Source organism: Tachysurus fulvidraco, chromosome 12 (genome assembly GCF_022655615.1).
Source record: "Tachysurus fulvidraco isolate hzauxx_2018 chromosome 12, HZAU_PFXX_2.0, whole genome shotgun sequence".
Taxonomy (NCBI): Eukaryota; Metazoa; Chordata; class Actinopteri; order Siluriformes; family Bagridae; genus Tachysurus; species Tachysurus fulvidraco.
This window is the reverse complement of record NC_062529.1, coordinates 23,807,458-23,879,546: the sequence shown is the minus strand read 5'-3', so window position 1 is coordinate 23,879,546 and position 72,089 is coordinate 23,807,458. Positions and strand designations below refer to the sequence as shown.

General features: G+C 38.2%; 1 protein-coding gene and 3 long non-coding RNA genes across 12 annotated transcripts; 1 reads left to right on the top strand and 3 right to left on the bottom strand.

Annotated features, from left to right (window-relative positions):
- Positions 1-4,844: 4,844 nt before the first annotated feature.
- Positions 4,845-14,460, bottom strand: LOC113661175. 7 transcript variants are annotated; one of them, XR_007144595.1, is made up of 10 exons: positions 13,947-14,460; positions 13,524-13,642; positions 13,274-13,354; positions 10,542-10,621; positions 10,338-10,444; positions 9,016-9,090; positions 7,094-8,455; positions 6,638-6,748; positions 6,410-6,543; positions 4,845-5,366 (listed from the first exon to the last, which is right to left on the bottom strand). It is a non-coding gene; the product is annotated as an uncharacterized LOC113661175 (long non-coding RNA). The 7 variants fall into 7 exon arrangements; XR_007144591.1 differs by having other exon boundaries at positions 6,410-6,520; XR_007144592.1 differs by having other exon boundaries at positions 6,693-6,748.
- Positions 14,461-17,621: 3,161 nt separating this feature from the next.
- LOC125146082 lies at positions 17,622-19,415 on the bottom strand. The gene is made up of 4 exons (XR_007144596.1): positions 19,266-19,415; positions 18,486-18,545; positions 18,313-18,399; positions 17,622-18,147 (listed from the first exon to the last, which is right to left on the bottom strand). It is a non-coding gene; the product is annotated as an uncharacterized LOC125146082 (long non-coding RNA).
- A 23,309-nt stretch (positions 19,416-42,724) lies between these two features.
- On the bottom strand, positions 42,725-60,123 carry LOC113661178 (prosaposin-like). 3 transcript variants are annotated; one of them, XM_047821877.1, is made up of 4 exons: positions 59,951-60,123; positions 59,325-59,398; positions 43,430-43,516; positions 42,725-43,263 (listed from the first exon to the last, which is right to left on the bottom strand). In XM_047821877.1, exons 1-4 carry the CDS (start codon positions 60,033-60,035, stop codon positions 43,165-43,167), a joined length of 345 nt encoding a protein of 114 aa, XP_047677833.1. In that variant the 5' UTR covers positions 60,036-60,123; the 3' UTR covers positions 42,725-43,164. The 3 variants fall into 3 exon arrangements, 2 of the variants coding, with proteins under 2 accessions (XP_047677833.1, XP_047677832.1); XR_007144588.1 differs by lacking the exons at positions 42,725-43,263; positions 43,430-43,516 and adding exons at positions 58,479-58,988; positions 59,152-59,238 and having other exon boundaries at positions 59,955-60,022; XM_047821876.1 differs by lacking the exons at positions 42,725-43,263; positions 43,430-43,516 and adding exons at positions 58,479-58,988; positions 59,152-59,238 and having other exon boundaries at positions 59,951-60,087.
- A 5,463-nt stretch (positions 60,124-65,586) lies between these two features.
- Positions 65,587-66,185, top strand: LOC125146083. Its single transcript, XR_007144597.1, has 3 exons — positions 65,587-65,704; positions 66,028-66,078; positions 66,165-66,185. It is a non-coding gene; the product is annotated as an uncharacterized LOC125146083 (long non-coding RNA).
- Positions 66,186-72,089: the final 5,904 nt, after the last annotated feature.

Genomic DNA, 72,089 nt, shown 5'->3' with positions numbered 1-72,089 from the left:
GTGTGTGATTGCGTGAGTGAATGAGTGTGTGTGTGCCCTGCGATGGGTTGGCACTCCGTCCAGGGTGGGTGTATCCTGCCTTGGTGCCCGATGACGCCTGAAATAGGCACAGGCTCCCCGTGACCCGAGAAGTTCGGATAAGCGGTAGAAAATGAGTTTGTGAGATTATTATCATGTAAGAACTATTTGACCTGTAGATCTTAGCCAGGATTGAGAGTTTGGAAATCGGACGGTAATTGTTTAGCTGTGAGGAGTCCCCACCTTTAAATAAGGTGAGAACATAAGCAGCTTTCCAGATTTGGGGTATTGACTTGGACATAAGACTCAAATTAAAAATGTGAGTAATAGGCTCAGCAGTAACATATACCACTACCTTTAGATGATAAGGATCCAGATTGTCAGGACCTGCAGATTTTTTGTGGTCAATGCCTTTCAGAGCTTCAGTAACTTGCACAACTAAAATAGTTTTAAAATCAAACAAATCCAGTTTTCTATCATTTGCAGTGGTGGCAGAACATGGGACAGGTGCATTTATATTTGAACTGTCAAATGCAGACCCAGCACAGATAAACTGACTGATCACTGAACTTTATCCCTTATTTCATCTGAGCCAACCAGAATGAGAATGTGTTCAGGGAGGCTTGAAGCAACATGTGTACCTGACATAGATTTAATTACTTTCCAAAATTTTGAGGGGTTATTTAGATTCTGTGTAACTGTCTTCAGATAAAGATCTGATTTGGAATTTCTTATCATCAAGGTGCACTTTTTCATTTGGGTTCTAAACGTAGTCCAAACAGCAGAGGAGTTTAAAAATCTATTTTGGGCCCACGATTTATTTCTTAAATAAATTAGCTCTGAGACACTGTCTGAGAACCAGGGATTTTCCCTACCACTGATCCTAAACTTTTTAATGGGAACATGTTTATTTGAGATAGACAGAATAATTGAGTGAAAATATTCCCATGCCAATTCAACATGCCGGAATCAGAGTTACTCTGTTAAGATCACTATTATGTAAATCACGCAGGAAAGCCTGCTCTTGAAAAGCTTTAAAATATCTTTTAAAAATGAACCTGGGTATTACCTTGGGAATGTTTGTATTCCTAACACAAGCAATTGAATTAAATCAAGCAAGGTAGATTTATGTTGTGCTTTAGGATTTGGCCTTGTTGGAGCATTAATGATGTAATGTAATGTAAGCATGTGATGTAATGTAAGCATGGCTACTTTCTTTATACTGATCAACATAGACAAATTAGTTGCTTTAATCTATAACAGTTTGTTTTGCTGTCTTTAGAAGCTCATTGATCAACACATTATGTTGAATTGAATATTATTCACTTTTAATTTGAATCTCATTAAGTTTAAGGTTATTAAAAGTGTGCGTCTTTTGCTATCGATTTATTTACTCATTTTTTAAATAATTGTGACCATATCATTATGTTGAAAATGAAAGAAAACTAATTAAAAAAAAAATCATCTACGAAAGCTACTCTTTTATCTGAACTTCACTTTATTAAAAAAAATCTGAACACAAATTAAATCATTAACTGCAACTATTTGTTTTCATAAACAAATGTCACATTTTTATAGACACAAAGAAATATACAATTTTTATCTCTGAGGAACAACGTTTTAAATTATGGCCCGTTTTATATTACACAAAACAAAACAAGGCAGCATATTAATCAGAAGCTGTAAATGAATCTTTGACTGTACTCACTGGATACATCAATGTTGATTATAATTTTTAATCAAAAATTTAAAGAGATACAGAGAAGGTTCCAGAAAAGTTGCAAACAATCTTATAATATGAATATAAACACATTTATTTGCAGGCTTTTAAACTCTTGCAGATGTTGTAGGGGCTGACAGGGAAAAGAACACGTATTATTTTGACCTGAAATAATTTTGCTTTACGCAGGCATTGTTCTCGGATACTTTTTATAGTGCTGCATATGTTTTCGGCTTGCTGCAAAAGAGAATGAAACAATTATCGTTAGACATGAGAAAGAAACACAAGACGCCCATACTGCTACTAAATGCCAAAGAGAAGGATGTTAAAATAGAGATTTATAGTAAAATCGCTTGTTACATCTACTAGATGTCTAAAAACCATCTAGTTGCAGATCATTTGATTTTATTGTAGACACATTATTTATTCTTCTTCGGTAATTGCTTTATTAAGGTTATGGTGGATTTGGAGTCTATCCCAGGAACATGGGAGGAAAAGATCTCTGATATCAGATATGATTTCCAGTCTGATTCCAGATTAAGAAATCCAATCTTAGATCTGAACTTGAGTGTACAGATTTGAAATGTAAGTCTGTAAGAATTTGAGATTTATCGATACATCAGTTGTAGTGCTTGAGTGAGAAATGGCTGCAAATTTTAATAAAAGTGCACATTTTAGGTCAACACTATTGAAATTATAGCTACGTAGAGCAGATCGGATTATTTTACCTCCTGAATCCCGTTTATGATCAGAAACCTAGCCATCGTCACAGACTCTTTGCACATGCAGCATTTATATGGCAGTTTCTGTATAAAAAGACACAAACCTTTTTCATGTTTCACATCGTAAAAAAACAAAGGGTTGGTTTTTTATTTAAGAACAAAACCGCATAAGTTACCCAGGTGATCTCTCCTTGAAATGTCCTCACAACCTCCTGAAGGCTTGCTGTTAACTCCTTAAACTCCAGTAGTTGGTCAGGCTCATTGGTCCACTGCTCACTGTGAGCAACAACTGCAAATACATGGAGCTAGTTTTACTTTTTTACTTTGAAATTTGGTCGAGTACGTTATTTTAGTTGCGTTTCTATTCCTATAGGTATAATACCAAGATAAAATAAGTTCATAACTTTCTTAAATTTCATTTTAAGGTTTCTGTTTAACATTTAAGTTTAGTTTCGTTTCAATTTTAAATGCAATTCCAAAGGTCAAATCTTTCACACTGCTGATGACTGCATTTGACCAGTTTAGCAAATCTCCAGAATAAAATCAAATAAACATCAGCTTCAAAGTATTAGAAACCTAAACGCAATATAGAAAACCGGCCAAAAAAAAATTATTTGACAAATAAAGTTTAAATTTCATGCAGGAACATTTGTAGCATCGAGATATCTCATTTTACTCTAATCTTGTGTTCTACATAAATTTACAAAATTAATCAATTTATACATATAATATTTTATTCTAGTTTTTGTTCTGAAAAATGTGTTATGTATATGCCAACTTTTGCACCAGCAAATGGTAGCTTTCATTTGAAAGTAAGAATATTTGGTAAGGTTTTTATTTTGAAAAATCAAGAAAATGTTGAAAACATTATTTTTTCTACATTTTACTACAGATGTAATTGAAATCAGTATGAGCTTGGTTTATTCTGCACTTCAAATCTTTGTAGTTTACTTTTTTGTTTCTTTGGTTCTTTAGGTTACTTTGTTTACTTAAAAAGGTTACTTAAGGTCAACTAAAGAGGAATAAATTCACATTTTAGACCAAAAATAATCACTCTAGAAATGAAAAAGTAAGAAATCATGGAAGATTTGTAAGCACAAATATATCCACAGGGTACAAATAAATGGTTGAAATCGGGATATGTTCGAATTTAACAGTATACTAATGTTTAAAATTTCATCTTGCAAAATTGATGTAAAGCTGAATTTCTCACAGTACGTTTTTGTTGCCCAGAAGATTCAATTAAACATGTAAAATACACAAAAAGCATCTGTTCTGAACCAAAGATAACACAGAAATTGTTGTAATAAAAAGATTTGACCAGCTATTATCATACTCTTTTAAATTTGCATGCAGTAAAAGTTCATAAACATTACTAGGATAAGTGGTTATTCATTTTATTTAGTAAATATGGCTTAATGTAATTTTATAATTCAATAACAATAGTTGTTTTATATTAAAGTTGTATTGTGCATCTCACCTGAATATGTTAGAAACACAGCAAGATAAAAAAAATAAAACATTTTAAGGTTTTTTCCTTGTGTAGCAAACACCCCAGTGCGAATAATACTAGATCTTCTTTTTTACTCTCAAGCTCAACCCCCCCCCCCCCTCTCTCTCTCTCTCTCTCTCTTATATTAACCCTCCTGGTCTGTTTTCTACTTAGCAACACATTTGGTAATGAAACACACTATCACTACTGTATATATTTCTAGCAGTTATTACTGAGTCATTTATCCAGTTTAGATTTCTTATACATTCAATAATTAGCAATTAGCAACCTAATATCTAATAAAAACTTAATCCACATTTTAACACTTTATTTTAGAAATAACAAACCATCATGACTAATATAACCTATTTTAAAACTAAATCAACTCAATTTCAGAAAAGCAATATAATAAATCTTTTAAATATGTCACAGTTTCTCTCGACTTTGGAAATTGTGTCAATCTTTTCATTTAAGGATCTTTCATATTAACAGTTGATTTGAATATTATGGGAAAATATAATAATAATAATAATAATAATAATAATAATAATAATAATAATAATGATAATGATAATGATAATAATGATAGTAATAATTACTATCATTATTATCATTATCATTATCATTATTATTATTATTATTTAATTAAATTTATTCATGCTTGGATAATGGTTTTATCCAAAGTAATCACAAAATACAAATAAATAAAAAAGAAAACACATAGCCATTAAAGTTTATTTATTTATTGTTTTGTATATCACAGTAAACATTTAAAACTTCACATGTTCACAAAAGAACAAAATAAATTAATGATATAGTTATTGAAATCTGTTATTTATTATTATATGTAACTAATTGTTAATATTATATAATAAAGTATTATTTAATCTGAGTCTATTTGCAATACATTACATTATATACATTTATGGTCTGTAATGCAATACAAGTATAAACAAAATCAGGGAAATCACAGTTATCAAAATGACCAACAAAAGATTGAGCTCAAAATTAAAAAAGAAACAAAAGTCATTTGAAATGATCAATTAAATATATCCAATTTTAAATGAATTATAAACATGCAATTCCAAGGAACATTTGAAAAACATTTTTAGACATTTATACTACTAGTTTTTAAGGTAAGGATTGCAAATAATTTAGCACATTTCCCATTTATTGGATAAACAGACTGTAGAGATATTAGATAATCACATTTGCCTATATATTAATGTCAAGATTTTTGTTTGTTTATTTTTTGCCTTTATTAATACATACACAGCTTTCTTTTCTGACAGGTTTCTCTGGTGGTTTTTCCAGGGAAAATGAACTTGAGAATCTTTGTCTTGAGTTTTCCTCCAAACCTCAAACATTTAATTTTCACATGTGGGGTGAACATGTTGCAAAACTTATTTATATTCTGTTAAAGATGACAGAAAAGAGAATGCATGTTAATGGTAGAATAACTCTACAAACATTAACACATCAGTAGATCACTTAAGGAAATGATGTTTATATCTCAGAAATTTGAACTAACACGATCTAATTGATATCTGCAACTTACATTATCATATATTCAGCAGAACCAAGTACAGATTTCAAATCCTAACCCTTACCCCAAACCCTGAATGTATGCATGCTACAAATACAATATATTTATTCAATATCTCTAAAGAAATTTGTTGAGCTTCATTCTAATAAATATACATACCAAATAACAGGATGTATATTTTCTTAATAATGTTTTACATTATTTAATATTTAACTGTAACATTTTTTTTTTACTTTTTCAATGCTTAACCTTTTACTCACATACAACATAATTATTTTGCATACAGAAATGCTTGGTAACGTTATTTTAGCTTATATACATATGCACATAATTTTTAACATACAGAAGAAATACTTACTTTTTTATTTACATACTAACTGCATTCATGACTTACAAATTTATATTTAATTAGAATACTTACTGACTTTTTTTACTTACAGACTTAATTTTTAACATACATAAAAAACTTATTTTACTTTTGTACTTATTTATTATTCTTTTTTTAACTTAAGTACTTACTTATGTGTATTATACATGTTTTAGACATAGACATGTTATAGACATACTTATTAATACATAAACTTATATTTAATGTAAAAATGGAAGCTAAATGGAAGCTACATGCATCAGTGTAGAATGTAATTACAACGATAATAAAAAAGGTTCTAAATATCTAAAATTGGAAAAAATTCTGAGATAATTTAGCTTAAATTTTAGCTGATTTTTAAGGAAATGCAGGTGGACTGACCAGCTATTTCTTTTGCTATGACTTGTATTGTGTATATTTTTTATACCTCTTTTTTGTACATAACTGAAGAATATACAAATGAAGTAGAACTTTTGTTGGAGACTGGAAACGTTATTTAAACAAAACTGCTTTGATAAAACTGAACAAATTTGGACCATCTTACCTGCTGCAGCTTGAGGTTAAGTTTGGGTGTTGTTACTCTTACATAATCTTGGCAAGTGCAACAAAGTATTAGGTTCTTCTGCCACTTTGGCGGAACACTAAATGTAGCTATCTGGAGGACAGGGGAAAACATTTCTGCATGTAGAAATTAAAAGTTATAAATATATAAATATATTTTATTCATTTTCATATGTTGCAATACAACAAATATTTTTGGTAGATTTAATACCTATGTCTTTTATTTTGTTCATATGTTACAGAAGAAATACTCAGTATTGACGTACTTTTGGGTTTCCTTCATGTGATGAAATTGAAAATCCACCACATTCAGCAAAAACCGCTGTTCATGAAAACACAATTATTAGTTGGTTCATTTGACTTACTAATAAGATAAGATAAGATATACTATTTTTACTAGTATTTCTACTACTATGACTACCAATTTTAATATTTTATTCATTTCCTTAGTTACTTACTCACTTGTTACCTTAGAATCCTAAAGTCTGAACCCACTGGTATAAAATAAATACCAAATTTCAAAATGCTGATCTTTATTACTTAAAAATGCATTGTTAAAAAAAAAATGTGACAAAAAAGAAGTGACAAACTTCACTTCTTAACAGACAAATCAGGAGTCGACTCGGTCATCAACTGAGTAGGTTCAAAAATATTATGACATTCTTACCTGAGATCATAAGCAGGAAACTCAGCAGAATTAAGGACATGTTTGTCATGATGTTTTGTGCTTGAATTAACTAGTTTAAACAAACTACTAGACAAAATTTGGCCCAAGCTCTACTGTCAAGCGCTCTCTCTCTCTCTCTCTCTCTCTCTCTCTCTCTCTCTCTCTCTTTCTCTCTCTCTCTCTCTGTGTTCTTGCTTTATCTTCCTCTTTCTGTCTTTCTGGAGCATATTGACTACCAGCCACATCTTCTCTAAATCAGCAGAAAACATCTACATTATTTTAAAATCATCTACATTGTAATTTATTTGTGATGCTCACTCAGGAGTGCAAAACAACAAACACAAACAAACAAACAAACAAAAAATAGATAAATAGATAAATAGATAAATATAATGGTAAATATAAAATATGCATTGGACAAACATAGAAACTAATAAATAAATCTTGCAATTAAAAATGTAAAAATACAAACAACAAAGAGTTAACCAATGCACTAATCATTAAACAAACTAGTTGAAATAACAATACAAAAAACATCTACAATGAGAAGTATAGACAGGGATCTAAATTTGTTGTATTTATTTATTTATTTATTTATTTATTTATTTATTTAGTTAGTTAGTTAGTTAGTTAGTTAGTTAGTTAGTTAGTTAGTTAGTTAGTTTTTTATTCATGCTTGATTTAAAGTTCCACTTGTACTGAGATTAACTACTAAATATGAAATGCACAAAATGGAAACAGAACAAGTAAATAAATAAGTAAATAAATAATAATATGAATAAATAAATAATTAATTTGGGGAATGGAAGGCGTATGAGCGTGTGTGTGTGTGTGTGTGTGTGTGTGTGTGTGTGTGTGTGTGTGATTAGTAATCATGGAATCAGGGAACTAAAATGGAGGTCATATATTAGAGTAGCTATGTGAAAATAAAACTTGAACAATCCTCATAACATGTGAAATTTTACTCGTGACACAAACAAATGCTTCAGGCATAAAGCATGTTTATTAAATATAATAGCAAATTGGGAAACAAAAAAAAATACACACAGATATGCAATTTGAAAATACAATCCCTAAATGATGAATTTGTGTACTTATTTATTTATTTGTTTGTTTGTTTGTTTGTTTGTTTTTATATTACCCGTTATATAACAGGTGACAAAAGTTCCTTGAAGGAAGAAGAAAACCTTGAATGTGTTAGGACATGAGTGCTTTCTTACACATGTTTATTTTTATACACGCTAGTTTTGCGCTTTTTTCAGGATACACAAAATCCATCACAGCTTTGTAGAACTTCTCTGCTTCCTTCATGCAGTACTTATAATGAAAATCTGCAAAAATATCACATGCTGCTATCAATTTCTGTAAAACAACAATGACACAAACGTACAATTAAAAAAAGAAGCAATTAAATCGAGGGAACATATTTATGTAGCAACATTTTGGGTGAGATCGACCATTTGTTAGTTTTTTACAAATACTTTGATGTATAATCTGTGAGAATTTTTGCTAAGAAAGAAACCAAAAAAGAAAGAAAGAAAGAAAAAAATCTATGAAAATTCATCTTGGCTTGAACATGAAAATGTGTCCAGACAAGTGAAATTGATCAATTTCCTCTCATAAGATGACAATAAAACAATTTATTAATATTAACCTTATTTCTAGATGCTTCTGTAATTTGAAATGAATAATAATTTTTAGAAATATGTGTAACAATCTAATGTTAGGTTTATTTGTAATCTTATAATAAGAAATATTACAATACTGTATATACTGATATCTGCAAAATGTTAAAAACTTTATATTAATAAATAAAACATTTTTTTCTCAATGGAATTTTTTTTTAAATCAGCGAGTATTTCAGTCCTAAATGACGACCTAAATTAAACATTCATCTCAAACATCGTAACGTTTGCTGTTACCTTTTGTAGATTTCTGGAGAATGAAGGCATCGTCTTTATCATAAATCGCTTACAAACGAAACATTTCGCCCCTTTCTGAAAATAACAACACAATTTCAGTGGATTTAAAAAATGGTATTTTTCCATATTATGGAATGAATTTTTTGTATATAGTGTATTGCAAATTTTAAAGCAGGATATTAGACCTAGATATTAGTTGCCTGTAAAATACAGGTGGATTTTATTGATTTATTAATTGTCAACAACTCCAAATCATCAACACGTTACTGGAAACTGTGTGGAATATTTTACTTCAAATTTGCTGTGAAATTTCTAAATTCATAAAGAATATTTACAATTTGTATTAGTTTTAATTAAAATTACTATAAGCATCTACAAAAGTTCTATTCATTCTATTTGTTTCTAGCTATCTCTAAAAGCAAAAAATTTCAAAATGTTCTGACATGCTGTAATAAAACTGTAAAAATAACAAACTGTACAAATAAAAATTATTACTCAATAACCTTTATTAGGATGTCACTATGGTTTCTTGGTAGTTTCTAGAGTATTGCTTGGGTGTTAGTAGTCAGTTGCTATGGTTTTCCAGGTTTTTGTTAAGGTGTTGCCAAATGGTTTCAGTGGTGTTTCAGGTGATGCTATGATTTTCCTGGTGATGACTAAGGTTGTTGCTTGTATGATACTAAGGTATTCACGATGGTTGCTAAGCTGTTGCTATGGGGTTGATGTTGTGTTCCAAATGGTTGCTAGTGTGTTGCAGTAGTATTACAAGTGTTGCTATGGTTTTCCTGGTGATGACTTAAGGTGTTGCTAGAATAGGTAAGATAAGATAAGATAAGATAAGATAAGATAAGATAAGATAAGATAAGATAAGATAAGATAAGATATACCTTTATTTGCCCCACAGTGGGGAAATTTCTATGTTAGAGCAGCAAAGAATAGAAAAAAAAGGATGATGCTAAGGTTTTCAAATGATTGCTAGCATGTTGCTATGGGGCAGATATTGTGTTGTAAATGGTTGCTAAGGTGTTTTAATAGTATTACAGGTGTTGTTATTGTTTTCCTGTTGATAGATAAATGGTTGCTATGGTGTTGCTAGGCAGTAACTATAGGATTCCAGATGGTTACTAGGGTGTTGCTATGCTCTTGCTATGATATTTCAGGTAGTTGCTAGATTGTTGCGTTCCAGGTTGATGATGTACTGTAAATGTCCAGTAAACCTTTAAACAACCCTCAAAAAAACTTTTTTTAACTTAGTAAGATATTATTTTATATATTTTTATATCTATATAATAAAACAACATTAATCACAATAAAAGTCCCACCATATTGACATCTTCACGCTTGCTTGGTGAGCTGTTAATGCGGATCAACAATTTCTTCTCTGTCTTGTTTTTCAGACTTGGCTCATGAGTAACTGCATCAGCAACTACTGTGCAAAATGAAAATAAATAAAACTCATTTTTTATTTTTTACTCATATCATCACTCTTTTTAGTAAAGCATTTATTCTGGCTGAAATTTACTCACCTAAACATAAGAGCAAAAATCCAAGCTGAATTACAGGGGACATGTTTCCACCTCAGTCTTCTAAAAAAAATACAGCATTTCTAAACAAAAGAAGTATTAAACTGAGATAAGGCTGAGTTAGCATCGGCTGCTCTGAACTGAAATATCCGGGGGGGGGGGGGGGGGGGGTCAAAGTGTTTTTTTCTAAAAAGTGCTGATATTTAACGTAGAAATAGCACAACAATGTGTCAAAGTGTGTCATCAAAAAATAGAAGGAACAAAATGAAATCCTGTCAGCAGCTTTACTGAACATTTTATGATACTTTTATTTTTTAACTAAATAAGAAAATGTTCTATATATGTTAGTTCATGGTTAGCATGTGTGCTCATAAACCATAGAATAATAATAATAATAATAATAATAATAATAATAATAATAATAATAATAATAATAATAATAATAATAATAATAATAATAATAATAATAATAATAAAATAATAATAATATTAATAATAGTAATAATATTTATTAATACAGTACTCTCAAAACACATTTCACCAAGTGGTTTACAGTAAAATTGACAAAAAAGTAAAAATAATAATAATATATTAACAATAATGAGAATAAAATAAAATAAAAATGAAATATAAACATGGAATCAAAGCAGAATTAAAACAGAGAAATGCAACAGATAACAGACATGAAAAAATAATTAAAACTTGCATTTATATTTATATTAAAAGTTAAGCAAAAAAATATTTTAAAGGTTCAAATGTCAAAATGTCATTGATCTTTTAATTTAAATTAAATTTGATTCTAATTATTTATAAATTTGTCATGCTTAAGGATTAATAACTGAAGAATTTCCCACATTTAAGGATGTATAGCTGAATGATTACAATGTGTAAATGAATTTTTGTGCATATATAATTAATATCTAAAAGAATCCAATATCTTATGTAACCTTCATTTCTAAGGTTGAAGAAATCAGCAATGTTTATTTAAAGGTTATGATTTTACAAATCTGACTGGACAGTTTTGAGTTCAAATCCCAAGCCCTTGAGCAAGTAGTTCTTAATAAAACAAAATATTTAGTTTATATATAATTGTTCCGGTATAAAAAAAAAAAAGCTTGTTTAATGACACTTGTAACAACACTCCGGCAACCCCCCAGAGAAAGCCCTTGCCAGAATACTAAGCTTAAGGGCTATGAGATTAGTTTCAGTTCAACTTCCGGGTTCACTAACAACACTAAAGTGATGATGAATTCATTACACTTTATTATGATTTTTTGTTTCACTAGTAAACATCTTCATATTTGTAACACTAAATTATTTTTATAATAATAATAATAATAATAATAATAATAATAATAATAATGATAATTAGAATTATTTTGTTAAAATATTAATTCAGTAATGCATTAGGAATCTAAAACAATGATATTTCAGTTTTAATAACGATATATTTTAAAGCTTAAGATAATATCTAGTTTAAAAAAAAACAAAAGAAAATAAGAAACAATCTGAAAATTGAAAATTATATACACACACACACATATATATATATACACACACATATACATACATATATATATATATATATATATATATATATATATATATATATATATATATATATATATATATATATATAAGCTAACAATTAACAGTTCAAGAATAAATACAAAACATATACATGAAATGAGATTTACATTTTTTTTTGTAAAGGTTATTTTATAGAAAGTTAAACATTGTTGTGAGTTAGCTGCTGTGTTCATTTCTGCAATTTTCAATTACATTTTACAAAAGGATTAATCAATAATGATAAGAAATCACTCACACTATGTTAAATTATCTATTAAGTTTGTGTAAGGTCGAGGCAAAGAATGTCCAACTAACATATTGACATCAAATTGCATGTGCCCCTGTTACCCCCAGGGAAGATCCCTTCGATCAGCTTTGGTTGAAGCTTTGTGAACATTTGAAAGCATTTATGTCTGTATTTTGGTTGAAAGCTCAGGCAAACTTTATTTTTTTTCTGATGGAAGAAAGGAGAAAGCAAATGAAAATAAAATGAACAATTTTTCTAACTCCTAAAAATCACAACTGCACTTAAACTAGCTCTTACATTGTTACTCTGTATGCAAATACACCCTCCTGAAAGTTTCTGAAAAGTTTGACAAACTCATTTAAAAAGACTTTATTCCTGAATTGCATTTGAATACAAATCACTAGATTTTGTCTATAATTTTATAGAATGTTTTTGTGTGTTTTATGATGTAAAGTGTGAATTACAATAATAATAATAATAATAATAATAATAATAATAATAATAATAATAATAATAATAATTGAAATTCAATCCTTGATGTGCAGAAACACTTATTTCATGAAGCAGATTAAAAGCTATTTTTTTGTCTTTAGATTTTAATCAAGTATGTTGTCTTGGTGTGGCTGTTGTTGCCATATTATGCTTTAACTTTTTCTTCAGTTTTTGTTCTTTTGTTGGTGCTATATTAAATAACGTGTTATGGGCCAATCTTATAAAAGCTCCATGTGCTGTGATGTGTGAGGCAGTGATTCCTGACCTACTCATTCAGAATAGACTAATACATAGAAAGGATGGATAACAATCATTTAAACATTTTAGGCAGGGAAATAATTTTATAACACTTTAGACATTTTGGATGAACAATAACAAACGTCAATTAAAGCAAAAATATTGTAAGAAATAAAGTGTTTGTTTTTACCTGATTAATTCTTTTGTTCACTCTTTTTATAATCGCCTTAACAATTTTCTTGCATATATAACACTTAATAGCTCCTGAATCCTGAAACAATAGAAATCAATAGAAAGCTTAATGTAATATTCATTTATGTCTGAGATCACGACTGAGATCAGAAAGCAAGAAAACCACCATGTAAGCCGTATAAAACGAACTGAATTTTCTTTGAATTTTTATAAAATCTACTTTACTGTAACAGCTACACATACTGTACCTCGGTATGATTGCTTTTTCCTTGTCTCGGATCCACAAAGAAGCTTTTATGGAACATTCCTGTTTCTGTCTCGTCCTGTGTCTGAGGATTTTGTGGAAAAATCTCACCGTGTAAAATACCTGTTCGAAACGATTTCGACGTTTTTTAAAAGCAACGTTTAAAAACAACAGACACGATGTAGATTAAATGTAAATAAAAGAAGACACAAATGTTGATGGAGAAACATTTAATCATCTGCTAAAATCACAAAACCATTCCAAGTATATTAGAAAGATATGTTCAAATGTTCAAAATGCTCACATATTTTTGTAATAATTTTGCTATATTGTGTTATTCAGATAAAGTATTTACATAAACTTTAATTTCCCTGTAAAGCTTTTAATAGTTCAACAGAAATGTAACAAGTAAATAAAGATTTCTGACCTGAGAAGAGCAAAAATAACACAATGTGAAACAATGTCCACATTTCACCAGATGTTTTCTAAAACTAAATGTAGATGTATAACTAAATGTATGAATCTATCCTGAAGTTTAAGAATAATCCTGTTTATTAACTTATTTTAAAGTGTATTTTTCTGACTACTTGTTTTCCTTGATTTTGTTTTTCAGCTCTCCCCCTACAAAGAAACAGAAGAGATCAATGTCTCGTCAGGCTTAAACGTCTCGTCAGGCTTAAACGTCTCATCAGGCTTCAAATCTGCCGATGGTGACATTTTGTTGTCTGTACTTCCAGGCATACGGGTGGGGATATCCAGTTTGACACACCACACACCCTTGTGGTATCTTTAGCTTTCCACTTACATGCAGCTTGGTGGCCTAGTGGTTAGCACGTTCGCCTCACAGGGTCGGGGTTCGATTCCCGCCTCCGCCTTGTGTGTGCGGAGTTTGCATGTTCTCCCCGTGCCTCGGGGGTTTCCACCGGGTGCTCTGGTTTCCTCCCCAGTACAAAGACATGCATGATAGGTTGATTGGCATCTCTGGAAAATTGTCCGTAGTGTGTGAGTGAATGAGAGTGTGTGCCCTGCGATGGGTGTATCCTGCCTCGATGCCAGATGACGCCTGAGATAGGCACAGGCTCCCCGTGACCCGAGGTAGAAAATGAGTGAGAGTGTGAATTGTGAATTAGGTAAATCGTTTATTTAATGCAGTCTTTTTTTTTTTTACCCATTATTGTTTTGAGGGGTGCCAATAGTTTTGGATTTGAGACACATCCTAAATCTAAGAAAAATCTGTAGTATGAAGCTGTATTGGTCAAAGCCAAATGTTTTGGTAGTTGTACTGTACAAGAAAATTATGAAAAGCAATGAAACTGAACCAAGATGTACAGTACAGTACACACATGCACTCACACACAGCCCTTTCATTAATTAATTAGCAAGCTCTGTTCTTCCTACACACACCCACTGCACCACCAGGGAACAACTTTTTCATTATTTTAGGTTTGAGTTTCATGAGCTTGCTTAGAACTTTTTCTTGGCATTTTTTTTCATGCTTGGATATAAAGATGCGACACAGGGCCATCGTTATCTGGAAGAAAAAAGACACTGTGTAAGAAGACTGAGGTGTTTTGAGATATGCTATTAATGAGAAATGAAAAGAAATTCGTTATATACCCTTGTATATCGTTTGCTAACATAGCTCATCAGCCCTCGAACACCCATCTTGCACACATAACAGGATCCAGGAATCTTTACTGCTCGGCCCTGAAAAAAAAAAACACAAAAAACAAAAACAAGAAAAACAAACAAAAAACAAGAAATGTCAGAAAAACACAAAAATATGTACGTTTCAGTTCAAGGATCAGGTCCTATGGTTAGTTTAGTTATGGATGATTTATAGAAACACATTTAACTGGTCAATTCTTGAAATGTTTGGTGTTGAAATTTAGAATTTTTCAGTTTTGTTATTAAAAAGTGAAATTTGAAAGATTTAAAAAAAAATGCTAATTAAAATAAAAAAGAGGATTTTTTACAGATGTAATTTTATCTTTATAGGAAATTAAAAATATTATTAAGCAGGTCAGACCGCCACTTCTTCAAACCTGTAAATTATATAATTTACAACATGTGGTCCAGGATCCATGAACTTTCTTCATGATTTTCATGCTTTTGTTATGCTTTTGTAACTCACACGATCAACGTTAGTATTTATACATTTAGAGATTCAAGCAACTCAGGAAGAAAACTCTACTTCTATAAAAAAATACAAAATGTTAAACAAAATGTTCATGAAATAAATCCATACTGAACATGTCAAAGAAATTTATTATATTTAAATTCAGTGCTAATCATCTGAGGTACAATGAATTTAAAATTTTAATTAAAAAAATTATCTAAACTATCTGACCTTATCTTATTTACAAAACATTCAATTGAGTGAGTGAAGAGTGGGATATTAGAACCTGAACCCGAGAGTGATGTCTGCTTGGATGAGTATTGTTTCTGAGTTCAGACCGTGTTAATGTCACCATCTCGGACTGCAGACCATTCTCATGTCGAAGGCTTTCACACTTTAGAATAACTGTAAATGCAAAGAAATGTATTATTTAATTACTGCACCAGAATCAACACTTTAAGCATGCTTAATCTTAAATTACAACTTTATATTTATGAACGCAGCCCTCAGTGTCAGAGTTCTGAAACATTCCAACATTAGGAAAGATTCAAGGCAAAGGAATTTACACTCTGTGTTTTCTATATAACATGACAGTCTGTTTTTTTTTTTTTTTTTTTTTTGCAATCTTTTTTGAATATCGAAGAGCTTGCTTAATTTGCATTTATCCACGGAATCTTGGAGAGACTGAATAAAATATATGGAATAAAGAAAAATATCTCAATTCACGGATGTTACACAACATTAACGTACAAACTATAAATTATTAAACGTATGACAAGTTTTATAATACAGTCCAAATTGCATATATGAGGCTTAATCAATTTCTCGACATTTTAGGTTGGAAATATTGACCTTCGCTTTGACACCAGTGACTCCATCTCATGTCGGACCGCATCACTCTGTCTGGTTGTTGTTTACTGTACGTCAGTTACTTACCTGTTACTGCCAGAAGAATGAAAAAGTAAAGTGAAACATGATCCACTCTCCTCATGATATCACACCCAGAATATATTAATGAATAAAGTTTTCTACTAAATTTGTTTTCTAATAAAAATTTGTTTTCAAGCTATAATTCTAAACATGCAGAGTCTATGCTGAAAATGTTCTTTTCAGCCTTCTCTCTCTCTCTTTCTCTCTCCCTCTCTTCCTCCCTCCCTCTCTCTCTCGCTCTGTCGCTGTCTCTGTCGCTCTCTCTCTGTGTCTTTACCCCTGAGTTTTAGAGAAGCTACTCAGATCCTCGCTACAGCTTTAAAGATGTGAATTCACACTTACGCTCCATTACACCGACATTTTATTTGTTTGAGTCTTAAATTCTTAAAGTATAAAGTAAAAGTAAAATGGGAGTGAAAACGATGCTTTAATGCAAAGCATCATCCAGGGAACACAAACTGACAGTGAAGCTTGGTGGCGGTAGCATTATGCTTTGGGACTGTTTCTCTGCAACTGGGCCAGGGGCACTTTTCAAAATAAATGGGAAATAACTTTAAATACAAGATATTTTTGCACAAAACCTTCTGCCCTCTTTTCCCAACAAAAAGTCCTGGAACGGTCCAGTCAGAGCCCAGACCACAATCCCATTGAAAACCTATGGAATGACCTAATAAGAGGGATCTTTAACTTTTTTTGCAAAGAAGAGTGGGATAAAAATCCCAAGTCTAGATGTGTGAAATGAATAAAGACTAATTCACAAATACTCTGGAGGTGTGTTCAGACTTTGTGTTAGTATTTAATTTAATTTAAAATAATTAAATATGTCTTTTTTTTCCCCCTCTTGATTTCTGTTTGTTTGGATATTACATTTAAGATGTACCAAGTCTGACATTTATGTTATTTTTATTTCTGTCTTTATATTTTAAAAACCTGCAATTTCTTAAGGGTGTGTAGACTTTTATATTCAATGTATATCATCACTTACATTAATCACTTCTTATAATACTTTATTCATATAGTGATATATTAATTCCACTCAACTACAAACTGTTGTAAACTAGTTAATGAACATGTTTATTCAGATTGAAGTGTTACAACAATGTTTTAATAAAATACACAGTTTCTTTTACTAAAGGGAAAACATACTGTATATAAAAATTAGCACAAAAAAAAAAAACAAACAAAACAAATCAAATCATTGCAAAACAATCACATTTTATATCAGTGTTTTGATCCAAATTCCAGTAATGATTATTATTTATTCATAACAGAAATGCAGACTTGGGAATATATATTAATAACATGTTTTTGGTCACTTTCATAGCAGTTGACTAGGAGATCAGGCTGTCAAAGCGTTTGGACATTTTAAAATAAAAGTACACAGAATTACCACAAAGAATGAAATTATCTAGTTTTCATATATTATGCACAGGTGGAGAAGTTTGCAGACTTTGTGGGGGTGCTTGGCAGACAAGATGATCCTAACCAGCTTTTCTCTGTATTGGTCAACCAGTGACCTGCACCTTTTTTTAAATATCAGTTTATCACACACTTTGTTAAGAGCTGCATTGATGTTGTCCTACAGAGAAAAGAAAAATATAATCAGATACTGTAGTCAAGACTATAAAAATATGAGAACACTTAAAATGGATTATACAATGTGAGGCACATTTAAATTGCTGTTCTATATTTGTAATGATGCAAAAAATAAATCGCAAGGTTAATAGCTGACGTGTATTCAGACCTTTGAGAGTTGATCTCCAATCATTTCGAAGACTTTATTCACAATTTTTGTGCACACATTACAAAAAAACTGTGCCTTGTCTGCTTTCTGTGTGAGCGAGAGAGAAGACACAAATATGAGCAAAATATTGTTTAGAAGTCTGACAATGTGATTAGCGAGCTGTTTTTACCTACCTGCAGATTTAACCTCGAGGCCTCTGATGCCGAAGGGACGATCCTCACACTGCACAGCTCCTGGAGAGGAAATACAACATTTGTAGAAAATACACCTCGAAAGCAGTCACTTGTAGAGATTTTTAAGGGATTTGAGAGGAAAATGATGTTAACTGAAATGTATAAAAAAATATAATGTAACTTAAATCATACAGAAAAGGGACTTTGAATGAAATTGTTGTATTTTTTTCCCTTCAATAATGATTCAAAACCTTAATTTTTCACTGTGACAAAACTTTCACCACTCATCATTTATAACAAAAAGCACTCTAAACACTCCTCTTTTTCAAACAAATATCAAACTGGAATTTAAGTGAAAATTTTATTTGTCACACACACAATCATACACAGTACGATATGTAGTGAAATGCTTTCTATGACTGTCCTTGACTTAAAAATAGAAAATGATAAAAAGAAAGTAAAATAAATGAACAAAAATAAGGCACAAGTAGACACAACATAAAGAAGAAATAAATATATTAAATTCTATATAAAATATATAATCAGAAAATTGAAAAATTATCAAATCAGATGTAGTGCTGAGTGTGGTGCAGTGATGTGTGTGATATACGTGTGCAATATAATATTATATATGCACTTTAACAATTGTATTGTTCTATTATGTATTATGTAATGGTGTGTTATGTAATTATAATATATTAATTCTCTTATGTGTTATGTAATTGTATTAAAGTGCCGATATAATATTATATTTTGTCGTTTTTATCACTTGACACTTACCTACAAATAGAAGCAAAACTCCAAGCTGGAAAACAGTCGACATTTTCTTTCTGTCTCGAAGCAGGTCAACGTTAAACTTTCACACTAGAAACTTGAAATTCATTTACACCCAAAAGTGTGTATGAACCTTGTGGTAAAAACTCGTTATTGCCACAAATGCTGAGTTTTAATAAATGTACTGATGACTGTTGCACTGTTTATCATGCTACAGTCAACTCAAATTCTGGCTCCTTTCACATGCTGTGAGAAAAAAAATTTTGCTCTGCAATTTTTATAAGATAAGATATACCTTTATTCTTCCCACAATGGGGAAATTTCTCAATTGATCAGTGCAATTTTCTGCAAAATGCGGGTTTCCAAAAATATTGGCACTTTTCAAATTTTATTTTTACTTTTTATTTTTTTTGTAGAGTCTCACGGCCAGACAGTTCAACAGTATAAAAAAAAAGGCAACCGTAACACCTTTAGGACAAACCAATTAACGCAAACGCGTCTACTTAAATAACTTATATTTTTAGTGCCCCCTTGTGACCCACTCATCTACATAGCACAGGAATGCACAGCATTATAACAACATACAACCAAGGACATATTTTAACATATTTTAACACCCCCACTTGTACTCAGGTTGTGTTATAAACAAAAACAAAAAAAATAGAATGAATGTGGACCCTTGTCATACACATATCAATCTCCAAAAAGAGCACCTGCAAACCTATCCAGTTTTAACTTATTTAGGTTTGGTCATTACATCAGCAATCATGTTATCAGTGGAACAGTACATCAAAGTTATCCTTCCCTTATTTACAATAGACCTGATAAAGTGATACTTTATGTCTATGTGTTTACATCTCCGTCTGTTTACAGGGTTTTTGACAAGAGCAATTGTTCCCTGATTGTCCTCATGTACCACAGTTTGTGTGTACTTGTAGTTATCTATACCTTCCAGTAACTGTTCTAGGTATAAACACTCTTGTATGGTTGAAGCAAGTGCCATGTATTCTGCTTCACATGTAGAAAGTGCCACATGATACCAGAGAACTGCTCTGGCTTAAACTTACACAGTATCCGGTAGTACTGCGTCTGTCACTGGTATCAGCTGCCCAGTCAGCATCACTGTAGGCTTGTATACCTAATTTTTCACAGTCATTTTTTCTAAAACTTAGCCCTTTATCTGCTGTACCTTTGAGATATCGAAACACATGCTTCACAGTGACTCACTGTTCTTCTGTAGGCTCAGCAAAATACTGTGATAACCTGCTCACTACAAAACTCAAATCTGGTCTGGTGCAAACAGTCAGGTATATAAGACTTCCCACAGCTTCTCTGTACATTTTGACATCTTTCATTTTTACTGCATTTTCAGTATACTCCAACCTTTGTTCACATGGTGTTTCTCTGATCTTACAGTCTTGCATGTTAAAACGCTGTAGTATCTTATTAGTATACTTTTCTTGTGTCATTTTTACACACCCATCTGATAGATTGAAATCAATACCCAGAAAATGTTTCAGTTTACCCAGGTCTTTCATTTTAAACTTTTCTGCAAGCATCTCTTTCACTTCTTTCAGTCTCTCTTGATTGCTCACTGCAATAATTAAGCCATCGACCCATGTAACTATGATCACTTTTCCTTCCTTTGACTCTTTGGCATAAACACAGTGGTCGGCTGGGTTTTGTGTGAATCCATTTTCAGAAAGACAATCGTGCAAAATCTTATTCCAGTTTCGCCCGGATTGTTTCAAACCGTAAAGTGATTTCTCTAGTTTGTAAACTATACCCTCTTTCTCTTGGCAACCTTCTGGTGGGTTGATGTAGATCTCATAGTCAATGGGAGCATGCAAGTATGTTGTTTTCATGTCCATTTGATGCAGGAATAGATTTTCCTGTGCTGCTTTCTGTAGCACAACTCTTATACTCGTTAAGTCCGCAGTGGGTGAAAAAGTCTCCCCATAGTCTATTTCCATTCTCTGGTTGTAACCCTTGGCCACAAACCGTGCTTTGTATTTGTCTTTTCCATCTGCATCAGTCTTGATAGAGTAGACCCATCTACCCCCCACTGTTTCCTTGCCTATTGGCAGTGTTGTCGGGGTAAACGTTTTGTTCTCGTTTAGAGACTGTATTTCTTCATCCATGGCTTTTATCCATTCTTTTGAGTTAGTTGACCTCATTGCTCCTTCAAAAGTCTGTGGAATGCCACACACCGCTCTGCAGCAATAATCTACTGTGATATTAACTCCATCATTATTACTGTATTCAGTTACAAAGTCATCTAAGTAACTCAGTGTTTTTCTCTCTCTTGTCGGATATCTCCTACTCTCGAGTTCACCATCTGTCACATTCTGTTGTGTTTGATTGTGGTCAGTAGAACTTGTTGCTTCACCTTGACTATCACTATGTATATTTTCACTCTGTACACTTTTCTCTGGAGCATTTTCTGTACTCCTACTCTGTGTAGTTTCATCAGTCTTGGGTTTCACTCCGCTATAGCCATCGCTTAGATCTGGCACACCTGTCTGTGTCTGTTTTTCTTCAACCGCTTTACTCACAAATTTCACTAGTCTGTGCTTTTGTACTTTGTTTACATCTGGGTGATACACCAAGTATGGTGGGCTGTTCTTGTCGTAACCTACAAAACGACCCCGGTCACACCTGGAATCAAATTTTCCTTTGTCCTGTTTGTATGTATGACATACAGATCCAAACTTTTGCATTTTTGACACATTAGGCTTTTTGTCTGTTATCAACTCATAAGGAGTCCGTTCCGTACGCTTATTGAAACACCTGTTACGTACCATTGCTGCTGTTTGTACTGTGTAGTGCCATAGTTGTTTTGGTAATGCACTTTCAACTATCATGCACCTACCCATCTCAAAAAGAGTACGCCAACTCCTCTCTGCAGTCCCGTTCTGATGTGGGGAATACGGAGCTGACGTTTCATGTCTGATTTTATTTTTCCTCAATAATGTTTGGAAATCGTTGCATGTAAACTCTGTTCCATTGTCGGATCTTATGCACCTCACCTTCCCATAAGGGGATACATCCGCATGAATTTTTCAGTAGCCTGTACTGTGTCACTTTTCCTTTTTAGGAAATATATGAACACAGCGCTCGAGTAGTCATCAGTGAATGACTGTGCACATTTGTAATCATCTATCGACTCTGTGGCTACTGGGCCTGCAAGGTCTGTATGTACCATCTCTAATGGAGCCTTTGCTCTGGTGTCCGGATCTCTGTTTCTGGTTTGGACAAACTTTCCCTGTATACACACCTCACACTCTTGTTCTGGTCTGTTTGTTTAACCTTTGATCTGCATACCTTCAACAACATCCTGTAGCTTAATAACATCATCATAGTTACAATGTCCTAAAATCTCGTGCCATGTTTGTATGTTGTGGCATGCATTACACTTATCATTAGATTCAGTTCCAGTATGCAAATAATACAACTTGCCGTATACATGTATGTTAAATCTAGTACCGTATCTGGTTATCAGGTTGTTTTTATCTTCTTTAAAAACAACTGTAGCTCCACTCATGGTTTCTGCCTTCACTGAAAATATGCTTTGGGGGTATGACGGTACAAACAAAGCGTCTTTAAGCACTGCCTTGTGTTGCTGTCCTCTGCTGTCGATGAGAGAAACCTCAGCATTTCCCCTCTTGTAAGCGACTCCGTTGCATCGAGTGCCGTCTGCCAGCTCTATACTGTGTGTCTCTGGCCTGAATGTGCTGTCGAAACTCTTAAACATAGTTATGTCTGTGATGATATGAGACATAGCCCCTGTGTCCACCATTAGACCTTTTTCCTGAATGCTACATGTTGGTTGCCGCTGGACACCAGTCCCTCTGTCTCTCATCTTGAACGCGTAGTCCTCAACATCATCTGAAGCTTTACTTGCACCATCCTTTTTGTCTTTAATGTCCTTACGCCTACACGTTGTGTCTTTGTGTGTGTCTCTTTTGCAGATACTACACCACACTTTCTGTCGACATCTTCTAGCTCGATGACCTTTGGTACCGCACTTGAAGCATATTATCTCGGCATCGTCTTTGCTCCAGTCACGTGCGCTGGTCTTTGCAGGTTGTCGTCCAGCTTTTCCTTGAGTCTTCATCACACTGTCGCTCGACTCAGTTGCTTTTATCTTTTCTGTTTCTTCAAAATTACGTAGTTTAGTCTTGAACTCAGCAAACGTGATTTTATCATCTGTATGTGCCACGTGTATTGCAAATGGCTTAAAACTCTCCGGTAATCCCTTTAAGACCATAGCCACTAGCAGTCCATCTCCTAACGTTTCACCTGCGTTACGCAGTGCTGTGATAGCGATCTCTGCTCTGATGATATAGTCCATTACACTTTCATCGTTTGCTTTTTGTAGCGACGTCAACATAGTGTACAAGCTGATTATGCGGGGCTTTCCCTTCCCTGCGTAATACCCTCTCAGTATTTCCAGAGCTTTTCTTCCATTGTTGGGCGCATCTCTCATAACTAACGAGAGGCTTTTGTCATCTCACAGTAAAATCAATTCAGCATATGCGTCAGCATTTTTCTTTGCATTCGCTTCTATCTCAGCTTCCGACTGCGGTTCATTTAACACCGTGTCTTTTAATCCTGATAAATGAAAATGTCCCAACATTTTGGTTTCCCAAAGTTCATACTTAGTCTCATCTCCATCGAACATCAGTCGAGGCAAACTGTGCATCCTCCGTTGTTCCGCCATGTTAGCACGCTGTCTGTCGCGACTTCCTAAATGGTGGAAAATAACAAACATTTCTGAACAACTCCTGGGCCCATAACCTGTTAAGTTGTGCTATACCACTGTTGCAGCTAGCGTTGTATTCGGATGACAAATGGATGACAGAGACAGGTTACCTTTAGCCTTTCTAGGCATATTTATTTTTCTTACCGTCTGCACATCAGTCTCACGGCCAGACAGACAGTTCTACAGTATAAAAAAATAAAAGGCAACCGTAACACCTTTAGGACAAACCAATTAACGCAAACGCGTCTACTTAATTAACTTATATTTTTAGTGGCCCCTTGTGACCCACTCATCTACATAGCACAGAAATGCACAGCATTATAACAACATACAACCGAGGACATATTTTAACATATTTTAACAGACAGTGACTAAATCTATGTTAGGAGAGATAGATAGATAAAGAGACAGAGAGACACGCATGGTGTGAGGGTGGTGTGTAACGGTCAGTAACACAGTGGGGTCTGACAACTTTTTTGGCTGCCTCACGCAAGGAAAGTGCGATTGTCATGTTTTTTTTAACTCAGTGGAAAAAATATGCATAATGGTGCAAAATAAGTTAGTGTTAAAAAACTCACTCATAACGGTGCTTCCTCTCAGTACTCCAGCTAAAAACATCATACTCTTACAGTTTTTCTTGATTTCATGAATGCTGCTCTCCTTTTCTCTAAACTATGAACACAAAACCCAATTCTCAAGCTACATTCACAAAACCTCAGACTCTCCTTGCAAAACCTAAACTTTCACCTCAAAACAGTTCAATCTGTGCTCAAGACTCAGAACTATGTTGTCAAATCGTGCCCCGAGTCAATCAAAATTAAAATCACTACGGAACGGTCACTAAACACGGTCACTGTTCAGGACATGAAGCTGGAGAAATAAATGTTTATTGTTCACTGTAGGCTAAATGCATGTTGCAAAACAAAAAAACCCTGTGCAATTAGCACTTGTACAAAAAGACAACACAGAAATCTTGTGCACTTACACGTAGCACTTGTAAAAACAAACAGTAATCTTATGCGTTTGCCACGTGTGTACAGTAAGCCCATGTAAAAATAAAGCAAAAATACACAAATAAGTGCATTACTCAGCCACAGCATCATGTCTCCATACTGGGTCAGGCCACAGGACTGCATCCACATCACAGGCCACATTTTGTCTGGCCAGGCAATGGGGGAAAAAAACCCTGGCATGCCATATCCAGGCTTGGCATGCCTCCACACCTATGTCACCACAGGCAAGTCCCATGGCTTGCAGGAGATGTACCCTGGTGTAAGTTTGGCGTTCATATACCTTCCACCGCCTTGAGGAGAATTCCTCAATGGTGTTTAGGAAAGGGGAGTAAGTTGGAAGGCAAAGATTGATAAAACATTGGTTCATATTGAAGCACTCTCTAACCTGGAGGGCTATGTGAAAACTCACATTGTCCCAAACATCAACAAAAATGGGATGCTCATCCTGCTGCCCTAACAGAGCATCTCGCATGCGATTGAGGAATATGAGCTGGTAAGTGTTTTAGGGCCCCAGGTTGGCATGATGGTGGACAACCCCATGATTGCTGATGGCAGCACATAATGTGACATTGCCACCAAGCTGCCCAGGAACACCAACAATGGCCCGATGGCCAATCACATTACGGCCTCTCCTTCTCCTTTTGGTGAGATTAAACCCAGCTTCATCCATGTACACGTATTCATGGGGTCTTTCCATTGCATCCAGTTGAAGAACCCTCTGTAGAAATAGATATAGTTTTGTGAGTGATACGGAAAAAGTGATTTAAAAAAAGACCCTCCATTACAATACTACAGTACATTGGTACAGTGATGTACTGAAACATATATTTACTTACTATATACTGTACCACAGTATACTATATGTCATACAGTAATTGCTGTCAACATTTACATACTGTACTATTATGTCAAAAAAGGTAATTACCTGTTCTCTTCTTTAAATCTTTGGATTATTTTGGACACAGTGAATCTACTGATGTTTGGTTGTACCCTTTGTCCAGCCTCCCTCATGCTCATACCATGGACAAGAACATGGTCAATCACAGTAGCTCTGATTTCATCAGATATTACTGTTCTTTGTCTTCGCTGACCACCTCAACCTCCTTTCACACGAACTCTTCCTCTCAGACTTCTATCCATTGTAGGGTCTCGCAAACCAGTGTATATGTTCCCTCACATTATTAGCCACAAGTGTGATCAATTTTGAGTTTTTGTGTTCAAGTGGTGACACCTGTACTTTATTTGTGTTTGACTTTTGTCACCTGTGCTCACCATTATTCAGCACGGGTGCATCACAATGAAAATATGTTGGCAAAGAAAAGTGCATATGGTTTTAGCAAGAGAGTGATTGATTCAATCAGTGGGTTCAGGCAATTGAGCATTTGGTTCAGACAATAGGGTTTAGTGTTTTAGCAATTGAGAAAAACTGTAAATGTTTCTCCCTTCCTGAAAAATGAGACAAAAAAAAAGAATTCTCCCGCTATGGAAAAATGGTGTCTGGCATTAAGAAAATACAGATGGGAAGCAAAGTACATGACATAAAAAGTGCCAATGTAGTGTCTTTTAGAGGACGAGTGTTTGTGATACTGAACAATGGTGTGGATGAGCTTGAGTTGGTTATGAAGATTCAGGTTGAGGGCTTTGACTATGTGGTTTTTGTCACGACAGACTCAATCATGAAATGCTTTAATTGTGGAGAGACTGGGCACTTGGTCCATGCATGCCCAGGAAAAGTAAAGACGGATAGAGTGACAGACAGGAATGCTAATCGGACTGAGCTGACAGACAACAGTGTATCTGGGGAGTGTGTGCCAACTGTAGCTGCTCCCCTTGTGGCTAAGTCTGCTGTAGCTGACCCTCTTGCGACTGAGCCCGTAGCGGCGGACTCATCCATACTGCACCCAGTTGTGACTGTTCCCCCTGCAGTAATGGCTGGGCACAGTGGAGGTGTCCCTGATGCTACTGTGGCAAAACCCGCAGGGGAAATTGCAGGGGCAATTGAACCTACAATGTGTGAAAAAAGAATGGGCGATATGACATGAGCTGACATGAGCTGTGGTAAAGGCAAAAAACAAGCAAAAAAAGTGAGTCAGAGGAGGAAGTAGAGAGCGATGATTGTTCAACTGACTCTAGCTTGTCACAGGTTTTACAACTAGGTGAAGGAGAGGTGGTCTATACAGCTGCACACATCTCTAAGTTTTTAAAGGACACAAATCCTGAAAATAAATCCTGTAAATCCTGAAAAGTTTTTTCCGGACACAGAACAATTTGTTCAAGATGTCAGAAAATTAAAGCAAAGTGGTGACCACCTCTGCACACCTGTTTCTCATGTGTTAATTGTTGTCAGTATTTCTTCGAGCTGCGTTGCCTCAAGCGGCACAGAATCCCCTGTTGTGTTCTAGTCGTGTCGGCTGTTGTCTTCTGATGTTGTCTTATGTCTGGTCTGGCATTGTCTGCACCTTTGTTTCATGTTTTTAGTTATTAAACCAGTTTATTTTTATGCTATCCTGCATTTGGGTCTGTTTTATCCCCACGTCAATGACAGAAGGATTCCGCCACTCCTAAGTCCCAGCAGGATAGCGTCAGCTGGGACCGGCTCTGTGGGAGTGTTTTTTGTTTTTTCCGGACTGTTTTTCATTTGCCCTGGACATTTGTTTGTTTTGTGTGGGTGACATCGGTCCGCATTTTTCCGGTGAGTAATGCCGCCTCACTTTCTGTTTGCAGTCCATGTCACCAGCCAGAGTTTTGTTTAGTTTTTTTCAGTGTCCTGCAACATCACTCTGCACCTGTCTGGAGGGGGACATCGCTTCACTTCTGGTGTCCGTGGAGGACGCCGCCCCACTTCCTGTCCACGGGGGGTGTTGCAGGCTTGTGTTTTGCCCTTGATATTTTTTTGCCCTTGATATCGTCACTTGGCCCTTCTGCTTGGCTGTGGATGTCACTCGGCCTTTCTGCTCGGCTATGGACATCGCTCCGCCCTTCTACTCAGCTGTGGACGTCACTCCTCCCTCCTGGAACTCGTCAGGACTGTTATTAAGACGGATTGGTGAGTCAGGAGCCGCACCTCGAGGCAGGGTACTGTCAGGACTCAGTCCAGACTTTGGCCATGTGCATCTGTTTATGTTTTGTGTCACTTGTCTGCCCCGCCCTTGTCTCTTCCTCCCCGCCTCTGCACACCTGTTCCTCATGTGTTAACTGTTGTCAGTATTTAGTCGAGCCCTGTTGCCTTAAGCGGCGCAGAATCCTCTGTTGTGTTCTAATCGTGTCTGCTTCAAGTATTTTGTCAACAGTACGCTCAAATGTCTCAGAGATGGGGACTCAACTTGACTCGAGTCAGACTTATGTCGCAAATTTGAGACTTGAGACTTGCTTGACAAATATTAAAAAAAGACTCGACTTCACTTTGACTTGACATTCATGACTTGAGACTTACTTACATGTGACTTGCACATGTGTGACTTACTCCCACCTCTGTAAGAACATCGCCAGATCTCTTAGAAGTTGTGGAACTCCACGGTTTGGTGGCGTTCACAGGAATTTGAGGCCACATTGAGGCTCTTAAAAGAAACAAAAAATGCGTTGGATGAGTTGTTGGGCACAACAATACAGGGGTGCTGGGCGCTCTTGCTTATAAAGTGTAACAGAGATAGATGCTCCATGCAAGTTCTTTTTTGGTCTGGAAAAAAGAATGGACAGAAAATATTTATACATGCTTTACGAACAGAGTCAGGGGAGCTTGTAACTGATCCTACTAGAATTTGCAAACAGACAGTCAGCTTTTACTCAAAGCTGTACAAAAGTGAGCTCACAGATGTGCAAGAGGTTGAGGAAGTCTTTTTTTCAAGCTTTTCCTAGGCTAACCTAGGGGTCAGTTAGTGAACTCGACAAGGAACTGATTCTTGTGGAGCTAGAGGCTGCACTGAGCAGCGTGGAGAATGGGCGGTCACCTGGAATTGATGGGCTGTCAGTGGAGTTCTATAAAGCCTTCTGGTCGGTGTTGGGGCAGGACTTGCTAGAAATACTGAAGGAAAGCTTAAAAGATGGAAGCTGCCTCTGATTAGCCGTAAGGTGGTCTTTATCCTCTTAACAAAGAAAGGTGATCAAACAGTTGTGGGGAACTGACGCCCTGTTTCACTAGTATGCACAGACTTTAAGATGCTCTCAAAACCATTAGCAACAAGACTGGGGAGGGTATTGGAACAAATAATTGACTTTGACCAGATGTACTGTGTGCCTGGCAGATCAATTCACGACAATGTACATTTGATTCGAGACATCTCTAGGCTATTTGGGCTGAAGACTTCTTTTATTTTCATTTACCAGGAAAAGGCTTTTGACCGGGTTGAACACCGCTATTTGTGCAAGAGAGTTTTGGGTTCAACAAAGGGTTTATAGGTTTGTAACAGTGGTTTATGTGCACCTCTTAAAGTGTATAGGGGCATCAGGCAGAGCTGCTCTCTGTCCAGCATGCTATACACCCTTGCCATAGAACCATTACAATGCCAGTTAAGAAGCAAAATGGGTTTGCAATACCCCATCCTGTGTATCGGCTTATGCAGATGATATTGTCGTTATGGTGAATGGCAGAGATATGGATGTTTTAACTGACATTATTGTAATAATAATGTTTTATCATTGGCAAGGGTAAATTGGAAAATAAGTGAAGAAAACCTTGATCCTGGAGAAACGTTGTCTCATTTCACTGTGTACTGCAACAGCTATATATGGTTGAAATGACAATAAAAGCTTCTTGACTTGACTTGTCATATACCTACCCAAGGAAGAGAGCAGACAAGGACTTATTCAGTTATTGACCAGGACTGTAGCATTCCATCTTTCTTTCGTGCAGAAGCTCCTAACTGGTCCAGAGGACCTCTCATGGAGAGCAGCTGTGAAAGGGATACTGCACACAGTGGGAGGATAGGGACTGGACAGATCCCTGTTTTTAATAGACAATAAACAACTAAGCTGGATTACCTGCTTTTTATCAAATTTCAAAGTGCAAAAGGAGAACTGTTCATCACTTTGTTGGCTCCTTGATGAGCCTCTTATCCATGGTGCTTGGCTAGATGCAATGAGCAGGACTACACCAACCTTCACAAAAGCTCTTATCATTTCAAGGACTGTGACACTGTAAAAGCTGGTTGAATTGACATGTTCAGATGATATAACAACATGGATAAGGGTGAGGTCTGTCCGTGTTGTTACACAGCTTTTACAAAGATGGAGGTCTGCACTCACATTAGAGGAGCACATACAGCTTTTACTTATTCAAATACTGTTTGATTATTTTCTAGTTGTAATTTTCTTTTATTTTACTTTACATATATTACACACATTTATCTATATTAAATTGCTTTTAATAAAAACAAGGCCTCCCATTGTGAGGATCCTGCAAAGACAAAAAGGTCTAAGTCTGACTCTTTCATTTAAAGATTCAAACAATAGAATAGGTAGAAAAACTTGAAGAGGATCCTTTGTTAGAAGACAGAGGGACTTCGAAGGACACCTGCGTTCAAGGTAAGACCATCTCTGATAGTTGATCTTGTGTTCTTGTGTTTTCAAAACTAACCTGTGCAAACTAGGACACATTACTTAGTGGGATTGTGGAAGGTTTCCGAGACAAACCGTCAGTATTAATTGCTGCCAGAGGTCTCTGGTCCCCTTCTGGGAGTTTTGGGAAAAAAGATGCTACAGCAGTGTTTCATAGACTGGTAAAAGCAAGGATTTTTGTTGATTTTAAGTTTTATAAAAGCATGAATGATCTTAGAAAATTCCAGCTGATTCGGAGCTATTGTAATGAGGCGTTGTAAGGCTGATGATCCATTTGCAGCTTTTTATTAATCATAGACAAAACAGGCACGGTCAGGGCAGGCAAAAACACAACAACATAGTGCAGGCAGAAATCGTAAACGCAAAACAGGCAAAAAGGTCAGGACAGGCAGCAAACAATCAAGAAACCAAACGATCAAGAAGACAGGAACAGAGTCAAAAAAAAAACAGAACAGGAAACAAACATGGAAAATACTCAGACCGACTGCAAAAGCCAATCAAGACTTCGCCCCGGAGTCAAGTTCAAGTGCGCTTAAGTAGCGTGGGAAATTGGCTACAGCTGGCTGCGTAATTGGCCCCAGTGCGGGAATTGTGGGAACTGCAGTCCAGAATTGTCTAGTACTCCGGAGATGCTTCTCTATGTTTATTGCGCAGGAAGCGAGGCAGGTGCTCCAGCCGTGACAGAGCCCCAAAGCATGGAAGGTGGGTGAGATGCGTTACGTGGGAGGTAGAGCAAAGCGGTAAGACACTGGGTTTATACGTCTGACAATCTTGAAAGGATCCACGTGCTTAGGACTGAGCTTCCAGCAGGGCAGGCGGAGACGGATATCGCGAGTGGAGAGCCAGACCCACGGGCGTGAGGTCTGTAGCGGGTTTGATGAGTCAATTTTGCATGTATTCTGCCCACATAATGTATTTACTCCAGTTGGACTAATTGTTATGGCAGTATGACCAAAGGAAGCTGGTGATTTCCTGGTTCAGGCGCTCCATCTGCCCATTCGCCTATGGGTGGTACCCCGAGGTGTGGCTGACATTGATGTTCACCTGTTTGAGGAACGCCGACCAGACTCGTGATGTGAATTGGGGCTCGCGGTCGGAAACTATGTCCTCGGGCAAGCAAAAAAGCGAAACACGCAGTTGCAGAGGGTTTCAGCTGTCTCAAAAGCCGTGGGAAGTTTAAGTAGTGGGATCAGGCGGCAAGCTTTCGAAAACCAGTCGATGACGGTGAGGATTACTATATAGTTGTTGGACCTGGGCAGATAGTGATGTGAGACCAGGGGCACTGTGGGATTGGCAGAGGCAGCAGTAATCCAGCTGGGAGAAGGTGACAGTCTTTCGAGGCGTTATACACAGTTCTTGACATAATCCCGCACGTCAGCTGATATTCACGTCCACCAGAACTGGTTCTGTGCAAGGTGGATAGTTTCTGAGATGCCAGGATGGCCGGAGCTAGGAGTGACATTTAGGAGGTCCAGAAGGGCAGTGCGTAGCTCCTCGGGCACGTAAGTTTTTGTGGGAGGACAATCTATGGGAAGAGGAGACTGAGCATTGGCCTGCACGGTTTTCTGTCATAATGTCCCATTCGACCGGAGCCAGGATGCGAGCCTCGGGGATGACGGGCTCAGTAGGTTCGTCTTGGTCAGCCTCCCGGTGCATACACGACAGTGCATCGGCTATCGTGTTCTTGGTTCCTGGTCTGTAGCTCACGGTAAATTGGAAGCGTGTAGCCAGTGCCACCGCTCCTCAAAAGACGATTTCATGGCAAGTAACTCGCGGACCCCGACGTCGTAGTTGTGCTCCATGGGTGACAGTTTTCATGAGAAGTATGCACACAGAAACATTTTGTTCGCTGGGCCCTGGCGCTGGGACAGGACAGCTCCGATTCCGGGGCTGGAGGCATCCACGTCACCTCTATAAACGGTCGGGTCAGATCAGGATGATGAAGGATGGGCGCCGAGGTGAAACTTTCCTTCAGACGTTAAAAGGCCATGACCGCTTCTGCTGACCACAAGAGATGGGATGGTGCTTTCTTCGTCATGGACGTGAGGGGTGCCGCTATCGTGCTGAATCCGCGGATTAAATGGTGGTAGGAGTTTGCGGACCCAAGGAAGCACTGCAGCTCCTTTATGGTTTGTGGCTGCGGCCAGTGACGTACTGCCTGCACCTTCAAGTCGTCAATGGCCACCCCCTCTGCCAAAATGACGTAGCCCAGGAAGACCGTCGACGTCTGGTGAAACCTGCACTTCTCCGCCTTGGCGTAGAGTTGGTGCTGGATCAGGTGTTTCAGTACGGCTCGTACATGCTGGACGTGGTACTCCATGGTTTTGGAGTAGATTAAGATGAAAAATGTCGTCTATGTAAACGATTATCCAACAATCCAGCATGTCGCGGAACACGTCATTGACGAAGGACTGGAACACTGCTGGACTGTTAGAAAGGCCGAACGGCATGACCAAATATTCGTAGTGGCCGGATTGGGTTGAAAAGGTGGTTTTCCATTCATCTCCCTCTTTGATGCGGATGAGCTTATATGCGCTGCGTAAGTCTAGCTTGGTGAAGTAGTGAGCTCTGCGAAGCTGCTCCAAGGCCGATGGCACGAGGGGGAGAGGATACTGGAACTTCACTGTGATTTCGGTCAGCGCACAGTAGTCGATACACGGTCGGAGGCCTCCATCCTTCTTTTTAACAAAAAGAACCCCAAGGATGCTGGAGAGACTGAGTGCCGAATTAACCCCTTCCTGAGCTCCTCCTCGATGTAATCATTCATGGCTGCTGATTCTAGTTGCGACAGAGGGAAAATCCTTCCTCTGGGAGGTGTGGCACCGGGCAGGAGGTCGATGGCACAGTCATATGGTCGGTGTGGCAGCAGTTCGGTGGCCTTGGCCATGCTGAATGCCTCCGTCGGGAGGCCGGGCATGTCGGTGGCGAGAGCCACGGTGACTGTGGTGTTGAGTTGGAGTGGTCCTTTTGCGGACCGGAGGTGTTGAGCGTACTTCTTACTCCAGCACGAAATCCGCGGTTCCGATCAAGAAATGACCGGGTTGCGTAGCTTGAGCCACAGCAGTCCCAGGATGAGTGAGTGACGAGGAGAGTGGATGATGTGGAAGTGGATGGTTTCATGATGATGGGACCTCACCTGCAACCGGAGGTCCTGAGTGACGAACTTGATGCTTCCCTCTCCGAGGGGCCGGCCATCTATTGCCTCCACTGCCATGGGAGAAGCACATTCAGTTGCTGGTTTGTCGTTGGCCTCGGGGAACTCCCCCGACATGAAGTTCCCCGCAGTTCCCTTTGAGTCGATGAGCGCCACCCGTTTAATCGTTTCCCCCCATACCTCCAAACACTCATAAGGGGTTTTCTTATGAGAAAATTTAAATCAAGGTCCGTGACATCGCCTGGTAAGGCGCAACCGGGGCCCCGCCCTAAAGCCAGGCCTGGGGTTGGGGCTCACATGCGAGTGCCTGGTGGCCAGGTCTTGCCCCACGGGGCCCGGCGGGCTCAGCCCAAACGAGGACAGGAGAAACCATAAGGGGCCGGTGCAATGTGGATTGGGTGGCAGTCGAAGGCAGGGGCCTCGGCGACCCAATCCCCAGACACGGAATCTGGCACTAGGGACATGGAATGTCACCTCACTGGGGGGGGGGGGAGCCTGAGCTGGTGCGGGAGGTTGAGAGATACCGACTAGATATAGTTGGGCTCACCTCCACACACAGCTTGGGCTCTGGAATCCAACTCCTTGAGAGAGGCTGGACTCTCTACTACTCTGGAGTTGCCCATGGTGAGAGGCGGCGGGCTGGTGTGGGCTTGCTCATAGCCCCCCAGCTCAGCAACCATGTGTTGGAGTTTGTTCGGAGAGGGTCGTTTCCCTGCGCCTTCGGGTCGGGATAGGTCTCTCACGACCTTCTTGGCGTGTCTCAAAGGGGTTGCTGGAAAGTGCTCTGACCGGGGACTCCGTCGTTCTACTGGGGGACTTCAACGCTCATGTGGGCAGTGACAGTGACACCTGGAGGGGCGTGATTGGGAGGAACGCCCCCCCCCCCCGACCTGAACCCGAGTGGTGTTCTGTTATTGGACTTTTGTCCATAACGAACACCATGTTCAAGCATAAGGGTGTCCATCAGTACACATGGCACCAGCACACCCTAGGTCAGAAGTCGATGATCGACTTTGTGGTTGTTTCATCTGACCTCCAGCCGTATGTCATGGACACTGGGGTAAAGAGAGGGGCGGAGCTGTCAACTGATCACCACCTGGTGGTGAGTTGGATCCGATGGCGGGGGAGGAAGTTGGACAGACTTGGCAGACCCAAACGTACTGTGAGGGTCTGCTGGGAACGTTTGACAGAGTCCCAGGTCAGACAAATCTTCCAAGTGGACCATGTTTTCCACCTCCATTGTCGACGCGGCCGCTCGGAGCTGTGGCCATAAGGTCTCTGGTGCCTGTCGTGGTGGCAATCCCCAAACCCGGTGGTGGACCCCGGAAGTAAGGGGTGCCGTCAAGATGAAGAAGGAGTCGTATCGAGCCTGGTTGGCTCGGGGGACTCCGGAGGCAGCTGATAGGTACCGAAGGGCCAAGCGAGCTTCAGCCCGGTGGTTACGGAGGCAAAAACTCGGGTCTGGGAGGAGTTTGGTGAGAGGCCATGAAGAAGGACTATCGGTTGGCCTTGAAGAAATTCTTGCACCTCAGGAGGGGGAAGCAGTGCCCTGCCCACACTGTTTACAGTGGGAGTGGGAATCTGCTGACTTCGATTGGGGACATCCTTGGACGGTGGAAGGAATACTTCGAGGGTCTCCTCAACCCCACCGAGATGTCTTCCACTGAGGAAGCAGAGGGCGGGGGCACAGTTGTGGTCTCGTCGATTCCCCAAGCTGAGGTCACTGAAGTAGTTGAGAAGCTCCTCAGTGGCAAGGCACCGGGGGTGGATGAGATCCGCCCTGAGTACCTCAAGTCTCTGGATGTTGTGGGGCTGTCATAGTTGACACACCTCTGCAACATCGCGTGGAGGTTGGGGACAGTGCCTCTGGACTGGCAGACTGGGGTGGTGGTCCCTCTGTTTAAGAAGGGGGACCGGAGGGTGTGTTCCAACTATAGGGGGATCACACTCCTCAGCTTCCCCGGAAAAGTCTATGCCAGGGTACTGGAGAGGAGAATTCGGCCGATAGTAGAACCTCGGATTCAGGAGGAACAATGCGGGTTTCGTCCCGGTCGTGGAACACTGGACCATCTCTATACCCTCGCCAGGTTGCTGGAGGGTTCATGGGAGTTTGCCAAACCAGTTCACATGTGCTTTGTGGATCTGGAGAAGGCTTTCGACTGTGTCCCTCGTGGTGACCTGTGGGGGGTGCTCTGTGAGTATGGGGTCCGGGGCCCTCTGTTAAGTGCTGTCCGGTCCCTATATGACGGGAGCAGGAGTTTGGTTCGCATTGCCGGGTGTAAGTCAGACTTGTTCCCGGTGCATGTTGGACTCCGGCAGGGCTGCCCTTTGTCACCGGTCCTGTTCATTACTTATATGGACAGGATTTCTAGGCGCAGTATGGGGCCGGAGGGAGTCCGGTTTGGGGACCACAGGATTTCGTCTCTGCTTTTTGCAGAGTATGTTGTCCTGCTGGCTTCCTCAAATCAGGACCTTCAGTGTGCACTGGGACGGTTTGCAGCCGAGTGTGATCCGTCGGGGATGAGAATCAGCACCTCCAAGTCCGAGGCCATGGTTCTCAGTCGGAAAAGGGTGGCTTGCCCACTTCAGGTTGGTGGAGAGCTCCTGCCTCAAGTGGAGGAGTTTAAGTATCTTGGGGTCTCGTTCACGAGTGAGGGAAGAATGGAGCGGGAGATCGACAGGTGGATCGGTGTATCTTCTGCAGTTATGCGGTCGATATACCGATCTGTTGTGTTGAAGAAAGAGCTGAGCCACAAGGCGAAGCTTTCTATTTACCGGTCGATCTATGTTCCTACCCTCACTTATGGTCATGAGCTTTGGGTCCCACGGAAGAGCTGGAGGAAGTGTCTGGGGAGAGGGATGTCTGGGCATCCCTGCTTAGACTGCTGCCCCCGCAACCCGGCTCCGGATAAGCGGTAGAAGATGGATGGATGGATGGACCTCCAAACACACATTACCTTGGGCACAGTTCAGTGATCAGGGAGTGAAGAGGTTTAGACACACCGGAGTGTTCATCGGCTCTGTCCTCTCAGGATGGAAGGCGCGTATAGGGGGGTCGACGGGTTCTCATCAGGTTATCGATATGAATGGAGAGCTCCATAAACTCGGAAAGGCTCCTCCCCTTGTCCCGGTAGGCAAGCTTGGCCTGCAGGTCCGGGTTCAAGCCCTAACAGTATAGCAACCTGAGGGGGATCTTTTCCCTGGCTGGTGGTCCCTCGCAGATTCTGTAGCACCGTGGCGAGCTCTCCGGCAAGCACAGTAAGCCGGGTTAGCTGCTGATGGTGGCTGGCGAGCTGCTGGGCTTGGGCGGAGAGTTCTGTCGTGAGCTGGATGATGGCTGCTGGATCGTTCTGTGGCGAAGTCTCCTGTAATGAGGCATCGTACGGCTGATGATCCATTTACAGCTTTTTACGGAAGTGTCTAGTACTCCGGAGATGCTTCTCTGTGTTGATGCGCGGGAAGCGAGGCAGGTGCTCCAGCCATGACAGCTATCGGGAAGCTGTGTGCTCTGTTTTAACTGCTATTGATGAACTGCTATTTGCACCAGAGATCAAAGGAAAAACCTTTTAAGTTTGCATGTGTTTTTAATTAACTTTTTAACTAGTATTTGATTGATGTTTGTTTTTTTTTTCCCCCCTATGAATTAACAAATGTGTCGGTCTAGTTATTCATTCATTTTGCTTTCACAAGTGCAAAATGTTACTAGAGTGAACTAATAATGAGATTAAATAAATGATTATCAAAAGTCAAAAAAGTCTATCTCTTTCTCTCTGTGTTTTATTCTTTGCTAATTAAATAATTATTGATCCTTTCAGGATGCGCAGACGGGGAAAGTGCGCCGGCGCGCTCGTGAAACTCAGACAGCGTGATTTAAAAACACTGCTGCCTAGCATTCATCTGGCGAATCTCCGCTCTCTATCTAACAAAACAGACGAACTCCTTCTGCTCACCCAGACAAATAAGGATTTTTCGAACTCTGCTGCTCTCTGTTTCACCGAAACCTGGCTGAACGACTCTGTTCCGGACAGCGCGTTAAGTCTGCCGGGTTTTCAGCTCTTCAGAGCGGACCGCGACGCGGAATCAACGGGAAAATCGTGTGGTGGCGGGACGTGTTTTTACATCAATGAAAGGTGTTGTTCTGATGTAACTGTGTTAAATAAGATGTGCTGTCCAGATCTTGAAACACTCTTCATTAACTGCAAACCGTTCTACTCGCCGCGGGAGTTTTCCTCGTTCATTCTGGTGAGTGTTTACATTCCACCGCAAGCGCACGTGAGCTCGGCCTTACAGACACTCGCTGATCTGATCACAGAGAGTGAGCAACAACACCCGGACTCTGTAGTAATAATACTTGGGGACTTCAATAAAGCGTTTCTCTCACGTGAATTGCCTAAATACAGACAGCATGTTACATGTCCCACCAGAGACAGTAACATACTGGATCACTGTTACACTGTAATAAAGAATGCATATCACTCTGTCCCACGGGCAGCTCTAGGACTCTCTGATCACTGCTTAGTCCATCTGATACCGACCTACAGGCAGAAGCTAAAAACAGCTAAACCTGTATTAAGGACTGTAAGAAGATGGACTAAGGAAGCAGAGCAGGATCTACAAGCCTGTTTTGCTCTCACGGATTGGACTGTTTTTGAAGCTGCTGCCTCCGACCTGGACGAGCTCACAGAGACTGTAACATCATGCATCAGTTTTTGTGAGGATTTGTGTATTCCTACCAGAACTCAGTTAACCTACAACAATAACAAGCCATGGTTCACTGCGAAACTCAGCCAGATCTGCCAGGCCAAAGTGGATGCTCACAGAACTGGGGATAGATTCTTGTACAAACAGGCCAAATACACACTGGAAAAGGAGATCAGAGTGGCAAAGAGGAATTATTCCGAAAAATTACGGATTCAATTTTCCTCCAATGACTCTGCTTCAGTGTGGAAAGGTCTGAAAGCCATCACCAACTACACGACACCATCCCCCAGCACTGTGGTGACTTAACAACTGGCAGATGAGCTGAATGACACACACACACACACACACACACACACACACACACACACACACACACACACACACACACACAAACCTTTTGAAACAGTCAAATGTTTGCTCACATTAAAGATGGGGTGCACGATGTTTGAAAGCCAATGTTTACATTAGAAATCACCAACACAAACACGCCCCTAACCCAAATGGGTGTCACCCCTGTTTTGATAGGTGGTTGTCCTAGGGCAGCTGGCCGAGGAGATATTTTTATCAATAAATGAACTCAATGAGTAATACTATGGTAATAAATGTTAAAATGTGTTTTTGTTTTTGTAGTACTGTGTGTTGTACCATGAAAGGTTTAGCTTTGTTTCACACGTATCCTGTAGGCTAGGATATATCAGACTGATTGTGTTTTCTGCATCTTCTGAAACCAATAAACATAAACAATGTTCATTTATCCTGAGCTAATTGTATGCTAAAATAGTCAACCAGCCCTTTAACAATGATCTTGCACAGAAAACAGTTTCCAGGAATCTTTTCTGCTGGGTCCTGAAAGAACAAAAAAACAAAAACAAACAAAAAACAAGAAATGTCAGAAAAACATAAAAATATGTACGTTTCAGTTCATGGATCAGGGTCCTATGGTTAGTTTAATTATGGACATTTTATAGACACAAATTTAATTAGTTAATTCTTGAAATGTTTGATGTTGACATTTAGAATTTTTCTGTTGAGGAATTAAAAAGTGAAATTTGAAAGATTAAAAAAAATCGTGAATAAAAAAAACCATACTCTTGTATGGTATTTGTAAAAAAAAAAAAAAATCTTTATAAGAAATTTAAAATAATATTAAGCAGGTCAGACCGCCACTTCTTCAACCCTGTAATTGATGTAATTTACAACCTGTGGTCCAGGATCCATGATTTTCATGATTTTGTGACAGAACTCACATGATCAACGTTCGTATGAAATAAATCCATACTGAATGCGTCAGAGGAATTTATATGTAAATTCAGTGCAAAATCTAATCATCTGAGGTACAATGCAAATAATCCACTGTCCATTTTCTACATTGCATAAAATTTACAATGAGAAAAAACAACTGACATTAACAGACCATGTTAATGTCATCGTCTCGGACTGCAGACGGTTCTCATGTCGAAGGCTTTCACACTTTAGAATAACCGTAAATGCAAATAAATGTATTATGTTATTATTGCATCAGAATCAACACTTTATCAAAATAAATCTTAAATCTTGTGGCCGCCGATTTTTTATTTTCCTAAAACGTCCAGAAATATAGGTACAAATGAATTTTATACATATATGAACACAGACCTCAGTGTCAGATCTCTAAACAATCCAACGTTGGAAAAAATGGGAAAAAAAGAGTTTGTATGGTTTTATGTTAATTGGAGGGACTAAATAAATGTATAGAATAAAGAAAAACAAGTCGTAATTATAAACTATAAATTGTTAAACGTATGACAATTTGTTTTATAATAAAGTCCAAATTGCATATATGAGGCGATTACAATGTATGTTTACAGACAAAGATCCTATGATCGATAGAGGTTTGAATATGATCAGTCTTTATTCATTCATTCATTTTCTACCTCTTATCCGAACTTCACGGGTCACAGGGAGCCTGTGCCTATCTCAGGCGTCATTGGGCATCAAGGCAGGATACACCCTGGACGGAGTGCCAACCCATCGCAGGACACACACACTCTCATTCACTCACACACTCACATACTACGGACAATATTCCAGAGATACCAATCAACCTACCTGTCAGAACCCGGACGGAGGTGGAGTGGAGACAGACCCGTACGCAGGATAGCTTCAAATGAAAGGGGTTTAATACAGAAGGAAGACAAACATAATCCACACCACACGGGGAACTAACATTATTATTAATGAAGCAGCGCTGCCTATGGCAACGCAGCTCACATATATACAGAAATATGGCCATAAGTCTGCACGGATCCATGACGGATCTGCGCTCATCCCTGACAGAACCCCCCCCTTAAGGCGCGGCTTCCAAAGCGCCAAAATCCGGCAAGGTCCGGGGGAGCGGGGGGGGCAAGGTCCACGGCGAGGCCAGTGGGGGGGAGCAAGGACCAAGGTGAGGTAGGCGAGGGGAGCCAAGGCACACGGCGAGGCAGGTGGGGGGAGCAGGGCACACGGCAGCGCAGCCAGAGAGGGCAGAGCGACGTCCACAGCCGAGCTGAAGGGCCGAGGCGACGTCCGCATCCGAGCTGAAGGGCCGAGCGAAGTCCACAGCCAAGCTGAAAGGCTGAGCGACGTCCACCGCCGAGCTGAAAGGCCGAGTGATGTCCACCGCCGAGCTGAAGGGCTGAGCAGCATCCCCCAACGCAGCGCCACCAAACCCGTGCCTCGGGGAGCTTAGGAATAGGGCGGGAGGGCAGGAAAGAGCCCCCGCCTCGGGCCTGCAGCACCCCCCGCAGAAATAGTGAAGCAACTATAGCTCGTCCTTCACCGGAGAGATGCGGGGCGATGCCGCAGGGCACCAAAAAAAAAAAGGGACCCCACTAGCATGGTTACACCCTCCGTAAAAGTAGTGAGGCGACGTCCTCCTCGGTTGACCCGGAAACGGAGCGGCGTCCCTCACCGGAGAAATGCGGAGCGATGTCACTGGAAGAACTGGCGGAGCAGTCCAGGGGGGAAGGGGAAAAAAAGGCCGGTCGGAGCTGGAAGCTATCTTGCTGGGTCTGCTAGGTTGATGAGGTGGCTTCATTCTGTCAGTGCCCGGACGGAGGTGGAATGGAGACAGACCCGAACGCAGGCTAGCTTCAAATGAAAGGGGTTTAATACAGAAGGAAGACAAACATAATCCACACCACACGGGGAACTAACATTATTATTAATGAAGCCGCGCTGCCTATGGCAATGCGGCTCACATATATAGGGAAAGGGACAATCACACACAATGGCGAACAGGTGTGATGACTGGGAGGAGTAGACGAAGGTGGGGCAATCACGTGACACAAACAAACACAAACGCACATGGCCATAAGTCTGCACGGATCCATGACGGATCTGCGCTGATCCCTGACACTACCATGAATGTCTTTGGACCGGGGAGGAAACTGCAGAAAAGGAAACGTAAAATTGGAGTGAAAACAATGCTTTAATTCAGAGCATCATCCAGGGAACACCAGAACACCAGACTGACAGTGAAGCATGGTGGCGGTAGCATTATGCTTTGGGGTTGTTTCTCTTCAACTAGTCCAGGGGCACTTTTCAAAATAAATTGGAAATAGCACAAAACCTTCTGCCCTTTTTTCCCCCAAAAAAATCTTTGAATGGTCCAGTTAGGGCACAGACCTCAATCCCATCAAAAACCTATGGAATGAGCAAAAACGAGGAAGATCCCTAATAATTTGAAGAATCTTGAACTTTTTTTGCAGAGAAGAGAGTGAGATAAAATTCCAGATGTCTTGAAAAGTCTAGATGTGTGAATTTAATAAAAACTTATTGACAACGACTTGATGCTGCATTAAAGGCAAAAGGTGCTTTCACAAATTTGGGAGGTGTTTAGACTTGTGGTATTGTATTGAATTAAATTTTTATTTATTTCTTTTTGTTGCAATATTGCATTAAACATGTACCAAGTCTGACATTTATGTTACTCTTATTTCTGTCTTTATATCCAATGTATATCATCACTTACATCAATCACTTCTAATAATACTTTATTCATATAGTAATAAATTAATTCCACTCAACTACAAACTGTTCTAAAAGGAAATTAATTACAATGACATTATTTCTTGTCCAGTGTCACATAAATGAGGATAATGTTTATTTCTGTGTCTTGTTCCTCTCAAAGTTTCTTCCTCATATCATCTCAGGGAGTTTTTTTCTTGCCACCGTCACTTCAGATCATTAGGGATAGTTACTATAGTTAATTCTGTTACTATTCTTATCTAATCCTGCTTTGAGGCAATGTGAATTGTTAAAAGTGCCATAAAAAAAATATGCAGAAAAATGCAGGATGAAGTTGAGAGACAAATTGAGTCATTTGAGAAATAAAAATGTATTTAAGTAGCTTGAGTAGCTTTTGCTCTGATAGATCCAAGCAATAAATTGGTAAATGCAACTTAGTAAAATATAACCTTCCACTTCAGATTGAAGTGTTACAATAATGTTTTAATAAAATTGTTTTTTACACAGCAAATTACACAGCAAAATTTTACAAAACCTTCAATCATTTTTTAAATCCAAATTCCAATAATGATTAGTATTTATTCATAACAGAAATTGGGAATATATATTTATAACATTTTGGTCACTTTCATAGTATTTGATTAGGAGATCAGGCTGTCAAGGGGTTTGGACATTTAAAAAAGTACACAAAATAACCACAAACAATGAAACTATCTAGTTTTCATGTCTTTAGCACATTTTGAGATCTCTGCAGACTTTGAGTGGTTGAATGTGAGCACCGATGGCCCTAACCAGTTTTTCACGCAGTTTAGTTTGTACAAAGGTGAACTACAGAGAACAGAAAAATATAATCAGATACTATAGTCTAGACCATAAAAATATGAAAACACTTCAAATGGATTATACGATGTGAGGCTATTAAGTTTAAATTGCTATTCTATATTTGTAATGATGCAAAAAATCTGTAAGGTTAATAGCTGACGTGTATTCACACCTTTGAGAGTTCATTTCCAATCATTTTGTAGACGTAGTCAACGTTTTTTTTGCACGCATCACATAAAGCCTCTGCGTCGTCTGCTTTCTGTGAGAGCGAGAGAGAAGACACACAAAAGAGCAAAATATTGTTTAGAAATCTGACAAGCTGTTTTTACCTACCTGCCGATTGCGCTCGTACGATTTAAGTTCGAGGCCTCTGACGGCGAAGGGACAATCCTCACACTGCACAGCTCCTGGAGAGGAAATACAACATTTGTAGAAAATACACCTCAAAAGCAGTCACTTGTAGAGATTGTTAAGGGATTTGACAGAAAAATTATGTTAACTGAAATGTATAAAAAATATTATGTAACTTAAATCATACAGAAAATGGACAAATGATTTTTCTATCAATTTCAGCACTGAAATTGTTGTATTTTTTCCCCTTCAACTAATGATTTGAAACCTTTTTCCACCACATCATTTATAACAAAAAACACTCTAAACACTCCTCTTTTTCAAACAAACATCAAATTGGAATTAAAATTAAAATTTTATTTGTCACACACACAATCATACACGGTACGATATGTAGTGAAATGCTTTCTAAGACTGTCCTTGACTTAAAAATAGCCAAGAATAAAAAAATAAATGAACAAAAATATGGCACAAGTAGATACAATATAAAGAAGAAAATATTTCAAATTCTATAGAAAATATAGAATCAGAAAATAAAATATAGAATCAGATCAGATGTAGTGTTGAGTGTTAATGTGTGTAATATAATATTATATCTGCATTTTAACAATTGTATTGTTATATTATGTATTATGTAATGTTGTGTAGTGTAATTATAATCTATTGATTATATTATGTATTATGTAATTGTATTAAAGTGCCGATATAATATTATATTTTGTCGTTTTTTCACTTGACACTTACCTACAAATAGAAGCAAAACTCCAAGCTGGAAAACAGTCAACATTTTCTTTCTGTCTCGAAGCAGGTTGAGTCTGTTTTTGTTCATTTAGGGGGCTTTTATTGTCAAACTCAAACTCCTTTATGCGTCAACGTTAAACTTTCACACTAGAAATTTTAAATTCATTTACACCCACAAGTGTGTATGAACCTTGTGGAAAAAAACTCGTTATTGCCACAAATGCTGAGTTTTAGTAAATGTACTGATGACTGTTGCACTGTTTATCGTGCTACAGTCAACTCAAATTCTGGCTCCTTTCACATGCTGAGAAAAAAAAAATTTGCTCTGCAATTTTTATAAGATAAGATATACCTTTATTCATCCCACAATGGGGAAATTTCTCAATTTATCAGTGCAATTTTATGCAAAATGCGGGTTTCCAAAAATATTGGCACTCTTCAAATTATTTTATTTTTACCATACACTCTGTAGAGTCTAACAGTAAATTTAATAAGTAATAGACTGTGTAAGTAATAAACTGTGTAAAAAGTCTTGTCATTCTTTTTATTAAACTTGGTATTGTGTAACTAAAATACCTTTTATTTCTCTTAAACACACATTTACATTTCAGTTAAATAGTTTAATTACTACCTTGTATTACCTTGTAATACCTTGTATTGTTGTTCAACACTGATGTGACAAAATGAATGAGTCAGATCATTTGACTCATCTCGACTCTTTTGACACCTAAATGCCCCAAAACCTTTTTTTGTATTTTATAATTTTTTTTTTTAATTTATGGCAGAAATTGTTTCACAAAACCTTACTGGTGTTCGACAACATTTTGGCTGCCTTACGCAAGGAAAGCATGATTTTCATGTTTTTTTAACTCAATGGAAAAAGTACGCATAATGCCAGTCTTGAATCAAATCAGTTCATGTATGTGTGCATTCTATACAAACAATGAATGCAGTCACTAATAAATAAATATTCACAAGACAAAGGCCAAATCAATAAATGTTATTTTTATTTAGTATTGATATTGCATTAATATTTTGTTTGTGCTATCAACTCTGGACCTCTGGTAATAAAAATAGTGACATTTCACTGCTTTTGGTTGCCGCCATTATAGATAAACGTGCGGAGGACATGCAGTGATTCGTGCGGACATGCAGTGACCCTCTAGGAGCAGTGATTCGCCAAACCTCCCTTATTGCAGTCGCACGCATTTCTTATGATTTTATTTTGTAGTAAGGAGTAACGAAGATGCTTATTGGAAATATAACGGAGTAAAAGTATACATTTTATCTAGGAACTGTAGTGGAGTAAAAGTGAAAGTTGATATAAATAGTGAAGTAAAGTACAGATACGTGAAATTTTTACTTAAGTACGGTAACAAAGTATTTTTACTTCGTTACATTACAACACTGCGCGGAATCCTCTGTTTTGTTCTAGTCATGTCGGCTGTTGTCTTCTGATGTTGTCTTACTGTATGTCTGGTCTGGCATTGTCTGCGTCTTTATTTCATGTTTTTAGTTATTAAACAAGTTTATTTTTATGCTATCCTGCATTTGGGTCTGTTTTATCCCTGCGTCAATGACAGAAGGATTCCGCCACTCCTAAGACCCAGCAGGATAGCGTCAGCCTGGACCGGCTCTGTGGGAGCGTTTATTTTTTTGTTGTTTTTTTCCAGAATGTTTTTTATTTGCCCTGGACATTTGTTTGTTTTGTGTGGGTGACATTGGTCCACATTTTTCCATTGGTCCTTCTGCTCAGCTGTGGATGTTGCTAGGCCCTTCTGCTTGGCTGTGGACGTCGTTAGGTCCTTCTGCTCGGTTGTGGACGTCACTCCTCCTTCCTGGACCTCGTCGGGACTGTTATTAAGACGGATTGGTGAGTTGGGAACCGCGCCTCAAGGGGGGGTACTGTCAGGACTCAGCCAGGACTTTGTCCATGTGCATCTTTATGTTTTGTGTCACATATCTGCTCCGCCCTTGTCTCTTCTTCCCCGCCTCTGCACACCTGTTCCTCATGTGTTAATTGTTGTCAGTATTTAGTCGAGCCATGTTGCCTTAAGCAGTGTGGAATCCTCTGTTGTGTTCTAGTCATGTCTGCTTCAAGTTTTTTGTCAACAGTACGCTTAAATGATTCAGAGATGGGGGACTCGACTTGACTCAAGTCAGACTTAAGTCGCAAATTTCAGACTTGAGACTTGCTTGACAAATATTAAAAAAAGACTCGACTTCACTTTGACTTGACATTCATGACTTGAGACTTACTTACTTGTGACTTGCACATGTGTGACTTACTCCTATCTTAGAGCTCTAGAGATTGAAGTGGTGGAGCTCCAGGGTTTGGTGGTGTTCACAGGAATTCGAGGCCACATTGAGGCTCTCAAAAGAAACAAAAAATGCGTTGGATGAGTTGTTGGGCACAACAGTACAGGGGGCGCTGGTCCGCTCTTGCTTATAAAGTGTCACAGAGATGGATGCTCCATGCAAGTTCTTTTTTGGTCTGGAAAAAAATAATGGACAGAAAATATTTATACATGCTTTACGAACAGAGTCAGGGGAGCTTGTAACTGATCCTACTTGAATTTGCAAGCAGACAGTCAGCATTTATTCAAAGCTGTACAAAAGTGAGCTCAGAGATGTGCAAGAGGTTGAAGAAGTTTTTTTCAAAGCTTTTCCTAGGCTAGCCGAGGGGTAAATCTTTCAGTATTACAGAATTGTACAAACGTGCGCATTGTTGAGGGGCGTTGCTCAGCACAATACCATCTTCATCAGTTCCATCCGCCAACGCGGAGGATTCTGTAGAAGAGACCACAGCTATTGGAGACAACAGGCTCTGTCACATTTTCTGTAATCGAGTCTGCTTTATTTCTTTCATGATATTCCATTAACATGTTAACATGACACAAACGAGATTGGTATTTTCGGTCAGGAGTATGTATAATATAGTTGAGTCATTCTACGAAACGGGTGCCATTTGAGTCCGCAATATTTGATGCGATGCATAAGGCACAAAAATGTCCCAAAATGCACTTACAAAGCTTAAAGTTATTTATTGAAGTGTTCTTGTTAACATGATATATAATAAAAACACTATTCTTAAAGAATAACATACTATTTTTAATAATTTTGCATTAGTACAGTACAAAGCCATTTTCACATGTCCATGTTGACCAACATGACATTTGCATCTAAAATATCACCAAATAAGTTATGTATTTTTAAAACAAGATATTATTGTCAGAATTATATGTGTCCCTTTTCACATAAGACATATTTTATTAAAAACAAACCTTATTTTTTTGTATTATTATTATTTTTTTTTGTTTGTGGCCAAACAAGAGCTCCGATGGGCTGAAACCGAGATTTTCTTGTACAGTCTCGTGAACGGCAAATAAAATTAACGAAATTCCCTCATCCCAATCTTTGCTGAATCGAAACAATACTTTCTCAGCATAGACGAGAGTTTGGTGAAACCATTCCAGTGTGCCCTGGCTTTCGGGAGGGTACGCACTAGAAACGTTGTGAGAAATGGCAAGAAATTTCAACACCTGGGAAAACAACTTGGACAGAAAATAAGTACCCTGATCGGTTTGTACGATTTTTGGTAGGCCAAACGTAGAAAAGAAATTTATTAAAGCTCTAATTACAACAGGCACAGTAATTTTGCGCAGTGGAACTGCTCCACGGAAACGGGTAGAAACGCAGATTATGGTCAGCAAAAATTGATTTCCTGATTTTGTTTTAGGCAACGGGGGCACGCAATCAACAATAACATGTTCAAAGGGCTCCCCAATAGCAGGAATGGGTGAGAGTGGATCAGGTGGACCAGGCAAGCCGGGAATACTTCAGGGTATATGTTAGACAGTCTCATCATTCCCACAAAGCACATCAGGCTTATCCAAAACCTTTAAAACAGGCATTACTTTACCCCCTGCCAGGTCATTACCTAAGATAAAGGTGATGCCGTTAACGGGAAGTGAATGCTGTACACCGACTCTCCCAAATCCATTAACTAGCTCACTTTCAATATGTACCCAGTATAATGGTACATTAATTATTTCCATTTCTACACCCTGCACTAGCACGCTGGAACCGCAAAATGTCTCACCTGATAAAGGCAGCACGTCTGCAAAAACAAACGACTGTGCAGCACCATTATCTCTAAGCATCTGGATTGGTTTTTGATCCTCAGGTTTGCCCGTTAATTAAGTTAACCCAGCAAGAATGGTTTATAACTAGAATCAGAAACTTCACACATAGCTTCGGACTTAAATGAATCCGCTACAGTGTTCACAAAACCAACAACTTTCAGCTGCTGTTTGCGTTTCAGCACGATGCAGTTGACAATTACATGTCCCTGTTTATGACAGTAAAAACATTCTCTTACGTCTTTAGGATGCGGGGAATTAGTTTTAGGACGTGGGAAATTAGAGTTAGGGACTGTGACTTGGCAGATTAGGTCTTTTCAGATCGTGCCGAAGAAAATACATTTTTGTGAGTTAACACAAACTCATCCACCAACACTGCAGCTTGAGAGAGGGAGGTTTCCTTATGATTGTTCAGATAAACCACCACACGCTCCGGCAGGCAATTTTAAAATTCCTCCAACAAAATTATTTCCCACAGTGAATTGAAATCATTAAGTTTGCTAGCGACACACCACTTGTCAAAATTAATTCACTTCTCTCTAGCAAACTCCACAAAAGTCAAATTAGACATTTTCCTATAGTTTCAAAATTTTTGTCTATATGCTTCAGTAGAGTAGACTTCCTGAGCTTTTCCAATCAAAACGTTACTGTACCGAGACGAAACAACTGTAGGCCAATGGAGAGAAAGCGCAATGCGTTCAAACGCATTGAAATAAGAGTCCACCTCTGTCTCCCTGAAGTGAAGCACTAAAGCAATATGCTTGCTCACATCAAAGGTAGCCGAGGACGATCCGACCACCGGGGAAACATTTAGATGTGGTGCGGGAGTTTGTTGCGCATCTGAGCTGGTGGGAATCTTCAACGCGTCCAGCTCAAGCTGCCGCAACCTTATTTGCTTCTCAGCCTCTATATCCAGTCTGCGTATTTCTAATCGCATATTACACTCAGCCTGACGCACTTGGGTTTTTCTTGGCTTCTAGTTGTACCTTCAGTTGCGCATCTCCTCTAGACCCAGATGAGACGGGAGAGAACAGATCAAAGAGTGGTAATCTGGCTTTGACGTCGGACTCCTCCTCGGCCTCAGGTGCAGCCCATTCCTCCCTGTGGTTCTGCTCATCCCCAGAAATAGGCTGTGCACCAGCACCAAGAGAACTCATCTCCCCATTGGCCTCCTCAGCAACAGCATCCCCAGGTAGGAGCAAAACTTTTAACTCATTCAAACCTTGTAATACTACATGCTTCATTAGGTGTTCTAGGGTGGGACCGTTAATAAATGTCTGTAAGTCAAACAAAGCCATGTCGCGATTATTAATTCCCACACACAAACCACAGCACTAACGATAGTCAAAGTTGCTGATGAAAACACAACCACGTTGCTGATGAAAACACACACCAAAAATATTAAATACGGGATAAAACGATCCCGGACGAGCCCCCAAATGTGTTACGATCCCAGAAGGTGTTTAGGGGTATGGATGGGATGCAACAACATGAAATGATAAGGTTGGATTTTCTTTGGTGTGTATGTGACAATCAACAAACAGGACAACAAAATAGAGGCCAAAAATCTGTGTGTATTAATATACAAGTAGTTGTGACAAATGAAAGAACAGCTAATATTTACAATATTTACAATACTTTCAAAAACCAGGTAACAAAAGTCACAAAGTGCGAAATGGACACAAGCTGTGCCAAAACAAATAAATAAGTAAAACAAAACCACTCCACCTTGAAATTAACCCTCTATCTTAAACTATAAAGGAAAAGTAATGAGACAGATCTTCACCGTCGAACAATCCTTTGTTAGAAGACAGATGGACTTCCAAGGACACCTGCGTTCAAGGTAAGACCAACTCTGATAGTTGATCTTGTGTTTTCAATACTAACCTTTGCAAACTAGGACACATTGTGGAAGGTTTCCTATGCAATCTGAAAACATGTGTCCCTAAGGGGCATGTACGTCAGTATTAATTACAGCCAGAGGTCTCTGGTCCCCTTCTGGGAGTTTTGGAAAAAGGACGCTAAAGCAGAGTTTCATCGACTGGTAAAAGGCAAGGATTTTTGTTGATTTTGTTGAAAACTTGTCTTCCTCTTGATCACTCAGTCTGTGCTGAAATATCTGATCATCTCATCTGCAACATTGTGCTGTCATTTGGATTCCTCAATTCACTATATTATTAATTATTATTAATATTGTAATTCTCTCTATCTCTCTCTCTCTCACACACACACAAACATAAAAACCTTTTGAACCAGTCAAAGGTTTGCTCACATTAAAGGTGCATTAGGTTTGGTCCCCTAGTGGTTAAATAGCTGAAGTACAACAACCCGAACATTTTCTTATTTAAAGGTGGGGTGCACAATGTTTGAAAGCCAATGTTGACATTTGAAATCACCAAAACAAACACGCCCCTAACCCAATTGGGTGTCACCCCTGTATTGATAGCTCCACCCCACACATACATACATAACCCAGGCAACTATTATGGCGGAACCTGCTGGGGCAGCTGGCAGAGGGGATATTTTTTATCAATAAATGAACTGAGTAATATTATGGTAATACAAATGTGCTTTTGCAGTTCTGTGTGTTGTGCTGTGAAAGGTTTAGCTCCGTTTCATACAGAAGACGTTCAGTTCAATTTTCCAGAGCTGGAAAGCTGATCCTATATTAACAAGGGTCCTGCTTCTTGCCGTATCGCAAGCCTTTTTTCGCTTGTTTTTATCTGCCATGTCAAGTGCTTTCTGCTATTGTCACACATGCACACTGAACAAAAACGTTTGTTTTGTTTGTCGGCCAGACTCAGTTTTCTGAAGCATTTTTCAAACATTGTGCACCCCACCTTTAATCTGAAAAAATGGCTTGTAATTTCATACATTTAGCATGTAAATTCTGTAGGTGTAGGCTAGGATATATCAGACTGATTGTGTTTTCTGCGTCTTCCGAAACCAATAAACATCAACAATGTTCATTTATCCTGAGCTAATTGTATGCTAAAATAGTCAATCAGCCCTTTAACAATGATCTTGCACAGAAAAGAGGTTCAAGGAATCTTTTCTGCTGGGTCCTGAAAGAAAAGAAGCACAAATAAACCAAAAACAAAGAAAAAACGTCAGAAATGTCAGAAAATATGTACGTTTCAGTTCAGGGATCAGGATTCTATGGTTAGTTTAGTTATGGACACTTTATAGACACAAATTTAACTACTTAATTCTTGAAATGTTTGGTGTTGACATTTAGAATTTTCCTGTTTTAAGAAATTAAAAAGTGAAATTTGAACAATTAAAAAATAGATAATTAAATTAAAAATAAGGAATTTTTATAGATGTATTTTAACAACTGTTGTATGGTATTTGTAAAAAAAATAATCTTTATAAGAAATTAAAAATATTATTAAGCAGGTCAGACCGTCCTTCTTCAACCCTGTAAATGATGTAATTTACAACCTGTGGTCCAGGATCCATGAATTCAACATTTATACATTTAGAAATTCAACACCTATGTCAACTCAGGAATAGACAACTCTACTTCTATTAAAAAAAAAATAAAAATACAAAATGTTAAACAAAATGCTCATGAAATAAATCAATACTGAACGTGTCAGAGGAATTTATTACATGTAAATTCAGTGCGAAATCTGATCATCTGAGGTACAATGCAAACAATCCACTGTTTGCATTTTCTACATCGCATACAATTTACAATGAGAAAAAACAATTGTGTGTTGTTTCTGAGTTCAGACCGTGTTAATGTCACCGTCTCGGACTACAGACGGTTCTCATGTTGAAGGCTTTCACACTTTAGAATAAATGCGAATAAATGTATGGTTATGTTATTAGTGCATCAGTATCAACACTTTATCACGATAAATCTTAAATCTTGTGACTGCCAATTTTTTATTTTCCTAAAACTGCCAGAAATATAGGTACAAATGAACTTTATACATATATGAACACAACCCTCAGTGTCAGAGCTCTAAACAATCCAACGTTGGAAAAAATGGGAAAAAAAGAGTTTGTATGTTTTTACTTTAATTGGAGGAACTAAATAAATGTATGGAATAAAGAAAAACAATATATATAGCATATACAGCATATACAGTATGAGATGATTACGATTTATGTTTACAGACAAATATCATATGATCGGTAGAGGTTTAAATATGATCAGTCTTAAAATTTAAATGTATTAAAATTGAGATTTATATATTTAAAAAAATCACTTTTTCATTAAATTAAATGTAAAAGGCATAAAGTAAATGTAAAATGGGAGTGAAAACGATGCTTTAATACAGGGAACACCAGGGATCAGTGAAGCATGGTGGTGTCAGGGATCAGCGCAATCTTTTGCCCATGTGCGTTTGTTGTTGTTTTTGTCACATGATTGCCCCGCCTTTATCTGCTCCTCCCGGTCATCACATCTGTTTCCGGGTCAACCGAGGAGGCCGTCGCCTCACTACATTTGCGGAGGATGTCACCATCCTAGTGGGGTCCCTTTTTTATTTTTTTTTTGGTGCCCTGTGGCATCGCCCCGCATCTCTCCGGTGAAGGACGCTGCTCCGTTTCCGGTTTCTCCGAGGAGGACGTCGCTTCACTTCTTCTGCGGGGGGTGCTGCAGGCCCGAGGCGGGGGCTCTTTCCCACCCTCCCGCTCTTTTTCCCAGCTTGTTGAAGCGAGGGTTTGGCCGTGGTGCATTGGGGGATGCTGCTCGGCCCTTCAGCTCGGCGGTGGACGTCGCTGGCCCTTCAGCTTGGCTGTGGACTTCGCTCGGCCCTTCAGCTCGAATGCAGACGTCGCCTTGGCCCTTCAGCTCGGCTGTGGCCGTGGTCCTTGCTCCCCCCACTGGCCTCGCTGTCGTCCTTGCTCCCCTCACCTGCCAATCGCCGTGGACCTCGCCCAACCCCCGGCTTGCCGGGTTTGGTGCTTTTGGTGCTTCGGGAGCCATGCCTTAAGGGGGGGTTCTGTCAGGGATCAGCGCAGATCTGTCAGGGATCAGCGCGGACTTTTGCCCATGTGCGTTTGTTGTTGTTTTTGTCACGTGATTGCCCCGCCTTCGTCTGCTCCTCCCGGTCATCACACCTGTTCCCCATTGTGTGTGATTGTCCCTTTCGGTATATATGTGAGCCGCATTGCCATAGGCAGCACGGATTCATTAATGATGTAGTTACGTGTTGTAATTAGTCTCGTTAGTTCCCTGTTTAGAGTGGATTATGTTTGTCTTCCTTATGTATTAAACCCCTTTCATTTGAAGCTATCCTGCGAACGGGTCTGTCTCCATTCCTTCCGTATCCGGGGTCTGACAGGTGGTGGTAGAATTATGCTTTGGGGCTTTTTCTCTTCATCTGGTATAGGGGCACTTTTCAAAATGAATGGGAAATAGCTCTAAATACAAGATATTTTTGCACAAAACCTTTTGCCCTCTTTTTTCCAACAAAAAGTCCTGGAATGGTCCAGTCAGAGCCCAGACATCAGTCTCATTGAAAACCTATGGAATGACCTAAAACGAGGGAGATCCCCTAGTAATTTGAAGGATCTTGAACTTTTTCTGCAAAGAAGAGTGGGATAAAATTCCAGATGTCATGAAAAGTCTAGATGTGTGAAATTTATAAAGACTTATTGACAAAGCCTTTGATTGATTGATTGGAATCTCTTTGATTGGCAGGTTGATTGGAATCTCTGGAAAATTGTCAGTAGTGAATGAGAGTGTGTGTACCCTGTGATGGGTCCAGGGTGTATCCTGCCTTGATGACCGATGACAACGGGAGATAGACCTGGGCTCCCTATGACCCGAGAAGTCGGATAAGTGGTAGAAAATGAATGAATGAATGAATGAATTACTTCTGTCATTACTTACATCAATCACTTCTAATAATACTTTATTCATATAGTAATAAATTACTTCCAGTCGACTACAAACTATTGTCGAAAGGACATTATTTACATTAACTATTATTATTTCCTGTCCGGTGTCACATAAATGAGGATAACGTTCACTTCTGTGTCTGGTTAGTCTCAAAGTTTCTTCTGCATATCATCTCAGGGAGTTTTTTCTTGCCACCATCACCTCAGACTTGATCATTAGGGATAGTTGTTAAAGATAAATAATAATTTCATTTGAACCTTAAAATTTTAAAGATTTTAAAGATTTATTCTGTTACTATTCTTATCTAAAGCTGACAATATATAGACAATATGAATTGTTAAAAGTGCTATACAAATAAATTAAATAGAATTAGTAGAAATGTAGGATGAAGTTGAGACAAATTGAGTCATTTGAGAAATAAAAATTTATTTAAGTAGCTTGAGTAGCTTTTGCTCTGATAGATCCATGCAATAAATCAGTAAATGCAACTTAGTAAAAGATAATCAACTTCAGATTGAAGTGTTACAACAATGTTTTAATAAAATACACAGTTTTTTTTTACTGAATACAAAATTTTACAAAATCTCAAAATAATTTTCAATCATTTTAAAATCCAAATTCATGTAATAATTATTACTTATTCAAAACAGAAATACAGACTTGGGAATGTATATTAATAACATTTTTTTAGTCACTTTCATAGCAGCTGATTAGGAGATTAGGCTGTGAAAGGTTTTGGACATTAAAAAAGTACACAGAATAACCACAAAGGATGAAACTATATAGTTTCCATGTCTTTAGCACATGGAAACTATATAGTTTCCATTTCTTTAGCACATTTTGAGACCTCTGCAGACTTGGGGGTTTCTTGTAATTAAAGATGATCCTAACCAGGTGTTTACACATATTGGCAAAATATGTATTTTTGCACTACAGAGAAAAGAAAAATATAATCAGATATTGTAGTCTAGAATATAAAAATATGAAAACACATCAAATGGATTATACGATGTGAGGCTATTACGTTTAAATTGATATTCTATATTTGTAATGATGCAAAAAATCCGTAAGGTTAATAGCTGACGTGTATTCACACCTTTGAGAGACCATTTCCAATCATTTTTTAGACGTAGTCAACGTTTTTTTTGCACGCATCACATAAAGCCTCTGCGTCGTCTGCTTTCTATGTGAGCAAGAGAGAAGACACACATAAGAGTAAAATATTGTTAAGAAATCTAACAATCCGATTAGCGAGCTGTTTTTACCTACCTGAAGATTGCACTCGTACGATTTAACCTCGAGGCCTCTGACGCCGAAGGGCCGATCCTCACAGTGCACAACTCCTGGAGAAGAAATACAACATTTGTAGAAAATACACCTCGAAAGCAGTCACTTTGTTAAGGGATTTGAGAGGAAAATGATTTTAACTGAAATGTATAAAAAATATAATGTAACTTAAATCATACAGAAAAAGCACAAATGATTTTATGATCAATTTCAGTAATGAAATTGTTGTATTTTTTCCCCTTCAATAATGATTCGAAACCTTATTTTTCACTGTGACAAAACTTTCACCACTCATCATGTAGATTCACTTCTTTTTCAAACAAATATCAAATTGGAATTTAAATTAAAATTTTGTCACACACAATCATACACAGTACAATATGTAGTGAGATGCTTTCTATGACTGTCCATGATTTAAAAATAGAAAAGGATAAAAAGTAAAATAAATGAACAAAAATAAGGCACAATTAGATACAATATAAAGAAGAAATAAATTTATATTATTTATTATGTAATTGTATAGTGCAGATATAATATTATGTTGTTTTTTCACTTGACACTTACCTACAAATAGAAGCAAAACCCCAACTGGAAAACAGTCGACATTTTCTTTCTGTCTCAAAGCAGGTTGAGTCTGTTTTTGTTCATTTAGGGGGCTTTTATTGTCAAACTCAAACTCCTTTATGCGTCAACGTTAAACTTTCACAGTTGAAATTCATTTACACCCACAAGTGTGTATGAATCTTGTGGTAAAATGTTGCTGAGCTTTAATAAATGTACTAATGACTGTTGCACTGTGTATCATGCTAAACTCAACTCAAAATTTGGCACCTTTCACATGCTAATTCTAACAGTAGAATAAACTGTGTAAAAAGTTGTAGAATCTCACCCTGTTATTCTTGATATTCTTGATATTCATTGAGGATGGCTGCTGGATCGTTCTGTGGCGAAGTCCCCTGTAATGAGTCATCATAAGGCTGATGATCCATTTGCAGCTTTTTAGTAATCGTAAAAAAAAACAGGCACGGTCAGGGCAGCAAACACAACAACATAGTGCAGGCAGAAAATCCTGGCTGTGTACTTAGCCCCGGTGCGGGAATTGTAGGAACTGCAGTCCGGAAGTGTCTAGTACTCCGGAGATGCTTCTCTGTGTTGATGCGAGGGAAGCGAGGCAGGTGCTCCAGCCATGACAGCTATCGGGAAGCTGTGTGCTCTGTTTTAACTTCTATTGATGAACTGCTATTTGCATCAGAGATCAAATGAAAAACCTTTTAAGTTTGCATGTTTTTAATTAACTTTTTAACTAGTATTCGGTGTGATGTTTATGTTTTTTGTTTTATTTTCCCCTATAAAGTAACAAATGTGTCTGTCTATTTATTCATTTATTTTGCTTTCCCAAGTGCAAAATGTTACTAGAATGAACTAAGAATAAGTTTAAATAAACGATTATCAATGCCAATTTGCCAGTTTATTTTTCCATAAAACTTGTCTTCCTCTTGATCACCCAGTCTGTGCTGCAGTATCTGATCATCTCATCTGCTCATCTGCAACATTCTGCTGTCATTTGGATTCCTCAATGCAAATAAAGCCTACAGTGAACTATTGTAATTCTCTCTCTCTCTCTCTCTCTCTCTCTCTCTCACACACACACACACACACACACACACACACACACACACAAACCTTTTGAACCACTCAAATGTCTGCTCATATTAAAGGTGCATTAGGTTTGGTCCCCTAGTGTTTAAATAGGTGAAGTACAACCACCCGAACATTTTCTTATTTAAAGGTGGGATGCACAATGTTTGATAGCCAATGTTGACATTTGAAATCACCAAAACAAACATGCCCCTAACCCAAATGGGTGTTACCCCTGATTTGATAGCTCCGCCCCACACATACATACGTAACCCAGGCAACTATTATAGCGGAACCCGCTGGGGTTCCGCTATGTTTCAATCGCTTACTTCTAATCGCTTACTTCTAATGTCAGACATGTGCACTAGACACCAGAGATCAGTGAAGCATGGTGTTATGCTTTGGGGTTGTTTCTCTTCAACTGGTCCAGGGGCACTTTTCAAAATAAATGGGAAATAGCTCTAAATACAAGATATTTTGGCACAAAACCTTCTGCCCTCTTTTCCCATCAAAAAGTCCTGCAACAGTCCAGTCAGAGCCCAGACATCAGTCTCATTGCAAAAACTATGGAATGACATAAAATGAAGGAGATCCCCTAGCAATTTGAAGGATCTTGAACTTTTTTTGCAAAGAAGAGTGAGATAAAATTCCAGATGTCATGAAAAGTCTAGATGTGTGAAATTAATAAAGACTTATTGACAAAGAGTTGATGCTGCATTAAAGACAAATGGTGCTTTCACAAATTTGGGAGGTGTTTAGACTTGTGGTATTGAATTTAAAATAATTAAATATTTATTTCTGTTTGTTGCAATATTGCATTAAAGATGTACTAAGTCTGACATTTATGTTACTCTTATTTCTGTCTTTATATCCAATGTATATCATCACTTACATCAATCACTTCTAACAATACTTTATGCATACAGTAATATATTAATTCCACTCAACTACAAACTATTGTAGAAAGGACATTAATTACATTGACATTATTTCCTGTCCTGTGTCACATAAATGAGGGTTCACTTCTGTGTCTTGTTCCTCTCAAAGTTTCTTTCTCATATCATCTCAGGGAGTTTTTTTCTTGCCACCGTCACCTCAGACCTGATCATTAGGGATAGTTTTTTATAGTTGATAAATAATAATTTTATTTAAACCTTAAAATTTTAAAGATTTTAAAGGATGAAGTTGAGAGACAAATTGAGTCATTTGAGAAATAAAATTTATTTAAGTAGCTTGAGTAGCTTTTGCTCTGATAGATCCAAGCAATAAATCAGATTGAAGTGTTACAACAATGTTTTAATAAAATGCACAGGTTTTATTATTTTTTTACTAAATACAAAATAATCAAAATAATTTTCAATATTTTTTTAAAATCCAAATTCCAGTAATGATTAGTATTTATTTTTAACAGAAATACAGAGTTGGGAATATATATTAATAACATTTTTTGGTCACTTCCATAGCAGTTGATTAGGAGACCAGGCTGTCAAAGAGTTTGGACATAAAAGTACACAGAATGATGAAACTAAGGATGAAACTATCTAGTTTTCATATATTATGCACAGGTGGAGAAGTTTGCAGACTAGGCGGGGATTCTTGGCAGACATGATGATCCTAACCAGCTTTTCTCTGTATTTATGAACCAGTGACTTGCAACTTCTTTTAAATTTCAGTTTATCACACACTTTGTTAAGAGCTGCACGGATGTTGTTCTACAGAGAAAAGAAAAATATAATCAGATACTGTAGTCAAGACTATAAAAATATGAGAACACTTAAAATGGATTATACAATGTGAGGCTATCACGTTTAAATTGTTCTATATTTGTAATGATGCCAAAAAATCGCAATGTTAATAGCTGACGTGTATTCAGACCTTTGAGAGTTGATTTCCAATCAGTTTGAAGACTTTATTCACGATTTTTGTGCACACATGACATACAATCTGTGCCTTGTCTGCTTTCTGTGTGAGTGAGAGAGAAGACACACATATGAGCAAAATATTGTTTAGAAATCTGACAATCCGATTAGCGAGCTGTTTTTATCTACCTGCAGATTGCGCTCGTACGATTTAACCTCGAGGCCTCTGATGCCGAAGGGCCGATCCTCACACTGCACAGCTCCTGGAGAGGAAATACAACATTTGTAGAAAATACACCTCGAAAGCAGTCACTTGTAGAGATTGTTAAGGGATTTGAGAGGAAAATTATGTTAACTGAAATGTATAAAAAATATTATGTAACAAATCATACAGAAAAAGGAAAAATGATTTTATGATCAATTTCAGCACTAAAATTGTTGTATTTTTTTCCCCTTCAATAATGATTCAAAACCTTTTTTCACCACTCATCATTTAGAACAAAAAAGAAAGTAAAATAAATGAACAAAAATAAGCCACAAGTAGACACAACATAAAGAAGAAATAACTATTTTAAATTCTATATAAAATATAGAATCAGAAAATAGAAAAATTATCAAATCAGATGTAGTGCTGAGTGTTGTGCAGTGATGTGTGATATATGTGTGTAATATAATATTATATATGCACTTTAACAATTGTATTGTTCTATTATGTGTTATGTAATTATAATATATTAATTCTATTATGTATTATGTAATTGTATTAAAGTGCCGATATAATATTATATTTTGTCATTTTTTCACTTGACACTTACCTACAAATAGAAGCAAAACTCCAAGCTGGAAAACAGTCGACATTTTCTTTCTGTCTCGAAGCAGGTTGAGTCTGTTTTTGTTCATTTAGGGGGCTTTTATTGTCTCAAACTCCTTTATGCGTCAACATGTGTAAACTGTCACACTAGAAACTTGAAATTCATTTACACCCACAAGTGTGTATGAACTTTGTGGAAAAAAACTCGTTATTGCCAAAAATGCTGAGTTTTAATAAATGTACTGATGACTGTTGCACTGTTTATCGTGCTACAGTCAACTCAAATTCTGGCTCCTTTCACATGCTGTGAGAAAAAAATTTTGCTCTGCAATTTTTATAAGATAAGATATACCTTTATTCATCCCACAATGGGGAAATTTCTCAATTTATCAGTGCAATTTTATGCGAAATGCGGGTTTCCAAAAATATTGGCACTCTTCAAATTATTTTATTTTTACCACACACTCTGTAGAGTCTAACAGTAGAATAAACTGTGTAAAAAGTCTTGCCATTCTTTTTATTACACTTGGTATTGTGTAACTAAAAATACCTTTTATTTCTCTTAAACACACATTTACAATTCAGTTAAATAGTTGAATTACTACCTTGTATTAATTTTGTATTGTAGTTCAACACTGATGTGACAAAATGAATGAGTCAGATCATTTGACTCATCTCGACTCTTTTGACACCTAAATGCCCCAAAACCTTTTTTTTTTTGTATTTTATTAATTTCTTTTTACAGTAATTTATGGCAGAAATTGTTTCACAAAACCTTACTCTATTTATATTTTACTAACAAAATAACTTTACAGTTTTTAAAAGAATCATAAAATCATTTATGTCAGGCTTCATAAACACAGCTGAGAGTCAAATATATGACTCATTAATTCCAGTAATTCACAATAATGAAAGGTTAATGTGTTGAAACGAGAAACATTCCAGTGATAGTGATAAATCTATGTTAGATAGATAGATAAAGAGACAGAGAGACATGCATGGTGTGAGGATGGTGTGAAATGGTCAGTAACATAGTGGAGTTCGACAACATTTTGGCTGCCTCACGCAAGGAAAGCACGATGTTCATGTTTTTTTTAACTCAATGGAAAAATTACGCATAATGGTGCAAAATAAATTAGTGCTAAAAACATCATACTCTTAAATGTTCCTCCCTTGTGTGCATCCAATGTGCATCTGTTTATGTTTTGTGTCACGTGTCTGCTCTGCCCTTGTCTCTTCCTCCCCATCTCTGCACACCTGTTTCTCATGTGTTTCTCAAAAATTTATGCATGATGTAATGATGCCAGTCTTGAATCAAATCAGTGCATGTATGTGTGCATTCTCTACAAACACTGTGTCCAATGAATGCAGTCACTAATAAACAAATATTCACAAGACAAAGGCCAAATCAATAAATGTTACTTTTATTTAGTATTGATATTGCATTAATATTTTGTTTGTGCTATCAACTCTGGACCTCTGGTAATAAAAATAGTGACATTTCACTGCTTTTGGTTGCTTTTGGTTGCCGCCGTTATAGATAAACGTGCGGAGGACGTGCAATGACTCGTGCGGACATGCAGTGACACTCTAAGAGCAGTGAGTCGCCAAACCTCCCTTATTGCAGTCGCACACATTTCTTATGATTTTATTTTGTAGTAAGGAGTAACGAAGATGCTTATTGGAAATATAACGGAGTAAAGGTATACATTTTATCTAGGAACTGTAGTGGAGTAAAAGTGAAAGTTGACATAAATTTAAATAGCGAAGTAAAGTACAGATACGTGAAATTTTTACTTAAGTACGGTAACAAAGTATTTTTACTTTGTTACATTACAAGACTGCGCGGAATCCTCTGTTTTGTTCTAGTTGTGTCGGCTGTTGTCTTCTGATGTTGTCTTACTGTATGTCTGGTCTGGCATTGTCTGTGTCTTTTTTTCATGTTTTTAGTTATTAAACCAGTTTATTTTTATGCTATCCTGCATTTGGGTCTGTTTTATCCCTGCGTCAATGACAGAAGGATTCCGCCACTCCTAAGACCCAGCAGGATAGCGTCAGCCTAGACCAGCTCTGTGGGAGTGTTTATTTTTTGTTGTTTTTTTTCCAGACTGTTTTTTATTTGCCCTGGACATTTGTTTGTTTTGTGTGGGTGATATCGGTTTACATTTTTCCATTGGTCCTTCTGCTCGGCTGTGGATGTCGCTAGGCTCTTCTGCTTGGCTGTGGACGTCGTTAGGCCCTTCTGCTCAACTGTGGATGTCACTCCTCCTTCCTGGACCTCGTCGGGACTGATATTAAGACGGATTGGCGAGTCGGGAGCCACGCCTCGAGGGGGGGTACTGTCAGGACTCAGCCCAGACATTGGCCATGTGCATCTGTTTATGTTTTGTGTCACGTGTCTGCCCCGCCCTTGTCTCTTCCTCACCACCTCTGCACACCTGTTCCTCATGTGTTAATTGTTGTCAGTATTTAGTCGAGCCATGTTGCCTTCCCAGTCAACACGTGAGATCATGCGATGATCACAGTGACATCACACAATCCTCATACTGTGATCCTCAGCATGTGTGTAAAGCGTGAGCTCAACGTGAGTTCATCTGATCCTCATACTGTGATCCTCAGCATGTGTGTAAAGCGTGAGCTCAATGTGAGTTCATCTGATCCTCATACTGTGATCCTCAGCATGTGTGTAAAGCGTGAGCTCAACGTGAGTTCATCTGATCCTCATACTGTGATCCTCAGCATGTGTGTAAAGCGTGAGCTCATTGTGAATGCTTCACACTCCGGTCCAGTTGGTGATGGTAAATTCAGCATCTAAGCTGGTCTTCCAACCACCATAAACCATTTAAAGAAGAAGAAAAAGTTGTGCATGGGATTGTTACACCGCAGAAATGGTGAGTGGCCTATTTACATACTTTTAGATGTGCAATGTGGTCTGGTCTTTTTTAGCAGAGTACTGCTCACACATGCTACATGTATACCAGCCATTTTACCTTCAGTAATCACACCAAAACTGCTAGCTGCAGCTAGTTTGCCTATCAGTATTTGTGAATTGTTAGGCCTGTTATGTCAGATCATTACAACATTACTAACTTTATATTTCAATATATTATTATTTTTTTATTTATACTTATATTTCAATAATTAACAAGCGCTGTAAAACAACAGTCAGCAAGAATGCTGCACTGGTGGAATAGCGTAAACTATCATTGCTCTTTGGATAAAAAGATGAAGTACGCCTACTCTTAGACACTCATATTAAAGATAAAAAGCCTTATTTCACGACGCTATATGACTAGTTTTTTTTTAATAACAACTTCTATCTGCGGAACTGTAGCTGTTTTATGTTAAAAGCTTCAACGTCACTTCCCATTTACCAAAACTCAAAGTGACTGACATTCATCCTCTTATTAACATAACAAGCAACTTTACCCAGACATCAGAGGCAACACTACATCATTAAGAATGTAAAGTGTAGATCTACAAAAGTGTAGTTTAAAGTACTTTATGATACACACTTTCTTTAGGATACACAGCAATTGTCCAAAGAAGACTTCTTAAACAATTATCAAATACAGTAATCAGTGAGAGTGGCTAAGGTTGTCCTCTCAAACAAAAAAATTTGTAAAAGATGTATGTGTTTCATATAATGTTTTACTAATACAGAAGTTCTTTTTGGCCTGTTAGGATTTGGAAACAAAAATTAAGGCATTGAAAAGACAGCAACAAAAAGCTTGTAGAAAATCAAAAAAGATCATTTTGGCTCTTCAGAAAAAAATGAAAACACTTCTGATAGTGAACACTCCTCCAGAGAACTTGAATCAGACTACTCATCAGACGACTCAGGAAATATGCTGGATGTTGTGGAGCAGCATCTAAATGAAGACTTGCAAGAACAGTATGATTCAGAATCACAACAGAATACCATAATTAATATGCAAGATCAAGTGCTATGGTATGAAATTGATAGACTAAATGATTCCATGGATGTTACCAGTGAAAGTAACTCAGAGCTAGCTTTGTCTCTGGAGAAAAAGCTGTCTGAGTGGGCAATGAAATTCAACATCTCCATGACCTCTCTCACTCATTTGCTTAAGATTTTGAAGGAACATGACATTGATGTTCCAGCAGACGGACGAACACTATTGAAAACACCTCGTTCTGGCAGTTTGAGAATAACAGAAAAATCAGGTACATTTTAACTTTGAAAATGTCCATGCACTCATTTGGCAATATTATTCAGAAATTTCACTGAACTGTAAAATCTTGTTTTTGATAGGTGGCAAATACACAAATTTTGGATTAAAGGAAGGTCTTATGCATACTCTGTTTGAGCAAGACACTTCAAAATATGACCACTTTGAGATTTCTTTGAATATTGATGGCCTTTATTGATTAATATTTCAAGTCCAAAAACCTCACAATGTGGCCACTTCAGTGTGCTGTCATCAACATTGATGAAGAGAAAAACAGTCCTTTTGTTGTTGCTCTGTTTTCTGGAGCAAAGAAACCAAATGATTTGGAGTTTTTGAGGGATTTTATGGAGGAGCTGCAAGAACTGATGGAAACAGGCTTTAAAGGGAAGAGAATTGTCCTCAAAAACATCATATGTGATGCACCAGCACGAGCCCTCATCAAAGGAATAGTTCAGTTTAATGGCCGCTATGGCTGTGACTTTTGTGATGTAAAGGGAGTTCATGAGAGCAAAATGCTTTTTTTGTATAAAGGAAATCTCAGAACCAATGAGTCATTTAGACAGAAGACAAATCCTGAACATCACAAAACATATAGCATTCTTTTGAATCTGGACATTGATATGATCAGGCAGTTCCCAATAGATCCCATGCATTGTGTAGATCTAGGAGTGACTAAGCGAATGTTGATGCTGTGGAAAGAAGGACCTTTGGCCCATAGATTATCAGCTGGACATCTTAGCACCATTACTTATTTTCATCAAGCTGTCCGACATCACATACCTCCTGAATTCAATAGGAAACCCAGGGGGTTAGATGAACTGAAGCACTGGAAAGCAACTGAATTCCGAACATTTTTGCTTTATACTGGACCAGTGATTTTGAAATATGTTCTCGATAAGGAGAAGTATATTCACTTCCTTTCACTTAGTATTGGAATGCGCATCTTGTACAGTGAAAACCTAATGGAGCATCGTGATTATGCAGATGAGCTGTTAATATATTTTGTTGAAAAAGGTAGCAGCCTGTATAGCATGAGGTTCATCTCATATAATGTGCATTGCTTGCTACATCTCACTGATGTTGCAAATTACAACAGATCATTACACTATTGTTCAGCGTACAAGTTTGAGAACAATATGGGTCAAATCAAGAGGTTTATCCGCGGTTCAAGTGATCCACTGATTCAAGTAGCTAACAGATTGGCAGAGAGGCAAGCAATATCAAGTTCTAAGAAATCAAATGTTAACTCTGGTACGCCAAAGACAAAAGAATGTTACAGAATGACCAATGATAGCTACTGCCTTATACATGAAGTTCAAGAAAATCTGATTTTTTGTGAGGTTTTTTGCAGAATGGAACCTTTGTAAACTAAGCCATGTGACTCCAGAATAATTGGCATATTCAAAGGATTTCGGAATCACACTAAAATGTTACTGTTACGAGATACTGACACCACTCAACTGAGACATAAAGCAATCATGATACCTTTGTCCTTGATTGATAAAGATGAATACAATGCGGTAGCGCCTATACCGCTCATGCATTCAGTTTGATTAGTTAGTCAAGTAAGTCAGTAAGGCAGGGTTTTTGCCTTTTTTATTGCATGTTATCCTGATTTTGATCCAAAGACTATGAATAATGTGTGTGTGTGTGTGTGTGTGTGTGTGTGTGTGTGTGTGTGTGTGTGTGCGTGTGCGTGTGTTTTTTTTTTTTTTTTCATTGTACCAAATGTCCCCACAATTAAAGTGAACCACCTACATGTGCATTGTGGATAAAACGATCAGGGAAAAAACGGTTTAATTGATGTAGAAAAATAAATATAGAAACAATATAACTGATTTAGATAAATGCAATTTCACTGACCTTATGTATGTAATTTTGATAACAGGGAAGGAACCAAAGGAAACAAAATGCAAAGTCACCATGGAGAAATTGTTTGGTATGTGATATCAATTAGACATTATTTATTTATACAGACATAAAACATCCTTTGCTATATAACAATCTAACTTTACAATTTTTCAGATCTGAATACTAAGATACTCCAAAAAATTCAAATGCTGGAACAGAGACAAGCTGTCATCATGAATGACTTGGCAAAAGTTAAGTCTGTTCTCATGAAGCGGGCAGAAGAAGATGCCCATGAGGAACTTTTTAAACAACAACAGTGCTCCAGCTTTGAAACATTTGAAGCCTTCTTATCGAGAGCTTTATGTTAGTACTACTATATAAATTTAGCGTTTATTTTTACAACAAAGCCACAGTTTTATTTTTTTATTTTTTTGCAGCAGATACCATGTAAAAGAAATGTTGAAGCCTGGAATGTATTCGCCAAGTAGAAATTTTTTTGTCCAACGCCAACACCAGGCTGAAAAGGAAACCAAATAAAGGAAAAAGCTGACTTTTTGTTTGATTGTTTTTATTGATGGAAATAAAGAATGTGGGTGTAAAAGTTTGAGTTAACTGAATCATTTTAGATAACAGTGAACTAACACAATTATTGTATAGTGGTGTTATATGGTGATCTCACAGTATGAGCACACAGTGACCACAGTATGAGCACACAGTGACCACAGTATGAGCACACTGTGACCACAGTATGAGCACACAGTGACCACAGTATGAGCAAACAGTGACCACAGTATGAGCACACAGTGATCACAGTATGAGCACACAGTGATCACAGTATGAGCACACAGTGATCACAGTATGAGCACACAGTGAGTGTGATGTGACCTCATATTTCCACCACAGTATGAGTGCACTGTGATTGTGCAGTGACCTCATGTTGTGAATAAAGTATGAGCACACAGTGAGAGCTCTGCGTGGTTACACTTTTAGTTCACTGTGACACTCACATTATGCCCGCACCATGAGAATATTGTGAGCTCATAGTGACATCATTGTGAGATCAAATTGTTGACTGGGTTAAGCAGCGCAGAATCCTCTGTTGTGTTCTAGTTGTGTCTGCTTCAAGTATTTTGTCAACAGTACGCTTAAATGACTCAGAGATGGGGGACTCGACTTGACTCAAGTCAGACTTAAGTCGCAAATTTGAGACTTGAGACTTGCTTGACAAATATTAAAAAAAGACTCGACTTGACTTTGACTTGACATTCATTACTTGAGACTTACTTACTTGTGACTTGCACATGTGTGACTTACTCCCACCTCTGTAAGAACATCACCAGATCTCTTAGAGCTCTAGAGATTGAAGTGGTGGAGCTCCAGGGTTTGGTGGCGTTCACAGGAATTCGAAACCACATTGAGGCTCTCAAAAGAAACAAAAAATTCGTTGGATGAGTTGTTGGGCACAACAATACAGGGGGCGCTGGTCCGCTCTTGCTTATAAAGTGTCACAGAGATGGATGCTCCATGCAAGTTCTTTTTTGGTCTGGAAAAAATTAATGGACAGAAAATATTTATACATGCTTTACGAACAGTCAGGGGAGCTTGTAACTGATCCTACTTGAATTTGCAAGCAGACAGTCAGCGTTTATTCAAAGCTGTACAAAAATGAGCTCACAGATGTGCAAGAGGTTGAAGAAGTTTTTTTCCAAGCTTTACCTAGGCTAACCGAGGGGTAAATCTTTCAGTATTACAGAATTGTACAAACATACGCATTGTTGAGGGGCATTGCTCAGCACAATACCATCTTCATCAGTTCCATCCACCAACGCGGAGGATTCTGTAGAAGAGACCACAGCTACTGGAGACACAACAGGCTCTGTCACATTTTCTGTAATCGAGTCCGATTTATTTCTTTCATGATATTCCATTAACATGTTAACATGACACAAACGAGATTGGTGGTTTCGGTCAGGAGTACGTATAATATAATTGAGTCATTCTACGAAACGGGTGCCATTTGGGTCCACAACATTTGATGAGATGCATAAAGCACAAAAATGTCCCAAAATGTGCTTACAAAGCTTAAAGTTATTTATTGAAGTGTTCTTGTTAACATGATATATAATAAAAACACTATTCTTAAAGAATAACATACTATTTTTAATCATTTTGCATTAGTACAGTACATAGCCATTTTCACATGTCCATGTTGACCAACATGACATTTGCATCTAAAATATCACCAAATAAGTTATGTATTTTTATAATAAGATATTATTTTCAGAATTATATTTGTGTCCCTTTTCACATAAGATATATTTTATTCAAAACAAACCTTATTTTTTTGTATTATTATAATTTTTTTTTAATCAATCATGTACTGTTGCATTAAATGACATCACAAAGTGGAAGTGACATCATTGGAGCCTTGTTGCCACCAAGAACAAAAACAGGCAAGTACTGACATTCCTCTACATTCTTTATTTGTTGATTTTTCATGTTAGGCAGCTTCCGTCAAGCTCAAACCAACCACCCCGTCACGCATGATAGAGAGGGAAAACTAATTTTTATACATGTTTTATTGTGACGGGGTGGTTCTGCTTCCCATTTGAACATATCATACTCCCTTTTCTGTAAGCTTCGCCCATTTTGGGTTGTACATCCCACTCTTTCTGAACGGAACACATGTCTCTGCAAGTTCCATGAAAATCTCAGATTTGTAATTGAGAAGTTGCATAATTTGAGGCTCATAGATACTTTAGATCTTGAAAGTTTGACTAAAATGATAGCCTGTGACACCTCCAGGAAAATGTGTATGTATGATGAGTGTGAGGAATGTAAAGACAAGACTGTTCAGCTATCAAGATTTGATGGCTCAGCAAAGGTTGCATTCACTCAATGGGCCACAGCAGAGAAAGCAAGGTGCTGAATTATCTGCAGGCCACATACCCAGATGTATCTGTTCTACACTTTCTGAGTGATGGACCTTGTACTCAATACAAACAGAAAGGAAATTTCTTCCTTTTCAGCACAGAGCTTGCAAAACGAGGTCTGGAACGTGGAACTTTTTTGAGGCAAGCCATGGCAAGGGGGCCCCTGACGGTGTTGGGGGAACCTTGAAAAGAACCGCGGACAAGCTGGTGACCAACGGCCGCGACATACCCGATGTTCATGAGCTATATAAGGCCCTAACTGAAACATCTACAACTGTTAAGTTGTTTTATGTATCATCTGAGGCTGTTGAGCAGGCAATGGAAAAGATGCCAGGCAAGATTCCACCAGTGCCATCCACAATGAAAACCCACCAAGTGGTCACATCCACTCCAGGAGAAATCTTTTACTGTGCTCCACACAAAAGCAGCTGAGATGTCAATGCTTCACAGCACATCATTTTACATTTAACATGACAGCCCAAAAGGTGCCAACGGAAGCAATTGGCCATTATATTTTCCTTTGGGACATTTAACAGCCCCCTAACCGTGTGGCCAAACAAGAGCTCTGCTGGGCTGAAACCCAGATTTTCTTGTACAGTCTCGTGAACGGCAAATAAAATTAACGAAATTCCCTCGTCCCAATCTTTTGCTAAATCGAAACAATACTTTCTCAGCATAGACGAGAGTTTGGTGAAACCATTCCAGCGTGCCCTGGCTTTCGGGAGGGTACACACTAGAAATGTTGTGAGAAATGGCAAGAGATTTCAACACCTGGGAAAACAACTTGAACAGAAAATTAGTACCCTGATCGGTTTGTACGATTTTTGGTAGGCCAAACGTAGAAAAGAAAATTATTAAAGCTCTAATTACAACAGGCACAATAATTTTGCGCAGTGGAACTGCTTCAGGGAAACGGATAGAAACGCACATCATGGTCAGCAAAAATTGATTTCCTGATTTTGTTTTAGGCAACGGGGGCACGCAATCAACAATAACATGTTCAAAGGGCTCCCCAATAGCAGGAATGGGTGAGTGTGGAGCAGGTGGACCAGGCAAGCCGGGAACACTTCAGGGTATATGGTAGACAGTTCATCATTCCCACAAAGCACATCAGGTTTATCCAAAACCTTTAACACAGGCATTACTTTACCCCCTGCCAGGTCATTACCTAAGATAAAGGTGATGCCGTTAACGGGAAGTGAATGCTGTACACCGACTCTCACAAATCCATTAACTAGCTCACTTTCAATATGTACCCAGTGTAATGGTACATTAATTATTTCCATTTCTACTCCCTGCACTAGCACGCTGGAACCGCAAAATGTCTCACCAGATAAAGGCAGCACGTCTGCAAAAACAAACGACTGTGCAGCACCATTATCTCTAAGCATCTGGATTGGTTTTTGATCCTCAGGTTTGCCTGTTAATGAAATTAACCCTTTCAACAAGAATGGTTTATAACTAGAATCAGGAACTTCACACATAGGTTCGGACTTAAATGAATCCGCTACAGTGTTCACAAAACCACCTTTCACCTTTCAACACCCTGTTTATGACAGTAAAATCATTCTCCTACGTCTTTAGGATGCGGGGAATTCGTTTTAAGGACGTGGGAAATTAGAGTTAGGGACTGTGACTGGGCAGATGAGGTCTTTTCAGATCGTGCTGAAGAAAATACATTTTTGTGAGTTAACACAAACTCATCCACCAACACTGTGGCCTGAGAGAGGGAGGTTTCCTTCTGTTTGTTCAGATAAACCACCACACGCTCCGGCAGGCAATTTTTAAATTCCTCCAACAAAATTAATTCCCACAGTGAATTGAAATCATTAAGTTTGCTAGCGACACACCACTTGTCAAAATTAATTCCCTTCTCTCTAGCAAACTCCACAAAAGTCAAATTAGACATTTTCCTATAGTTTCAAAATTTTTGTCTATATGCTTCAGTAGAGTAGACTTCCTGAGCTTTTCCAATCAAAACGTTACTGTACCATCAGAGACCAAACATCTTTAGGCCAACAGAGAGAAAGCGCAATGCGCTCAAACGCATTGAAATAAGAGTCCACCTCTGTCTCCCTAACGTGAAGCACTAAAGCAATATGCTTGCTCACATCAAAGGTAGCCGAGGACGATCCGACCACCGGGGAAACATTTAGATGTGGTGCGGGAGTCTGTTGTGCATCTGAGCTGGTGGGAATCTTCACCGCTTCCAGCTCAAGCTGCCGCAACTTTATTTGCTTCTCAGACTCTATATCCAGTCTGTGTATTTCTAATCACATATTACACTCAGCCTGATGCACTTGGGCTTTTTCTTGGCTTCTAGTTGTACCTTCAGTTGCGCATCTCCTCTAGACCCAGATGAGACGGGAGAGAACAGGTCAAAGAGTGGTAATCTGGCTTTGGCGACGGACTCCTCCTCGGCCTCAGGTGCAGCCCGTTCCTCCCCGTGGTTCTGCTCATCCCCAGAAATAGGCTGTGCACCGGCACCAAGAGAACGCATCTCCCCATTGGCCTCCTCAGCAACAGCATCCCCAGTTAGGAGCAAAACTTTTAACTCATTCAAACCTTGTAATACTACATGCTTCATTTCTTCTTTACAAGCTTGCCTGACAATAGAGATTTTATAACGTGCCACAATTGCAAACAAATCATCCTTCCTGCACCTATCTAGCAGTTCTAGGGTGGGACCGTTAATAAATGTCTGTAAGTCAAACAAAGCCATGTCGCGATTATTAATTCTCACACACAAACCACAGCACTATGGTTAGGCAAAGCGCAAAACTACAAGTTAGCCTATAGGAGCCCACGACCACGTTGCTGATGCAAACACACACCAAAAATATTAAATACGGGAAAAAACGATCCCGGACGAGCCCAGAAGTTGTTTAGGGGTATAGATGGGATGCAACAACATGAAATGATAAGGTTGGATTTTCTTTGGTGTGTATGTGGCAAGCAACAACCAGGACAACAAAATAGAGGCCAAAACCTGTGTGTATTAATATACAAGTGGTTGTGACAAATTAAAGAACAGCTAATATTTACAATATTTACAATACTTACAAAAACCAGGTAACAAAAGTCACAAAGTGCGAAATGGACACAAGCTGTGCCAAAACAAATAAATAAGCAAAACAAAACCACTCTACCTTGAAATTAACCCTCT

Excerpts from the sequence above, each read along its gene's own strand:
- LOC113661178 (XM_047821876.1), bottom strand. The coding sequence starts at position 60,035 with ATGAACAAAAACAGACTCAACCTGCTTCGAGACAGAAAGAAAATGTCG. Across the intron at positions 59,399-59,950 it reads AGTTTTGCTTCTATTTGTAG|GAGCTGTGCAGTGTGAGGAT; the intron begins GTAAGTGTCAAG and ends TTTCCTCTCCAG. Across the intron at positions 59,239-59,324 it reads CGTACGAGCGCAATCTGCAG|AAAGCAGACAAGGCACAGAT; the intron begins GTAGATAAAAAC and ends TCACTCACACAG.